The sequence below is a fragment of the Anarhichas minor genome, unplaced genomic scaffold, assembly GCF_050575085.1.
Source record: "Anarhichas minor isolate MPS153535 unplaced genomic scaffold, ASM5057508v1 ptg000007l, whole genome shotgun sequence".
Lineage (NCBI taxonomy): Eukaryota > Metazoa > Chordata > Actinopteri > Perciformes > Anarhichadidae > Anarhichas > Anarhichas minor.
In genome coordinates, this window is record NW_027466453.1 from 18,302,551 (window position 1) to 18,374,639 (window position 72,089).

The 72,089-nt window shown below is 39.6% G+C and overlaps 4 protein-coding genes across 6 annotated transcripts in view; 3 read left to right on the forward strand and 1 right to left on the reverse strand.

The window, feature by feature from the left end:
• Nucleotides 1-15,534: 15,534 nt before the first annotated feature.
• On the forward strand, nucleotides 15,535-30,048 carry shisa9b (shisa family member 9b). Its single transcript, XM_076081338.1, has 4 exons — nucleotides 15,535-16,043; nucleotides 19,510-19,616; nucleotides 26,471-26,611; nucleotides 29,666-30,048. Exons 1-4 carry the CDS (start codon nucleotides 15,535-15,537, stop codon nucleotides 30,046-30,048), a joined length of 1,140 nt encoding a protein of 379 aa, XP_075937453.1.
• An 18,381-nt stretch (nucleotides 30,049-48,429) lies between these two features.
• On the forward strand, nucleotides 48,430-50,326 carry igfals (insulin-like growth factor binding protein, acid labile subunit). Its single transcript, XM_076081349.1, has one exon. The coding sequence runs from the start codon at nucleotides 48,524-48,526 to the stop codon at nucleotides 50,324-50,326; it is 1,803 nt and encodes a 600-aa protein (XP_075937464.1). The 5' UTR covers nucleotides 48,430-48,523.
• Nucleotides 50,327-53,104: 2,778 nt separating this feature from the next.
• LOC142945306 (dynein axonemal assembly factor 8) lies at nucleotides 53,105-60,814 on the forward strand. Its single transcript, XM_076086722.1, has 21 exons — nucleotides 53,105-53,184; nucleotides 53,588-53,746; nucleotides 53,934-54,078; nucleotides 54,160-54,411; nucleotides 54,485-54,580; nucleotides 54,682-54,873; nucleotides 54,969-55,076; nucleotides 55,178-55,322; nucleotides 55,475-55,711; nucleotides 56,053-56,207; nucleotides 56,519-56,645; nucleotides 56,856-56,987; nucleotides 57,075-57,239; nucleotides 57,464-57,748; nucleotides 58,870-59,027; nucleotides 59,124-59,292; nucleotides 59,449-59,543; nucleotides 59,622-59,736; nucleotides 60,097-60,305; nucleotides 60,406-60,491; nucleotides 60,802-60,814. The coding sequence occupies exons 1-21, from the start codon at nucleotides 53,105-53,107 to the stop codon at nucleotides 60,812-60,814; spliced, it is 3,123 nt and encodes a 1,040-aa protein (XP_075942837.1).
• Nucleotides 60,815-61,148: 334 nt separating this feature from the next.
• The window catches only part of unkl (unk like zinc finger), a 13,301-nt gene continuing 2,360 nt past the window's right edge, over nucleotides 61,149-72,089 (reverse strand). The window contains exons 3-15 of one of the 3 annotated variants that reach the window (XM_076086392.1): nucleotides 71,930-72,089; nucleotides 71,459-71,592; nucleotides 71,216-71,351; nucleotides 71,008-71,125; nucleotides 70,623-70,707; nucleotides 69,975-70,123; nucleotides 68,615-68,665; nucleotides 68,326-68,503; nucleotides 68,149-68,238; nucleotides 67,814-68,050; nucleotides 67,182-67,369; nucleotides 66,806-67,063; nucleotides 61,149-66,646 (exon numbers count right to left, since the gene is read on the reverse strand). The exon at nucleotides 71,930-72,089 is cut by the window's right edge and continues 17 nt beyond it. In XM_076086392.1, the coding sequence (XP_075942507.1) occupies nucleotides 66,491-66,646; nucleotides 66,806-67,063; nucleotides 67,182-67,369; nucleotides 67,814-68,050; nucleotides 68,149-68,238; nucleotides 68,326-68,503; nucleotides 68,615-68,665; nucleotides 69,975-70,123; nucleotides 70,623-70,707; nucleotides 71,008-71,125; nucleotides 71,216-71,351; nucleotides 71,459-71,592; nucleotides 71,930-72,089 (1,940 nt within the window). In that variant the 3' untranslated portion in view covers nucleotides 61,149-66,490. Of the gene's footprint in view, nucleotides 67,064-67,181; nucleotides 67,370-67,813; nucleotides 68,051-68,148; nucleotides 68,239-68,325; nucleotides 68,504-68,614; nucleotides 68,666-69,965; nucleotides 70,124-70,622; nucleotides 70,708-71,007; nucleotides 71,126-71,215; nucleotides 71,352-71,458; nucleotides 71,593-71,929 lie in introns of all 3 variants that reach the window. The other 2 variants (XM_076086390.1, XM_076086393.1) reach the window with 2 other exon arrangements.

Consider the following 72,089-nt stretch of genomic DNA (forward strand, 5'->3'; position numbering starts at 1 on the left):
CCAGAGGAGGGCACTATGAGCACAGCTTTGTTATGTGTAATGCAATCTTACACGATTAAGTTTATATCCATATCCATCCTCTGTTGTACCCTACATTGTGGAAACAAAAGCATGTTGTAAAATGTGACACTCAGCAGCTCAAAATGGTTGATATATATTTTTGGAATCGTAGATATAGATTTTAATATTATAGATTTATTTACAGCCTCGCAAATAAAGTTAAAGCTATCCCATAAATCTTATTATATTGAATTTAAGTGAAGTGAACAAAAACTCTATGATGCCACAATATCGCTCTCTAGAGATCGAGGCAGGTTTCAATATTGGGCCAGTTGGGAACTCTACACATAACCATTGTATGTGGGTTTTCCTCAGAAGCTCTGAAATAGGTGAGCTTAACTGGCAACTCTAAATTACCCATAGGTGTTTATGCGAGCGTGAATGGTTGTCTGTCACCATAAATACTGAAACCTAAAAGTTGCAGCTGCATGAGTGAATGTAACAGTCTGAACATGGCTGGACTTGAACTCAGGACAGGTTAAAGATGTCAGCAGGAAGAGAGCCTTGAAGCTATCATCTTTCCAGTCCTCTCACCAAATGTCAAATCGGATTGGCTTCAGTCTCCAAGCTAATGGATGGGTGGATTACACTGCCATCTAGTGTGTTTTAACTCAAGATACAATTTTCCTCCTCAGAGAAACACATAAGACAGAATCTACAGCAAACGGTGACATTGTTTATTGAGGATTTGGTGAGGACTAAAACCAAAAACAGCTGCAGCCTATTAGCTCTTCTATCAGAATGACAAGCAATAATGCATTATCACCTGCTGTGTGGAGGAAAATATCAGATCATTTCGGGACAGCTGTCTAGCCATGATAGGCAGCTAGACAGTCTGCACACCAAATTAAGTACAGGCAATAGATTAGGGGTCCAAATAACTCAGAATACTCATACTTTTCTTTAAGAGTGTCAATTTAAACCAACAGCTAATTCAGGGAGGATTTCTCAGAAGAGTAGTCAGTTGAAATCAGTAGACTGGAAGGTTGAGTATCTAGAGGATCGATAGTGGGACAATGAAACTGTGGAGGAGTTATCTATTAATAGTCAAGTTTGGCTTTTAAGAAGGATCCTCAAGTAAACCTCATGTAATTATTCCCAAAAACAAACCCTATACCTCAGCTGCTTTGGATAAACGAGCATTGAAAGAATAAATGAGTGATCTGACTGAACCTTAATATCTCCTCGTCCTTTTAAAATAGGGACAATATAGTAGCCTGGATTTAATCACAGACACATGGGGGCAGTGAAGTCTTTATGAGACACAGTTGGCTCCTTGGAATCTGGTAGGTTAAAATTATAAGTGTTGCTTCAGTATCACATAGTGATAATTGTAAAATCTTTTCAGTCCATATGCCCTCCATCAGCTCTGTCCAAATATAGAGCTAAGTACGAAGCTAGAACAGTGTGATATTAGTCAGTGATTCTCCCCTTGCAGGCATTTTGTTGGGAGTGAATCCATTATGATTCTGCAGGATCTGTTATCTCAAATGTCCAACTACATTCAAAAAACGGAATGCTGAGGTTCTAATGATCAGAATGACTATTTAAATTCACATTCACATTTATTTCACTCATTTCAATATAGCATATTCATGAAGTGTGAAGAGGAAGGATAGAAAGTTTCACTGAAGTACTTACTGTATCTAAATTGGTGTAAGTACCATTTTTTAGAAAGCCAAAGCTCATGAATCTGTTCTACACAAAGCTGTTGTTTTTGCGTACAAGTGTCTTGATTAATCTGCAACCTGCAGGGAAAATGCTATAAAACTTGCAATAATGCTTGGAGTTCATATGTCTGTGTTTCATTACAATTATGTTGCCCAAGAGTCGGAAAACAAGAGCTGAAAACAAAGTTCTGAGGAGAAACACATGCTCATTTGAAATCAACTCGCAGCAAACATCAGGCGACAACAAACCTTATCATCAAACAGTATAACTGGTTTCTCTTTTAACTTATTCTGCAATCATTAATCCTGTTGCTTTATCCACAGTTATGCAAATGTTCTATTAACAGCCCAACTATCTCATAAGCCCAAGTGCTCAATTTCCTTCGTCTGATTTTACTAAGATATATTAATACAGAAAAACATAAGAGCGAAAGAATGCTGTAATCTACAGAAAATAAAAATGTAATTTTATGACAAAAATGGCACCAACCAATCGGCAGCCATTGGTGCTGAACTCTTAATTAAATGCATAACTTGATTACTCATGAGTCATTACATTTCCAAACAGTATGCTTCTCTCTCAGTGTGGCTGCAGCTAAGTCCTCAAGAGTCTGCAGCAGTGATTAAGGCCTATACAAATAAACCAGCTTCAACTCGACTCTCTCTGAATGTAAATGTCAGAACAATTTGAGAGGTGGGACACTGTCATTTGGCAAGAACTTCACTGTAGCCACTGAGGTTTCTGAGCGCTATCATCTGGAGAAGCATGACATTTGTTTTAAATAGATAAGAGTTGAAGGGTCGATATGACATCCCCTTGGGTACAGTAGCTGAAAAGCTCATTAGCATTTTCCTTTTTCCCCATTTATAGCATTTGGTTTATAGTTGTTCATTAGCGCTTCCACAATAAGCCAACTTTGACACAAAAGAACACTCACACATTGTAATCACACAGCTTTGTTAAAGGGATATTTGGCAGACTGCAAGAGTGTTTTCTGTTATTTTATTTTGCTCACTGGCAGCTTATGCTTAATTTAAATCAATTGCCAATTTATAGACAGATGTGTTACAGACGTGTATTAGAATGAACATAAACGACCTTCAATAAAAGGTAGGCATGAAACTTACACTATTAATATAAATCTATTTACCAATTAGATTCTTGATGAAACATTTTGTGTATGACATCATTTTCCCAAAGATATTTCACCTCACATTGAAGAAACTAGAAGTTGAGACATTGGTGCTTAAAAAAATACTTTGATGATGAAACAATAATCAAAACAGCTGGTGGTTATTTTCTGTCTATTAAATAACGCATTCATTGATTAAATGTTTAAGATGTAATTACAAACATCACTTGTCAGTGTGCTGCACAGTTTTGTCCAGTAAAGTGGACTGGTGCCCAGCACACGAGTTTGCCTTTGAAAGTGTGAAAATTACAAAGCAAATTCTGAAACTAGGTTTTAGTTTGTTCCCTTTTAGACTCGTCTCGCTGCTTCCAAATAGTCTCATCTAAATCTTAAGTCGCCCTTGAAAGCAGATAATTGGTATTTTTTAAGAAGTGGCACTATCAATACAGTTAGGTTTAGTTTTCCCACAATGCTGTAAAGTTTATCAGTCTTTATTCTGTATGATTAAAAAAATATATAGAATCTTTAGTACGTCATTACCTATGTGCTGTAACATATATATTGGACTAAAAATGTATTGCTATATTAAATGACAAATTCACAATCATAGATATGCTCTGGATTTCAAACTTACCACCTTTATGTGTTCATATTTCAGTGACTGAGAAGCCAGTGGAATCTGTGGGTAAAATACCAATAATACAACACGCAGAGACTCGCAATTGATCACTATGTTTTTAAATCTGCAGGTGTTGCTGGAGTGCAACAGCAAATAAATATGTGAGGCTGTCAGAAAACACGTTCCATAAAAAACTAAATTTATAGCTGTGATGCATGTTGTCAGTTTCAATTCAACTCCACCAAACGACTTCAGCAATAAAGCTGAGAAAATAATGGGCAGACGGAACAGCGTGGAGAGATTTCCGACTTGGAGAAAATAAATTTGCAGAGAGAAAGTGAACGGCAGCAATAAACGTCCATCCTAGCAGCGGTGACAAACAGCTCTGACAGAAGCTCAGTAGAATAAAAGCAGTTTGTTGTAAATGGAAAAGTCTTCTGGCCCTCAAACAAATTCAGCAGCTTGATCACGTTGTCAAAACAGTCACAAACCGTGCTTTGAAATGCAGCAGCGACATCAGCAGCTCATTAAAACAAGCTAACGTACTGTAACTCAATATAACAAAGTACATACTTGATATACAAGAGACAAATCTGAACAATTAGTGACAATTTTTATGTGGTGATTGTCCTCAAACTATTACTTCCACTGAATATGCAAACCGGACAGAGACAAACACAGATTAGACTGAATGTTTTCACATACTCATTGCAGATGAGGAGGATGGACAGACCTGAGACTTTGCCTCAAAGGTCAAAATTAGCCCCAATTGGATTTGAGTAACCCAGCCAAGTGTCTTTTCTATGTATGCGTGTGTGTGTGTCACTCCTGCCAATCCTCCAAGAGTGCATGTCAGGGAGATCAGCTTTGCTCCAGCAAAATGTGTTGGCTGAAAATAGGCCTGATCGAAGACTAGCGTTTCATATTACATTGCACAGGAGACCCATGCAGCTGAAGCTCTTACTGATGTCCTCTTCACTTTTCTAGACTGAGGTCTCCTCTGAACAGCACACAGTAGATTCTTACAGGACACCAGTCAAGGTCACATTATCAACACAGTGAAGTAGCAGAAGCCAAGTACTGCAAACTATTATTTTCATTGTCGATTAATTTGTCAATTATTTTCTCGATTAATTGAATAATTGTTTTGTCAATAATGTCAGAAAATTGTGAAAAAGGTATCAGTCTTTCCCAAAGCCGAAGATGACGTCCTCAAATGTTATTTTTATTTTGCTACAATGTTATTTTGTCCACAAGTCAAAGATAATCAGTTTACTAAGGAGTAAAGAAACCAGAAAATAATATAGTATTTTTTTCCTGGACCTCAGTGAATTATTTGTATTATTTATTATAGAATAACATATTTCTATTTTCTTTTGCTGATGATATTTAGTTCTTAAATCATTTAACCCAGTGTTTTTCAATGTTTTCTGATCCGCGGTACATTTTTTTCTTTATAAAGAACACCAACAACCAAAAAAAGTTAGAGAATGACACATTGTAGCATAATACAGCATATGTTCCTGTTTTGAAGCTTGCTTGGGACCATGGCACTGTTGAATAGCTGTTCCCCACAAACCAAGCATAACGGAGTCGGTGCAGAATGTTGTCCAGGGCCCAGTTCAGAGTCTGCATTTTTCCTTTTCAAATATTTCTCCATCGCTGTTCATCTTGTCACCGCAACCTCTCCCTCGCATCATTTAATTCTACCATCTTAAATTATCAAGGTCATTATTGCGCTACCTACTGCCACCCACTGGCATGGAAGAGTATTCATTACTTAGCCAGCCGCCAAATTGCAGGCTCAGACGCTCAACAATGGCAAATTATTTGCAGCAACTAAATATTTTTTTGGACCGATTAAGTGAAATTGAACATTTTCCCACGACACACCTGATGATCTCTCAGGGCAGCACAGTGGTTGAAAATCTCTGATTTAACCGTTATTTTTTGTGCTATAATTGTTGATATGAAAGTTTGATATGAATTTTTTTTAATCACTCAGCTCGAAATTGTGGGTCGTAAACGTTGCGGTCCCTTGAGCAACACAGTGCCTGTTTTTTGTGGCAACATTGTTTTCTAGTCGTATCAAAATGTTTTTTACGCTTGTGCTTTGAATGTCGCTAAAAATAATCAAAGAAACTACAAGCTCAGTAAACGTAATGGTGTTTTCTGGATCACCTCACCTGGGAGTGGACTGGACGGACATTCAAACATTATTGCCACAGTTGAGTCACAATTTTCTGGGGTACGTGCCAAGACTGGCATTCCAATTCTGGATATCTCTGCTGTGGCAGGTCCACAGTTTTTTTTCCCCTCCGAGCAGCTAATGTTCCCAGCACCAAAAGCATTACGCCCCCCCCCCCCCCCACAGACCCACATATCTGGGTCTCTCACACATAATGCATTGCCTGCAGCAAGAGTGTTTTTGAAAGGCAAGGTGAATACTCAATGACATCTGAAAATAACCACCAACAGCAGTGATTCTTGAAATGGAAGTCAGTCATTCTCATCATCCGTGACCCAGTAATGTACGGTCTAATAAAATTACAAAATATTAAAAACAAAGTCTTTACAAAAAGTAGCAGTGCAATACTGACATTAAATTAAAAGACTTTGAAAATAGAATAGATGTAGAATAGAGTTTCCTTTCTTGGCGTTTAGTTTGTGATTTTCGGGAAACACTCATTCACTATCTGGCAGAGTTTGATGAGAAGATTATTACCACTCTCACATCTGTCCATTAAATATGACAAACTAGGATGTAATTGAATAACATGCAATCAAGATATGATATAATTAACCATGTCACATACAACACATAACACATATTTGAAGATCATAAAACTTGCAAGTGTGATGTGCAGGTCGATTTGCATCACTCAGTATAATGATGGAATTCAGAAGAAAAACAGCAAGAAGTGAATCTCCCCTGCTAGACGTAGACAGACTGAAGAAGCCAGACAAGCATTTACTCCAAGTGGTCAGGAGGCTCATTATCCCCTGTGAAGCTCGCATAGTTAGAGGAGAAATGAACTCTCATCCCGCTATAATGAGCATGGTATTCCACTAGACTTTGGCACAAAGGTGGCCAACTTGGGAGTGAGGCAGCCACCCCCCTGTTGCTCCGCAGCTGACTGAGGGAAATGAAAGGAGCCTCTGATGGGGTCCTGAATGGGCTGTTAGGCATCTACTGCCAGGCATCACTGCCTCCACTGCTCTCTGTGGAGCAGGAGGACCTGACTTCCAACAGACAAATGCTGGGTAGCTGTTGAATCTCGTTTGCGAGAAGAGGAGGACTAATAGAATTATGTAGTTACATGCCACCATGTTGTTGTTCTTTTTGTCTATAATCCATCTTGCTCCCCAGGTATTTGTAATTCGTCAGCTACCCTGTTTGAACAGTAGCCCTTTAAAGGAATTTTTAGATCAGAACAGGTTAGATTTCCCACAACAATCGAATAAGTCTTGTATAAATTTGCATGTATTATACTATTATTTTCATTTCTATTGTCTTTGACAAATGGAAGCATCCTCATTATTTATGTTTCATTGTTTTTGTTACAGTATGTCCAGTATTTTCCATTTGGACTCTTTCTTCACACATTTGGGTCCACCACTTTATGCTTGATCCTGGTGCTTCATACATCATATATATATTGCATGTATTGTTTTTTTGTAAGTTAATTTATTTTTTGCACTGAAATATAATTCAAGTATTTCTAACCTTAGAGGTTAGAGTTGTGCTTCTAGCTAGATTTGAATTATGCACAATTATTTGGTTTATTTATGCATCAATAAGACATTCACAATTAGCAAGCTGCATATTAAAAAAAAATTATATTCAAATGTTGTTATAGTATTCTTTGTTAAAGGTTTAAAAGAAAACAGACATGATCTGAAAAGCTCTGTTATTTTTAGTATGAATCAGTCTTTTCTAAGGCCCTGTCCACACTACTCCGTTTCTCCTTGGATGCAGATTTGTCAAATAGAAACGATCTCCGTCCACACGGGAGTTTCAGCATCATTCTCGAGTTGATCTGCGTCCACACGGCAGCCGTCGAAGGCGGACAGCACGTGACCATTAACGTACACTGGGCATGCGCGTGACGGTGTAAACAGGAAGTGAATTGCTTGCTTTGTTAAAAAAAAAAAAAAATACGACAGAGTAATAAAGTAGTCTTTAATAATGAAAGGTTGTATTTGATACTTAAGATCTTCCTCTAAAATCTCCTTCTATAAACTCAAACAGACACAGTTCGTGGAAAGTTTTAGAAGTTTTATTTTTCAGACGTAGTTACAGCGTTGCGGGTCTTTCTCTCTCTCTCTCTCCAAATTTACTTTAACATCAACACTTACACATAAATGTTTACTAGATTATGGGTCCATCAATGTGGTCTCTCACTCGTTTCCTCCGTGTTGTTGATGTCTGTTCTCACTAGTAGCTCTGAACGTCATGTCCGCCTAGCTAGCTTCTAAGCTAATTTTAACATTACCGCCAATGGAGAAATGCTAACCGCGATTAGCATTTAATACAACACAAATGTTATACTAAACACGCGAATAGAATATATCTACGTACATCTTTTCATGCTCCATAAATATATACTTACAGACTAAGGTCTCTCAGGGCTACCAAACGGAAGAAGTAAAACGTTAGTGCAGCGTGTCTTCTCATTAGAATCTAAAAACAACGAGCTGCTCCATAGGGCTGATGCCGGTCACGCCGCTCGCACAACAGCTGCTTCCTCCACAGAAATGCCGACTTTTACTGCATAGCTGCTGCTAGCTGTTGTGCTAGCAGCAACATCATGTAGCTGTTGTGCTAGCAGCAACATCATGTAGCTGTTGTGCTAGCAGCAACATCATGTAGCTGTTGTGCTAGCAGCAACATCATGTAGCTGTTGTGCTAGCAGCAACATCATGTAGCTGTTGTGCTAGCAGCAACGCTTGCAATTAGTTATCCATGTTGAAATGAATCGCTGGTAGCCCAGTTTGTTTTCTTCCGGGTACGGGTCACGTGATAGTGAGTGTGAAGAATCAGGGACGGAGACGTCATGGTTGCCAAGAACCAATCCAGTAGCGGACACGGGTGTGGGCGTAATTTTTTCTAAGCACATCCGTATCCGACCGTCCACACGCAAACGCAACCCCAGAGTTCTCAAATACCTCCAACCTCGGCGGAGTTTTCAGATTCCTCCGTTTAGGGTGCTCCAAAACTCCGGCGTAGTGTGGCCGCTCAGTGTAAACGTAGCAAATACGGAGTAAAAACGGAGTAATGTGGACAGGGCCTAAGAGAGACTTGACCACAACAGCAGAAATACACTGACTACAGACAAAACAGTAAGTAAATGAAGAGAAGAGACATGTTTCTAAAATAGCCATTTTTACAAAAACAACAAGTTTCTCCTCTCATTCTTTTTAAACTCAGAAAGAGTTTGAAGTCTTTCCGGTGGCTATTTCCAGCTATAGAGGAATCAGATATTATGAAGTCTTACTCGTTGAATAATAAGCAGACATACCGGCAGGCAGGACTGGACTGGAAAAAAAATAAATCTGTCGAGGCTGAAAAGCTTTGGGAACCACTGCATTAAGCTCACAAACGGCTGTGTGGCATATATGGAAACCACAGCGCTTTCAGTGGACTTTTTAATGCTTACTGAGCAAGCGTCAAGCTGCTGCCACCAGTGTTTTCCCCGAAGTAGCCCGTCTAATGAGGAAGTCCCCTGTCTGTGCAATCAATGCAATTCCTGATGTGTTTTGTCATCAATTATTTTGCTAATATTTGTCAAACACTAAAGAGGACTTTCCACTCTCTACTAGGCAGGTTACAACTGCTCAGACAAACATCCAAAGATCAAGTGAGGGCATGTCAGAGTTCTCAGTCATGATCAGCCCAGTCTTACTTTAAGAAGAAAGCAACAACAGTGGGCCAATCTACCCGTTTTATGGGCCAGTCAGACAAGTCCCTAGGGGACTGAGAGTGACCAAAATGTTAGTGTTTGTGTGACAGTGAAATGCAGCTGCAGAGAAAAATATACCAATTACAGCATCTGAAACATTATGAAAGCTTGAATACTAATCCGTTTATGACAACGTAATACATACTTCAAAACTAAGTTCTGTGCTCCTCATGCAATACGAGTAAGGTTTTCAAAAGTTGCTCTCATGAAGAATGTGTATCATCTAAACACAAAAGTTCACTTCATCTTAAACGAATCAGATTTCATTCAGCTTCTTTCTGCTTTGAGAAGACCTAATTTTACACGCTCAATTTCAAAGGTTTTTCTCGACCACAGAAAGCTATCAGTGCTAAATCTAAAAAATGCTTTGGACCTTTGTGAGCCAGTCCATCCAGTGATTGGTTTAGACTACACAATAAAATAAAAGATGCATTTTTCTCAGCCAGTTTAAACTCATTCAGGAGACAAAAATAAATAAGTGATTTTGGGAAATAGGCCACTTAGACAGCAGTGACCAAATGATGGTGCTTTGCCAAATGCATATTTAACAGCCGTAGCAAAATGTATTAACACTACAAAGCCAGTTTACAACAGAGAAGTGATCTTGAAGCTCATTCTACCATTTCACTTCAGCAACTCATTCATCTGTAGGAAATCTCAAAGTAATATCCTGCAGCTGTAGCATCGGGTCATGAAATACTTTGCACAGTACAGTGTGCTATCAGCTCTCAGGAACTGATGGTCATCCGAGCTATTTTTTCTGTAACCATGACAACATTTCTCTGCACTCCTCAGCCTCTCAATTGTGTGGAAAATGAATAAGTAGACAAAGGGAAGCAGCGATTGAACACGGACGAACAGTTACCACGACTGGCCTACTTGGACTACAAATTTGTTGAAGGCTCAGCTTGATGTGTTTGAGATGTTGCATATCTCACCAACTTTAGTCCCAGAGTTGTCAGCTATCTATAGTCGTGGAAAAGTACGTCACTCTATCGTACAAGCCAACCCTTTACTGTCATCCAACATTTATGTAATCGGTCAAATGGTGACCGATGGTCTGGTTTTAAAGGTTTGGAGGTATAACAAACCCCTTATAGCTCATACAGTGGTTTGGCGTTCTGTCCAACTTGTTCTCACTTCCAATGTATCAAATACCGCAGCTTGGTCAGTGCTCCTCGATGTGTGACACCATGATGGAGGCACCCTTTAGTGTGTATGCGACGCATTGGGCTTTTAACTAACTCCAACGTAAACACACCCACGTCGTTATTACATGCTCAGCGCAACTGACGTAGTATAAAGTGCAACATAGACGGATGCAGGGTTGGCAGGAAGGTAGGAAGGTGGATGGGTCAAACAAACAAGACTTTAGACCGCTGTTCATGTCCCGTGCCAAACTAAAAGTAAACGGTGACATTTTGTCGACTCGAGTCGTTAGTCACTTGAGTCGTTAGTCACTTGAGTCGTTAGTGTTATTAGTCACGTGACCCACGTGAGTCGCTAGCAACGAGACTTATTTGTCACTTGCTAGTCACGTGAGTCGTTAGGCAAGTTCACTTTCTTGCCAAGAGTTGCGTAAGAAGATTGATAAGCCAGCAGTCGGTTAACTCAGCTTAGCATAAAGAGTGGAAACGGGAGGAAACGGCTAGCCTGGCTCTGCCCGAAAGTAACAACATTCTCCATCAAGCACTTCTACAGCTAACTAATTAACATATTATATCTTGTTTGTTTAATCCGTACAACACAGTGTAGTTTTACAGATGATCTTGGCTGGGCAGAGTCTGGAGTCTCTGCTGGTTGCAGACTTCAGTAATGTGATCAAGTTGATAGAATCAACCCTACTGGTTTCAATCAGTCCTGTGCAAGAGGATACCTTTTGTCTGGCTTGACAACAAAGTATTCTGCATCTTTATTCATAATAGCATCTATCTCCCGCTATGCCCCCCCCCCCCTCATGTCTCATATTAGAACAATAAGCAGTTCATACAGTATCAAGAGAATATGGAAAAGAAAAGAAACTACAGTTGAGAAAGTCAAATTAGGTTAGTCTGTTTGTGTGTCTCACTTTGAAGCAGAAAGCTTCCAAGCCACGCTGGCATGAATAACTCCGTAACACTGGGGTCACATGAATAAAGACTGAATGACACTTATGCTTTATACTGATTTCACATCCTTTTTCATAAAAAAATGTATTTATCTGCAAACAATTATCTTGCAAAACATCAAATATGGGTCGTTTTCACCGGAAAATGACTGAAATATCAAATTCGTCACAGATTTAGGAAACAGCAATACTTCATCTGATGAAGAAAATGATGACAAATGAAGGCAAAGTAGCTTATATAACTCAACAGCACTTGACATGAAGTGTCCTCCTAAAAACCTGGGATAAAACAGCATGATTCAGCAATGACCGTTGATGTTTCAGAATGGGAAAGGTCAGTCGGCCAACACAAAGACTTCCCAGGAGAAATATTCGCAGATTAAAGGATTAATGTGGGTGGTTATCTAAAAATTGGATGGAAGAGGTTTTACTTATTTTATTATTACTTCGATTTTTCTTTAAAAACCTCACAATGCTGTACAGAGAAACGTAATAACTGTATTTCTTGAATAGCAGGACTGTGTATTGAAGGAAGCAAATGTGGATTTTTACTCTGCACACTTTTGAAATACGATTCCCTTCAACCTGTTCAAAACATGAAGAAGCAGTTGCTTAAAAAGAACGGATAAATATAGAGCTCAAATGAGTATTTGACTAGACTGGACTTATAAAAAGAACACAAGGAGACACAGAACAGATCTATCAGGAGATATTCAAGAGTGGAACAAAACCTGTCACAGAAAAGTTTAAGTTAAGTATGAATATGCAGCTATTTCCATTTTTAAGAGGCAGCATCAAAACCACTTTAGTATATTGTGACATTGATGTTGACACTGGGTGTAAACGTTGATTTGATTCACCGTGCATTTCTTTTACAGTTTTCACTGTACCATAATCTAATTGACCAGATATTTGACTCCATATATAACTGAAAGTATAATCAAGGAGCTTCACCACCACCTGCTTTAAGAATACAACACAAGAGAATATGCTTAATCTTTAGCGATCTTAAACAAATGTATATACTGTATCTATGTACTTAAATGTGGCCCTGTGGCTGGGGAGGTAGAGCGCCATCCACTAATCAGAAGGTTGGTGGTTTCCCCCTGCAGTCTACATGTCAAAGAGTCCTTGGGCAAGATACTGAACCCCAAATTACAAAATCATTTATATAATATTTAATGTTAAAGTGCTTTGCGTCGTCGGATAACTAGAAAAGCGCTATACAAGTACAGGTCATTTACATTGCTCAAGTTTTAACAGAGGGGGATTACATTCAAAATCCACACAGTGCGGATTCACTTGTGCCACTCAATTTTCAGTGAGAGTTATGCAGTAGCCCAGAAGCACAAACTGTTGAAATTCATGCTTGCACATGCGATTACTGTAGTCTCAGAGTTGTCCTGTGGATATACGTCACCTGTTCCGCTTTCAAAAACAAGACTCCAACACACAACTTACTGCTGTAAGTTGAACTGTGCATCATCTCATTTTTGTATTTTTTTCATTACTTAGATATATTGTGAAATCTGAAATCTTGGTGGCTCATGCACAAAAACAACAGTAATAACGAAAGAGACCTTTTCAGGACAAAAATATAACCAATTAAGGCTCTGCATAAGCATGCTCGCATTAGATTTTATTCATATAGTAGGCCTAAATCTTGGATTATATTCAAGGCGGAGTTGAAAATAAGATAAAACATATTTGGGACAACTTTTCAAGTGTTCTTTTGCCGTTTTTGTGTAAGGTGTGAAAACACTATCTACATGATAAAGCTGTAAAGAATAAAGGTTTTGTTAACTTCACTGTATGATTCATGAACACAGTGACTCATCAACAATGTTTCAGAGGGTGTCAATGACACTGAGCAACACCACAGCTAGAATACCAACTGGTGGAGGACATAAACAGCAACCAAACTATAATGTGTTTGTTGCATTTGGCAGCTATTGACTATTTTTTTTACAATTGAACATTGAAATGAAATGTCATCACCTGGATTTGATCTGGTCCTAAGCTGTATTGTTTTGACTTTAACAGGAACTCTGAAGTTTCTTCTTTGAAAGTTTTGCAAATTATTTATAGTGAACTTTAAAGAAGCACAAAGAAAAGACAAGCAAAACCTCCCCTGACGATTGTAAATAACAGTAGCCTCCCATGGCCAAGACGATTCAACATCAAACAAAAAAAAAAAAAAAAAAAAAAAAAAAAGAGCAAGATTTCTCAAGTGGCAGATGGTGAGCCTCCTTCCACTAATCCTAATTTTAGATAAAAAGGTTTCTCTAAAAATAAATAGCTAGATCCGTGCTTGTCAAGGCCCCTTCATCATCTGTTACTGTTTGTAAACGGTCAGTAATTAATAGCTGAAGGTGCATGGTTGAAACATGCACGGTCTGATGAAATGAACATTGGAATAAAGTGCTCTGCATATGATTAGTCAATTTGACAAGACAACTGTAAGGTTAATCAAACTGATCCAGAGCATAATGATTACATCAATAATTCTTACTCGCTGTAATAATATTCAGGGCTTATTTTTATTTCTAAAACAACAAGATTCAAGGCCTGTGAGTAGTGCACCGGTTGGTGTATGAGTCATGTATAAACCAGGTTGAGAGTTCATTTAAATTAAGCTCGACTAACACAGGTTTTTGAACGCCATGCAGTGGCTATAATGAATTGTCATACCTTGTGTGCACATAGTATCATTATTTTATCCTTTTGTGCTTATGTTCTGTTCTATGTATTTGATTAGATCCTTCTATTGCAAAGATGAATCCTCTACAGAACTGTATCCTTGATGGGAGTTTGCTTAGATATCACTTGTCATATTGTACATCATATTGTGTGGGAGAGGTGATAATAACAGAGGCTAGAAGGGCTAACGCTTCAATTAATACTGTTATACTTCAGCATATTCTCATTATATTGACTTCTAGAACATGTAAGTGATATCTGTTCCTCGTTTTGTTAGAAACAGATAAGATATGATGCCATTGCAATAAATGTAAAATCCCTATCCTTCCTAATTTCTTACTCATTGATCAAGAACCAAAGTGTTGCTGCAAGATGAAAGAGCAGGGGGAAAGAAACGTCATCAGAAAGGATGGTCATCTTAAAACCAAGAATTATAATGTGGCAAAGAGCTGTTGTGATCCTTTATTTCTATGAACCAAAGATGGACGTTCAGATATCATCATCACTTTTCTCAAACCAAACAGGTGTCCAAACACACAGAATATTCTGAAAGATGTAGGAGAGCAGATCAATGCCTTGTTACCCATGTGTGCCATTCTGCAATTAATGAATCTACAGACAAAACTCAGTCAGTAACTCTTAAGCACATTAATTACAGACCTATTCAAACAGATGGGCAAAGTCACTTTTGTGTTTTGTATATTTCTCTACTCATGTAAATGCTGTGTTTTGAATTTTGTTATTGGGGTGTTTTGGATCAATGATGATTAAATTGTAAGACACAATAAAAGCGGTCTTGTAATAGATCCATTGCCCAAAGCTACCTCTCAAGTCTCTCTCCCCCTGATTCACTCACTCATTGGGGTCTCTTCTGCTTTGCATCGTCTTTCTCTAATAGTCTCTCTCTCTTTCTATCTCTCTCTGTGTGCGTGTGTATCTGTGACCGACTCTGTAGAGAGAAGCAGCCTCAGAGGTGTCTGATACCCTCCAGTACAGACAGGTGCACGCACCTCTTCAGTGATGCTACCCCTCTCCAATTATTTACTACAGTAGACGGTCCTTTAGAAAAAGCCCAACCTACACATTTGCACAATAACCGTTCCCCCCCCCCCCCCCCCCCCCAAGGAGATCAGAGAACAGGAGCGCACTGTGCTTTTACGCATGGAAGTTGGAATCAGCCTAAATACATTTACGCATGGCAGTGTCTCGTCTCTTCGGAAGATGCGTCCGAGCTTGTGAGGGCTTCTCAGGGCGTCAAGAGCGGGGTACAAAGTGAGCAGCGATGCGGGGCACTGAGCTGTTGCTCGGGTACTTTCTAGTGAAAATGATGGTGTGCAACGCGGAGGGCGAGCCGGGTCAAACCGTCGACGACTTCATGCTGGTGACAGAGTTTAACGACTCAAAGGAAGGGGAGAGCGGGGTCACGGAGAGCCCGCATGTGGAGGACAAGTGCCGCGGCTACTACGACGTGATGGGCCAGTGGGATCCGCCGTTCGTGTGTAGGACGGGCAGCTACCTGTACTGCTGCGGCACCTGTGGCTTCAGGTTCTGCTGCGAGTTTAAAAGCTCCCGACTGGACCAGACCAACTGTAAGAACTACGACACCCCGCCGTGGATGATGACAGGAAGACCCCCGCCGAAAGTGGACGTGTCGCTGGACGCCACGAAGGATAAAACTAACCTCATTGTGTACGTGATATGCGGGGTCGTGGCCATAATGGCACTGATAGGAATTTTCACCAAGCTAGGTTTGGAAAAGACGCACCGTCCGCACCGAGAAAATATGTCAAGGTAGGTCATCCACAATGTTCGTTATTTGTCCCGTCATTGCGCTGATTTGATCTGTGAAAACATCTTAGACCTGATCTGTTATGCGTTACTGGGCCCTACCATGTATTAACTCGCTTATGCGTGCAACAAGTAGTTTTGTAAATAAAACCGTGTAACCCACTAAAAGTCATATCCACCTGGGATTTTAGAAAAATGGATTCAGCTGTTGCAGCCTTCTGCAGTTCAGCTCAACATCAATTTAAATCAGTTTTATGTCTCTCAGCCAGTAAGTCATAAGCACAATGTTGACAGCGTTACTGACAAAAGCGTGTTTTTGATATGTATTACATTGTCCTTGGCCTCTAATTTATAATGGTACAGTTGTGCCTGCTCTAGTTAAAGCAGTTTTTTTTGTCCAACTATAACTCAGAAAGTAAAGGATGGTTAACACTAAAATAAATACTAAATCTAGTTTGGGTTTGTCAATAAATATGTTTATTATTTTTTTGTACGTTTCAATTGACACCCAGCACAAGGGCAGCTGTAATGTTGTACAGTTTTGGTAAAAACATATTTTTTTGCAAATCCAATTATGTAATGTATTGTTGATTATTTGCAAAACGTGCAGCTACAGTTTGTTATAAAGGCATGTGTGCTGACTTTTGTGTTTTTATTACGTGTAAAAATGTTGATTGGCTGTGAGCATCAAACACTTGCAGATAGTTTGTACAAATATACACACACTCAATCTTTCTCTTGCAGTCTACTCAAGAGACTGCTAGAAAATGTCTGCACTGAGGAAACACTGTTCATTGTTGTCCTGTTAAAGAGTAGTCTGTAGCAGTCCAGGCTATAGTTTCCATCTTTTGCATGCAACAAATGCATGTTTAAGACACTGCGCCATAACCAGTTGACTTGTGCACTGTCATTTAGATGAGGTGGAATTCGAAGGAGTGTAGAGTTTTTTTAGATGATGTTACTTGAAAAAGTTTATTACCTGGACGGGACTGATCTTATAAGCTACAAATGCTTTTGAAGTGAACAGGAACTGAACATAGTGAGCTCCTAAAGAGTTTTTGATATATTTTACAAAATTGCAATCCAGGTGACATACGATAATAAAAACATGACTTGCCCCAGCGGTTTCTCTGTGACTTGAAAGAAAAGCTTAAAAGTGCAAGGTGAGATTGGAAGCATTTTGATTGTCTCATAACGGCTCTCAACATGACGATATCTTAGCCGGCGACTAGAAGCGGATGCTGCTGACAGTACAAACTACGGCAAACATGCCGACAGAGCTAACGGTGTTTACCTGAGGGGGAACTGGAGGGTGGGTGCTACCTTCCACTACGACGCGGTCGGTTGGAATGTCGTTATCAACTGTAACCGCTGCATGAGCGCAGTGCAGAGCAGCGGCTGTGAGCTAACCAGCATGGGGCACAATCACGTGCATGAACATGAACTAAAAGCATGCGCAGGCGGCCCGGCTATGTCAACATAGTAAGGAGAAGCTAGAATTACAACACACAGAGGGAGAGTGACTTCTTACTCTGCTCAGGTAGACATTACTCCACTATATCTCTACATAGCGAATACTTGTTTGCTGCTCCATCAATGCTCTGAATGTCGTATATTGCTCCTTTAAGACCAGTTGAAAGCATTGTTTTGGCTGACTCCCAGTGGTTAAAGTTCTCACCTTTCTGCAGTCCACTATAGAAGTGTACCCTGGGTTAGCTTCGGTATACTCTGACATCACCAATTACTTTTGCATATATACAATATTCCGTGTTTTGCCCTTATTCCGAAAAAGACAATATTCCTACTAAGCTGTTTACATAGCTAATGAAAATGAATATTCCACTAATATTCCTGTTTACATGCATGTTTGACAATGGGAATACAGCCCTTTCTCTTTCACTCCTTCACCCACCTTCTTGAAAAGGTCGGCGTTACAGTATCCAAAAACCTGTTGAAAACCAAGTCTTTCATCATGCTTAAAAGTAGGTGTGTTTTTCTTTCTGACAACGCACAGAGCTGACTGTAAACAGGTAAGATGCCATGCGTCACAAACTGAAGTAAAAACCCCAATTGAGAGGCACATTCCGAATGCGCTGTATACATGTCAGAGGATCGGTGGTTCGATCCCTGGTTCCGGCTCCGCTAATCGCATGTCGATGTGTCCTTGAGCAAGACACTTAACCCCAAGAATTTCTCCCGTAGATGTTCTACGGTATAGAAATGTGATAGAATCTGAATTGTAAGTCGCTTTGGATAAAAGCGTCTGCTAAATGACTAATGTAATGTCCAAAGAATGCTCCTAAAATGCTAATATCGGCATATCACACATCTTAATCGGAAAGTGCAACATGCGGAATATCCAAACAGAATATACCCGTATCAAATTTGGAATACTGCTATATTCGGAACAATGGTGGATTATTAGTGTATAATTGAGACTGTTGGGGGAGTGTAACTAAAGATGCGACCGAGCACACTTTTACTCACCCCCAACCACACCCAACACTAAATGTAAAATGTGCCAAATGTTGGGTGAGCGTTCCTATGGAAGCCCAGTATTCATGTTTAATGATGCTTTGACCTATCATTGGGCCCTGCAGTGGGAATCAGGCTGTGCCGTCTTAAATCTACTGAACCTTCTGACTGGCGACACCCTAACCCAACTAAGCTGCCTTTAGATCCTACAAGCTCCCAAACAAAGAGCAGATACTCGGCGGCATGACCCAGCCTTATCTACATTGCATCTGCTCAGGTTAAACTACATTGGATGGCTCAGCTGACTTGATGGCAAACCTCATCTGAATACCATCGCTTGTTCAGTTGTCCAACTGCCATCGCTGTCACATTCTTACCAATAGCCACTAGCAACCCCTCTGGTATCAGAAACTCTTCATTAATTATGCCCAGACTTTTTTAAACAGAAAACCAGCGTTAAGAAGTTGAGATGTGAAGCATGAAGTCGGCAGAGAGGGTCTTAAGAAAGACGCTATTGAGTTGCATGATGGGAAATGTAGGATCCATTGGATACCAGCCCCATTGGTGGGTAAACAAAGGTGGCATTTAACAAACGATTAATTGTTGCAGTTGCGAAACGTAAAATTAGGCTACGTCTCTACTCAAAAAGAAAAATCTAATTTCCAACACTGCAAAGGACTAAAGGTCAGAATATCTCAGCCTCTGCTGCTTAAATTTTAACCCCTTCTGGTGACTTTCTGAGCCAGCAGTTTGTGTTCCTGCCTCCTGTTTACCATAACCGTTCCTCAACCTGAACAAAGTATATAACCTCTGTAAACTTATATGGCTAAAAAAATGTTTTTGGATATGGCTTATTTCGGAGAACTCAGACAATCATTTTACTTTGTGATTTAGGAGAACTGTGAAAGCCGGGGTGCACTGCTGGCCTGCAAAGAATCTGCACTTGTTATTTACTGAAAAATGTGTTGTCTGAGATTGTTCTTTATCTTTCCAGAGCTCTTGCACATGTTATCCGCCATCCTGCCTCGGAACATATGGACGACATTGGATTTGGCCAGCACTATGAGAACATACAGACCAGAGTCACAGTTAACAGTCTCCGTAAGTACTGTGACATCAGTAGCACACATCCTCGAGCTATACACCTACATACGGTATATGTTCACATGACGGAGCAGTTTGTTTAAACACTGGGTTGCATATATTTACTAATGCTGCTGCCGCCATCTGCTTTTGCTGACCGAAGTTACACCACCACAACCATTGTCAATAGATACTCATAAACTAAGCGAAGCGATTATATTTTAAACAAATATAAAACTGAAATTGTGATCACTGTTTATTTGCATGCCCGTCCTGAAATAGATGAAGTGGTGGAAGGAAAAAAAGGTCCCTCAACAATCCTGCGGGCTGGTGAAGCAATTAGTCATGCCATCAGCAATCATTTAACAAATACAATAATTACCACCGACAACCTAGAGCTCTGCTTCTTAGCCAATACTTATAGTATGCAACCGCCTCACACATTAAATCACACTCTTGTTCTCTAGTTCATCAACACATATAGAAATGTGCCCTGCTTAATGGCCAGCCAGCCCCCCCCCCCCCCCCCCCGCGAGTAATTATGGCAAATGGCATCTCACATAAAAAAGGTTTTAAAGACAGTCAAGCAGCATTTTTACAGTTGTATTCTTCATTTATAAACACTTGCTCTAGCTAAGTAATTGGCTTTAAAAAAAGGAAATGCTAAATTCTTTGGCTCAACTGAGTACAAACTCTCCTGATACTGATTTTCCAATGAAGTGTATAGTAAAAGAAATACACCTCACATCCTTAACACTAGAAGTTAGAAGCCAATGAATCAATACAATAATGAATCAAGCCAGGTTATGACTTAATGCTTCAGTGACAGTATAACAATACAAAATTAATCAAGTGATGTACCGATTTTGCTTAGATGCTTCTCAAGACGTTTTACTTGAGGCAGATGCAAATCAATATCAGTGATTATTCTTGTGCTATGGAAGGCCAGAAGTGAGCGTGTTCTCATTACAGCAGAAGAGTACAGTGGGTGATTTCACCGATTAGTTTGGAAGGTTTGCCAATTAGGCAAAACACCTGGTGTAATTTGCGGTTGTAATGAAAACCTTCCCGTTCTTGGCAGACATGGAAGATGACCGCGGGCAATTACCTCTGTCACACCTCACGAAATTACAATTAAATTCAATTATCTAAAACACTGAATTGCCCTCAAACTATTTATATTCTTGATGAGTGACTGCCAAAATAGTAGCAATCCAGGGAATGTATATTATTTGGTTACTAAAAGGTTATGTAGTCAAACACAGACAGCTTTCTGCATGTGCTGTTTAACTTAAACCTAAAGGAGATCTTTTAACATGGCTGCTACAAGGCCGCTGTGCTTTATGTCAACTTTGAAATCCCATTTTACTATCCCATCTCATTTACTATAAATATCACTGAAGTGACAAATGCAATTCAACATCAAACATAAATAACCTCAGATATTTAAGAGGTATTCTATTTCACGAGATGTCTAGATTTTTGTTTTTAACTGAGCTTAATTCTTTTTTTTACTCCGTAAAAACAGCTGAGGTGAGTTGTCAGCAGTGACATGATAATAATTAATCATTCTAAAATCAGAGCGCTTTCTGTCTTACCTTGCCTTCTCACAGAATAATTATCGGTTTATTACAAACCAGCCAACACGTTAGGAGTGAGAGATATGCTTTCCTTAGTATACTATACAGTGTTATAGTAGGTTATTCTGCCTGTATAGTCTGAACCCCAACAAAGGGGTAGGAGTTTGTATCTACCTATCTAACATTACACAAACTGTTGGTGAAAACACTGAGGAACTTGTGTCCTGATTTAAAAAAAAAACATTTTTCCTGCTGGTCCCTGGAGTACAGTAAATTAAAAGAAAATGATCAATGATGTCAGCCACTGTGAAACAAGTGCAGTGACTACACCTATTTAAAGGTTATGCCACTTCTATAAAAAAGAAAGAAAAAAGAATTGCTTTGGAAAATGTGCAGTTGTCTCACCCCAGCTGCTACTTTCTTTGAGTCAGGAACTATAGGTGTGCCTGACGATCATTATACATATATTTTTACTCAAGTCTGTCATCTCATCTGAAGTATTTTTTCAAGATTATTATTATTATCTTTATCAGTAATGAGATCGGTCGTGTGTGTGCATGAGTGAGTGTGCGCATGCGTGTGTGAATCTCTGTGCTGCATAATATTTTAGGTGTTGCTTTATGGCTGCACACTCAAAAACCCTTTCTTATTAAATCACCTTTTATTGCCTGTCTGACACACACCCATTGCAGCAGCTCAGTCACTGCTCTGTGGTCAGAATTAGTTATTTTGTGGCTTTTTACTGGGCATCAACCTCACATTTACTATTGTATTGTTGACGCCTAAATAAACGCTGAAGCCAAGACGTGCGCCTCAGACAAGCCCTTTTGGAGTATAAATGTTAAAACGTATGTTTCATTCAAGTTGAATATTAACTATCTAATTCATTGAAGAAAATAATGTAGCTCTACGTTAGTTTGGTGACGTTGGACAGTGAGAGCAATTGCACAGTGACTATCTTACAGGGATATAAGGGAGAGATTCTGTGTAATAGTGCTGGCAGCCACACAGGGATGACTGTTGTTTTCTTGACAGCTATTCTTACAAGGTTACAAGAGGTGAGGTGATATATTTTGCCACATGGATCAGTGTACTTGCCCTCTCCAGCTGTGCTTTCTAGAGGCAGGTATGAGAATGTCCCAGCTATAATAGTCAGTTTATTACGGATAGCGCTGCAAATCAGTGATTGAATTGCTCCAAAGGGTGCCCCTGTTCCTCATATTGCCTGTCAGAGATAACAAAAACCTGTTAGAATGGGCTATGACCTGTCATTCTCCTCAAGACACCAGTAATGCAGACTTTGCGAGCTGGGCTTCTTTGGCTACCAGTACTATCATGTTCATGTCCTGCTGGCCATGTGCGCACATGGGGCAATTGTGAAGTGTGGCCTCTTTTTACTCCAGGCAGTCAGCCAGAGAGAACAAAGTCTCCGCTCACTGCCAGCACTCCACTGGTGCATGACAGTCCATTTCCCCACTGCCAGATAGAAATGTATCTCAGCAGCATTACCTCTGACAGCAGCTGAGAAATTGATACCAAATGTAGGTTTGATTTTCTACCTGCCATATACTAAATATTTACGGAGATAATTAGAAAATGACAATGGAGAGAGCTTACAAAAAGTGGATGGATATATAAATTGTTTCACTCTGTTAGTTTGTGAAATGAGAAAAGTGAGTGGCTTGTTAGCTTCAACTTTCACCATATTGACCACTTATTTAATGTATATTTAATAGTTTTTAAATAGTTCTGAATTTTATGGGTGCAACTGTTATTTGTACCCTAATTTAATGTTGGACATGAGTAAAGAAATATGTGTATAAGTCTTTACTACTCCATAATAGACTAATATGGGTACATTTAGAAAATCACCACCAATTTGAAAGAATTAGAAGATCAAAGATATGGACTCAGAGATAACATTTATAATGATAATATTTTCCTCGCCAACTTGAAAGTAGGCTGCCTGTAAATAAGAGCGCCCTTCTCCTTGCACCATTTATTTCAGGGCATACAGCTCCCAAAATACTCTCTTAAATCTTTTATGAGTTCCAGGGTGGCGTCTGTCTAGAGTGTTAACGCGCTTATTTCCCGCAACAACCATGGAGTCTTTAACCTTACAAGTCTCCAGAAGTGGCCTACTTCTTTCCAGCAGCTGACATTAAAGCTGTGACTTTGACAACAGCACTCAAACAGAAGCTCAAATGACACTCAGTCAGCAGCACAAAGTCAAAGAAACATTAAAGAGGGAGAAAAACAAGTATACATACACCAGCACCTCAGTTTAAACCACGTTTGGTATCCTGAAAATAACAAAGTTGCACCAAATATTCACAAAAAGCACTCTCCCTATTTATAAACAATGAAATCTACATATAGAGGAAGTCTGAGCTACCAGAGACATTCAGAGACCCTCAAAACGTAATTGGATGACAATAAAATAGATATATAATAAATTGGCCAAATGATTCAGTGTACATCGAAACCTATTGAAATTATTTACCTTCGGTGGGCTTCTACCTTTAAGGGGAAACCCTGACCGTGACTATCAGATCAGCACAATGGTCATTGTTGAGCTCATCTGTAAGAAAACTAAATTGATCTTTATGTTTTATTGTTTCCTAAAAACAGTATTAATCATGTATTATAGATTACAAGTGAAGTACATTCACTGTATTCTATGGACGCAGATAATCTAATTTAACTTTTAGCTTAAACAAGATCACATTGAATGAGAGCATGAGTGCATGGCCCAATTACCAGGAACTATATGAAACTGAAACAGGTCAACAAGCCCTGAAAGGAACCCGACAAGGCAACAGATTTGATGCAGAGACAGCCGGCTACACTTTGAGAATTTGGTTACTTTTGTTGGTAAAGCATTTGTCAAAGATTTAATGAGGGTGCTGTGTTGTCTTTCTCAACGACTAGATTTAATAAGGCTTTCAATAAAACAGGATAATACAGGAGCTTGTAATGAGACAGCCTCATCACAAGGAGAACACAGTGGTACCTCCAATAACCTCAAAATCTGAGGACACCACCCCGTTGTTGAGGTGTGGTGGAAGGAAAGAATAGTCAAAGCTGTCCTCTGCATCATTTCAGTAGACAGCATTCACAGTTTGAGACTTTCCAAAATTAATTAGCACAGTGATAAAGTTTCTTGCTGACCAGCGGGGAATAAGAGCCTAATTAACCTATTTTCGTTATTAATGATCTGTTTTTATCAGACACATTCTAGCCCAAGGACTAGTGGACACCCCACAATTTAAAGTTTATAAACATTAACCATTAACAACAGCAGTGATGAGTTGATGGACATATTTTTATGTTCATATTCAAGTTATTGGTGCCAGACTCAGTGAATAAATACTGGAAACTCCTCTGAGCTAGGTTACCTTTAGAATAAACCAATTGCATCATAACAAATAACACAAACATCATTTGCAACTGCTATCTGCCCCGTCTCAAGGTCCCATTCAGCAGAGATATTGCCCTAATGATATTACAGCGTAAACACACCCATAAAGTTTGGCAGCTAAGGACAATTTGGAAGTGGCAAAGTATAAATGCGCTTGAGGCCATTGCATTGAGCCAGAAGCCTGTCGATTCGGGCCATATGGACCGGACTCCGACTCCTTTCTATGTGCGCATATTGACGGGTGAATAAATACATAATTAATGAGGAAAATATTTATTACATTCTCTAATTTTAAGAGTTTGTTGTGGCGTTTCAGACATTTTTTAAGCTATTGAATACTTACAGTAGCATTACTTCTTTAAATTTAGTTTTTCTCTTATGCATGTGCCAAAATGACATGTTGGGGAGCTTTATTTATTTATTTTTCATGTCACAACTGTCACTGCATCCTGTCACTGCATCCCACAATAAATGAGTTTGAGCGGACAGCCCTTATAAATAAGCTTTAGTTACTACCAACTCTCTGAAGTCGTCAATAACTTCACTCTAACTGCATGTGGCTATTAGCGCTGATCTTTCTGAATTGGACTCTTTTGGCAATGAGGCTAATTTGCATAGAAAGGGGACGATTTTGCGCCAAATGTGAGCATATTATCTGATGTAAATACATGCAAATAGCACAGGTGCAGCACAGTGAGGGTTGCATTTCACCCTTTGCGGGTGCTTTGAGAATTACATGGTTTCTGTTTGTCTTATCTGCACAGGTTTAGCGGTCGCAAAAGCAGCGCAATTCTTTTGTGAATTTGACCAAGTGTTCAGTCACGACCTCATTTAAACATAACTGTAATTGTGACTTTGTATGAGGTCAAGCTGAAAAGCAGCAAGTAAATAATGAATAAGCAAAACTATATGCATCAAGTAGTGGCTCCTAAACATGTTGATATCTCTAATCTGATATATAGAACACACAGCAGTGTCTTCAAACTCCCGCCTGTGAATTAGTACGTTCAACTAACCAGAGAAAAGACACTCTGAACATCTGTTTGCTCTGCCTTGCCAGGAGGCAGGGGGCCAGTCTCTTTGCTGTGCACCCCTTAATTTACCAGATGTCTACTGTAGGATTAGTGCAGCTCCACAAAGAGCAGTCATGACTCTTTCCAGCTGGGCACCCAGAAAAGCATACTTAAGGGAAAGTGACACTACCAAGTTACAGCAACAATTATTCTATATTCACATTTCACATCCATCCATCAAGATGATTTACATCTGGGGATCATGGAAGCACCACTTAGAGAAAACCAAGCCACTTTAAATGAATAATTGTATTTTTATTATCACCTCTTGTATAAGCTAATGCAGATGGTATACACATTTGAACATACTGCTTGAGCAATAAAGGGAATCAAGGCTGAGACATTTGGCCAATATCTTTTCTATCCATCCCCTTATCAGTAATTCATATCTTGATGATTATATATATATATATATATATATATATATATATATATATATATATATATATATATATATATATATATATATATCACGACGTAGCATGTTTTGTGATTAATAAATAAATAAATAAATAGTCTATATGAAATAACCACATGGTAAAGCCTAATTTTGTATACTCCTGTGTGAATTAAGTACTTGAAAATCATTTTAGTAGGAACATTAGTTCAAAATGATCAGATTTTTGAGAAATATGTTCTCGTTATTATTATTGTGTATCACGAAATATCTCATTATATGATTTCATCACAATAAGATTCCATTGAAAGATGATAAATAATCATATTGAATTATCGCCCAGTCCTAAAGGGAAATCAAGGGATTTCTTGCATTAATAATTTGTGTTTTCCCTCCTTTAGATAGCAGCCAGATGAACAACATGGCTCAGGCATCGACTTTTATAACACAGCTTTACCCGGCTGTGGGACAGATTCCCAGCCCCTATGAACAACAGAAGCCCGTCAAGGATCTCAACAAGTACGCCACGCTGAAGGCTGTGGGTAAGGTTTTTATCTAATTAAGTAACATCTCACGCACACACACACACACACACACACGCACACGCACACACGCACACACGTAAAATTAAAAGTGGTTAATTTTGAGTCAAACATTGCTCGTCTCAACAGTCCAAAAAACCATTGCTAAAATGTTCTGCTACAGCTGCAGTTATTTGTGCACTTCACTGTGATGTAAGACAATGCGGCTTTGACCGTTCTTTAGCCTTTTATTTAATATCTACTTCTTGAATCCTGTTTACACAACATGTGTTGTTAGACATGTACTTCAAAATGATATTTTTCTTTAAATATGAGCCTCTTTGTCAGATAATCCATAGTCCATCAATGCCAACAGAGAGGGGAACTGTAAGTGTATTTAAAGAAGCAAGTTTGTTTTTCTTCTCATGTGCTAATTTTAGACAGTCTGTAGCCAGTGTCTGGACAAACAGCATTTGAATCAAGAAATAACTTCAAATACCAAAATAGTATCACACAGCAAGATGATGCAACATGATTTTTCAAAAGCCTGTTTGTAGTGTCTACGGATGTAAATAAAAATACAACCCTGCAAATCATAAAATGAAAAAAAGTGTATGTGAGCTCACATTAAAATACTGATGACAGCCAACAGGTGATGCTGACCGTCTATATGTTACAGTGGAGTGGAGCACATACAGTAAGGCAAGATTTAGAGTTCTTTGTAATATTAAATCCCAAAGAATTTATTCAGTGGTTACAATTTGACTTATCTAATAAAATGAAAAACAAAAATTTTGCCGTATTTAAAGTAATTGACCGCTTTTCATATTTCTGTTGCAAAAATAATCAGTGGCATTTCAAAGAACAAATAGTTTTACATTTCCTGACATTTCCTGACCTCTATTTTGGCAAACACTCATCTTTGCCTGGGTGCTTAAGTTTTAAAATTTAGCAGAGAAAAAAAAAAAAAAAATATGCAGAATCAAAGTGTGAAATAAAAGGTATTTGTGGATCTGTATTTGATGATATTTAGCACAGTGAAACGGGAGTCTATTTATAGATTAATCAATTGGCTGTGATGGATGGAAAGACAGCTCAGTGTGTGCGTGTAGTAGGTCCAATCACATGAAACAGCTCACTCTTTGTGATTCACACGAGCAGCCGAAGCTTCTCGCTGATAATCCGCTGAAGTGCCGTCAAACAAATTGATCATTAGGGAAAATAAAAATAGAGCAAATCTTAGCTAATGAGACTGGGGACAGGAGACAATCAGGAGCAATCAAAACACAAACGAGTTGGGGAGTGGTGATGAGATGCAGCTATACAGTACTGTATATGGTGATCAGGTGTGTTCATCTACCAGCACTGATGTGGGTTTTACTGAAGTAGCTGCTCATCAATGCATCTCTTTCCTGGTCCATGAAGAAAGACCTAGAGATCAGCCACCGCTTGCTGCTGATGAAGAGACCTCATTAAAGGTTACCTGAGGGATATTTCAATTTTAAAAGAAGTCTGAAATGTTAGAAAAGGCTAATGCTGGAGCTTGTGTGCTCAGGTTCAATTAGTGCTCAAGTAAACAGTTTTCATAGATTGTCTGAACCTGATCGGAGGTATAAAGTCACACTGCAGTGGTTTTATAACAAATTGCAGCAGCTGATTATGGCAAGACCAATGCTAGAAGACATGATGTAGTGTACAGTGATCTGCTGGAAAACCACCTCAGCCGGACTGAGTTCTGCTGCTGCAGTTTAGTAGTCATCAACTACTAAGTAGTCGACTAAGTAGTCAGGAATTATATCAGATGTTGTTTTCACCCAATAGCAATGACCTATTCTCGTCAAAAAGGTCTCAAATACAACCAGGACTCTGAGAGGCTGTTTACAAATGAGCTGCGATATGATTGGACAAAACCCAGCAAGCTTGAGCTGGAGATACTGTTTGACTGCAGTAACAACACAACAGCTTACTTGCAGGGATAGTGGGAGGCATTGCCACTGCTTTAATAACACCAGTGTCGGCGCTAGAACAAATATCCAATGGGGGCATGAGGCGTATAGCATGTCATACATGTCAGCACACGTATGTAATCCGCTCAGCCCTGACGGTCCAAGACCCCCATGGGTTGCACCGTAAAGCAATACAATTGTTTATCAATTATCACATTGAAAGTTTATGACAATAATAATTGGCACAAATGTAATTTTATGTTATGGCTGACAGGAAGGCATAATGTTAAAATATATATTTAAGCATGATCAGACTTCCTGTAATAGGTTGTTAAGCTTCCACAATGTAGTAAACACTATTAGCATTCTAAACTGCATTACTGTGCACCAAGGGTGTAATTCCCACTGGGGATAGGGGAAACATGTCAGCTCATTACATCGTGACATGCTAATGAGCGGTGCGGCCACTGCTTAGCAGACTTTCTATGCCCTGGGTTTTGCCTCTTAGACTGCCCTAACTTGTTGGTGGAGGACGTAATTCATATTTTTATTTACTGTTAATATTCTCCCAAAATAAGCTTGCATAAAACATCAAAGACAAGACATCAAGGGCAGATCCTTGTTGTAAAGATGCAAATACCGTTATCTATTATTACTATAAAGGAAACTAAACATGATTTTAATGAGGGTTACTGCATTAACAATATAGCAGGTTAGAATTCTATTTTTGTTTTACTTTTATAGTATAACTACTACTACATTGATATGGAAAACAACTATTGTTATTTCTTCAGTGCTCAAATGATTTAAGTGAAACCAACTAAAAAAACAGCTTTATACATACAGCTTAATACATACAGCTTTAAAATAAAAAATTAAATTAAATTTATACATATACAGTATGTATGTAAATATAAATAAGAGTGTGTTTTGCATACAGTAAAACCCTATTTTAACAAGTTATTGTGATGCGTGTTGATGTGAGGTTGGACTACTCTGTTTTTCTAGCAACAAAATTTAACTTCAGGTCTATTTTCATCTGCCTGTCTAGCGCTACGATAAGGACACAATGCAATGGCTAATGAAGGTAAGATGGCAAAGAAATATCATGTTTCATTTTATTTGGCAGCAGAGAAAGCTAATGACAGCTTCTACAGCAACCGGCAGCAAGTGATCGAGATGACAACCAAGGGAAGCCTTCCCATGGAAGCTGTTGATATGGAGCCAGAGCCGAGTAATCCTTACAGCCCACCCAGACAGGTGTCTGCAAAGCAGAATGGTCACAAGTATAAAAGCCCCAAAAGCCACAGCTCCCAGTCGCTGTCCTACAGCTCCAACACTGCTGCCAGCCTGGGTGTGCTAAGATCCTGGGAGAGCAGGGACATGCTGGGACTCCGACAGAGCTATGGCCCAAAGAAACTCTGCATCATAGAGAAGGAGCTGCACACCACTCGCTACATGCCTCCACAACCATACTTTGTAACCAACAGCAAGACAGAAGTGACAGTATGAGGGACTTTCGAAGCATCCGGCTGAAACAGTAGCTGCTGAGTGTTGAATTAATCAGCATGGACTATAGTATGTGCAGTTGTGCATGTGATGGGCAGCATTAAAGATGCCACGTAAAAAGTGAAGTGTACTGTAACAGGACTCGGTATCAATCACTGCTCCTCAGGAGGGCACAGTGATGAATATGTTGTCATCAATATTCATATAATCCAACTGCTAAAACAAAACACAAAAGTTACATAACTCACTTATAACAGACACGTGACACATACAGTGCTATTGTCAGTAGTTACTGAGATATTAATGGACCTTAACATTTAAGTATATTATGTCATTTCAAATAAATCAACATTGTGTAAATGTAACTCAGTCTCCTACCAAATTGCGTACCCATACATCTAAACTGCTTTCTCTTCTAAGGAAACAGATTTACTCCTGGACAATGTTACAGCTTTAAACACATGGTTAACTTTGTAAATTAAAACAAAACACAAAAAAACAAAACTACTTGATTATGTTTACTAAAACATCTTTGTTTGGCTTAAAATGACTACATTTGTCACATTATTTAAGTTACGGACATAAATTAAAACAAGTCAACGTTCACTTTTGGTTTAACACGGGACACGAACAGTGGTTTCCTGGGTGAAAGTCCTCCCTACACAGACTTCAGCCGACAAGGATTAGAAACGCATTTGTTTAACATCAAAAACAAACAGACTACAGGAGAAAATACGTTTTTCTCATAACATAATTGCCAATCCTGTGTCGTTGTTTTGGAATATACAGGATTGATTAATGAGACAACTTTCCTCATTTGTCAAATCATGGTTGAGTGGCCTGTGGTTAACTGGGTATTAATGAAATTCTTTACTGGACAATTTATAGATGCTGTTAATACTCAAAATGTCTGGCACTGCTCTACTGCTAGGTGTTGGATTAAGTGCAGTGTCCATGGATGATATGGTTAAAAAAAAATACCTAAATAGTAGTAACAAGCCCAAATTCTTAATATTTAGTTAAATAGTTTACTTATTTAAAAAGGAAGATCAAATAGTTCTCAGTAGATCAAACAGGTTGATCAGGAAGAACACTAACAGTTATATGAGGATTACTGATGTTTTGAGAGCTCACAGCACTAGACTTTGTCAGACTTGATTTTCAGCAAAGAATGATTGAGACCTAAAGCTCTCAATAATCATTTAACCTCAAAACATTTCCTACATGTGTATCGTCATTAAAAATGTTTAAAGTCCAACTTAAAAACATCAGCAATATCAGTTGGTCACATACATTTTGGATGGCCATGACTATCGCTGACTAAAGTAAGAATTGTGTTTGTTTAAGAAAAAGACAGACGAAAATGAAGTTATTAAAGTTTGATTTCAAAATGCTGTACATCCAGAGATTCATAAACTAAGTTTATCATCCAGTATTTCTAAAAAATAAAATGGAGGAATCCTGTGAAAATGTTGACCTAAATGACTAAAAATCATTCAAAAGTTAATTTAGATTTTGTTAATGTAATGTCACTTTTTGAACTCATTTTCAAGGAAACCTTCCAAATGCATTCAAACAAGTCACTGCCAACAGACATCCTACTGATGCATATATTTATGGGAGAAGTAGCAGCAGAGTGTTGAACCAGTGTCGTATTGGTGTAATAGTGCCTCTCATCAGTACCAGCATGGTTATCCTAGAACATACTGTAGATGAAGCCCCAGTATTAGAGCGGTGATTGGTCTTAGTGATCCATTAAGACCAACAACAAAAGTCATTTTCAGTGTGAAGATGGAGGCTCAGAGTTTACAGCATAGTTAAAACTCAGCATTTATAAAAGAATGTATGTGGACTGGACAGTCTGAAACCAGTGGTACAGTAGCAGTAGACGTCTCCAGTGTTGGAAGTTAACAGTTAATGAACTTCTGTCAGGATGAATGTAAAAATGTTGTGAAGCAAAGTAAAGGTTTTTTTGTCTGTTACTACTCAAATAAATGGATCAACTAAAGACATAAACAGCTTTTTGTCTGATTGACAAACAACTTACTACATGGCCATATTTACCTGCTGCTGTTAAACAGATCCGTTTCCACTTCTTATCTCAGAGCACCATATAAAGAACTCATTGAATAAAGGACATTCATGACGCACTTGGCAAATTGTTTTAATAAATAATGTTAACTGGTAAAATGTTTCATTACTTCCAAGGATTTTCCAGCCAAGCAACACACTGTAAAAAGATGCTCACGCCCGCCTGCAAGTCTTACTCATGCGGTTGACTATTTCGAGCAGCTGATACACAAGTGGGAAGCATATGAACAGTCTGTGGTGGGAAGTGAAAACTGCTAGTACAGTATAAAAAGGTGTCTCTAGGTGTCTTCTCAAGTCCAAATCTCACAGACTTCCAGTCCAACCAAACTGTATGCACTATTTTCCAAAATATATCGATCTAGTGCACGGAACTGTCCTGCCACAAAGTTAATCAACTGTTTGTGTTTCACCGTTGTATGAATTCTGTTGTTCACACTATTCAAACTTGACTATTCACTCAGCTGAGATTTGTATTCATGCAAACAATGCTGTGTAGTGCCATTGAATGCTTTTCTTTTGTGAATGCAAATTTTTATATTTGACTTCTTTCCTCAAAGATACTGAAATCACTGTTATTAAGCTACAGAACAACATATTTACACACCAAGTTCCTCTGTAATACTAACTGCCAGTTAAAGACATAATATGTACAACATCTGTTTGCTTTGCAACATCCAGAAGTGAGAACACAGCAGCATTGTTATATTTTGTAAATGTTTAAAATGAAAGCGCCTATGACCACAGGTCTAATACAGTTTACTATCAATTATTTGTATCACTGTTAGCTCATTATCAGAATATGCATCTGATTAACTAATTGTTCTAATGAATTTTGTTATGCGTCTTCATGTACAGTACAAAGTTACTTTGGTTTGAGATGCCCTGTTAAATATATTCACAACCTCTGTATTTGACAGTTCACCTCCTCCATAAAGTTACTGGAAATGTACTAAGCATTGACATGTTTTCCAGTCATTGTTTGTGCAGTAAAGTTTAACCCCCATGTTGCCAGAGTCACTAAAATGAGATTTTTGTTGTATTGGATTGTATGAAATTATAGTTCAACCAGTGATTCAGTTTCATTGTGGTGTTTTTTTTAATAGTTTCAGTGCAGTCTGGAACAGCCCAAAGTTCATGAAACATTTTCTAAATGTGGAAAACCTCTATGACTGCCTTTTATGATGATACAAGGTTTCTACAAGACTTCTTAATTCCATGTATTAGATATACCATCCAAGTGTAGAAAATAGTTATTGGCAATGAGCTACTGTAGCACAACGTTTGTAGTTTTACTGTCCAGCTGACAGTAAAACTTCTATAGCTTTTAGGGTTTTGTAATTGGTTTGTTCAACCGACTTACCTCTTCCTTATTCACTACAAAGGAAACAAACATTTGGCTGGTGGTAGAGTCTAGTGTGCCAATATTAAATGAAAAAAGATAAATGCAATCCCAAAAACAGATATACAGACTATTTACTACAGAGGTATGTTGTCTTTAGCATTTTTAGTACTTGATTAAACTAATACTAGCTGGCTCTATTGGCTGCCCCCTCAACACCACATCAATGGTGTCATTACAACATGGACCACAAGGACCTCTTTTGTATAATATACTAGTTTATGGGACTTTCTGTTTTAGTGTGCTACAACTGTAATAAAGTGAGGTGTCATTATACCGTCTACATTAAAACCATCTTTAATAACTGTCTTTATTTGACCTTGATAGTTACGATTATATAACCTGACCTGATTCATTTGCTTTTGGTTTTAAACTCAGCAAAATCATCTTCCTGTAATCATTTATTAACATGAAGCTTCAGGCTGACAATGTAGCTGTTCTTCTTAGCAGCAACACGAGTAAAGAGGAAAAAACAACAACTATTCATATAACAGCTCATGTTGTACAGGTTGTTCAAGCGCATTAACACAACAACAATAGCAGGCTACAACTTCACATCCACACGCATTCTGTCCCACGCACATTGACTCCATTATTGCAGCTTTATACTGATGTTACCTTGCATGGCAGCTGAATCTCTAGATGCAAGAATCGTAGGATCACAAATCATACAAAAACACTTCTTTTCAGGCTTCAGGTAATGCGTTTGCACCCGGTAAGTTAGTGCACAGACCAATCAGCGTCCTGTGAGGAGCTACTGGCAGCTACTACAGCCTTGTGGAGTTAGTCAAACTCTGTGGAGAGTCTGAGGTTTGTCTCTCGTGGATAAGTACACTACCACAATAGCAGTAAACTAGCACAATAACCAAAGACAACAACGCAGAACATGTCTTTGATTTGTTTATGCGTTCAGTAGTACAGCCTTGCATTGGAATTCATTCGAATACACTTGAATGTGAACATTCCTGAAATACTTCAACCAGAAGAATTGATGTTTTAAGTTTAAAAACAACAACTCTCTTGCATTTCAACACTCGTATATGCAAACACAATTTTATGACAAATTAGCTATTTTGTAGTTACAGCCAATAGCCAGGATTGTATCACCTGAGAATCTAAAGCACCAGAACCGTGGAGGGCAGGCGGCAGTGTTTGAAACAGAACAGCTATTGACTGAGAGCATACTTGGATCACTTTGCTTTTCTCTCTACTTTTGCACTTGTTGGACAATTCAATCCATGTCGGACTTGTTAAAAGCAGGCTACTACTGTTTACAGCAACGCTTTCTATCAGAACTTAACTTTGAACAAGCCTCTGGGAGCACTATCATTTTCTTGAAAACGCCAGGAGACATTCTTGTTAATTAGCAAATGATGTTTCTTACCACCCGGGTGGTTCCCTCTGGAAATTAAATCGGCACAATAACCTAATTCAGTCAGACAGAGGGGCACAGCCATAGTCTTGGTGTGTGAAGAATCGGGATCTTACAGCAATTACATAAAACATCTGCATTATATTTCAAACATTGAAATATAATGCAGGGCTGTACTTTTCACAGGAACAAACAGCCAATCCATGAGGGGGAAAAGTGTGCCACACTGGTTATAATTCAGTGGGTCTTCTGGAAGATGCATGGCAGCTCATGTTGATTGCCACTACATGCAGTTATTGTTTTCCTTACATAACAGTTTCTAAAACGTGTTGGGACAGATTTCTGCTTTTCATAAAGGACAAGTGTAACTTAACATTAGGAATTTGTTCTTATCACAAGGATCCTTAGAAAAGGTCTTTTGGACAAACAAAATCCTACACACTGCTCCTTCAAGAGAAGCTGTTCAGCCTTTTGTGCAAACCTTGTGAAGGTAGTAGCAGACTGGTCTGTGACTAACAGCTTGCAATGATTCATATGTTCCAACCAGGTTTTCTGACTGTGGCTGGTCAGTTTTCTTCAAATGCAACGTATTTAGGTATGGAACTTCTGCTCACTGATAACACGCCAGGGAGGATGGGAGACATGCTATTAATTTCAGTTTGCCATTAATCAGAGACTTTATTTGGGTTTGAGAGGCTAGAGGAATGTGCTAAATTACAGTAGATTAAAATATGTCATTAGTGGGAGACTTAGTGTAATTATACAATACTTTGATACTCTAATAGTTATTGAAAAATAGGTTAGAGTTATTATTGCATGCCTAATACTGTTTGCAAAATATTCCTGTTACCTTCAGTAACATTAGTCTGTATCCATTTTAGGGACAAAATAGTTATTTACTTTAAAGGAACGTTTTCATTGCGTTTCTTTTCATATCTAATAGAAATAGACTGTTTCAAGTTATCATATACCAAACAACTAATCAATGCTGGTTAGTTGTATGCTCGTCAATAAAGGAGCGATTGTATAGTACATGCTCCGATTTCCTTAGAAATAGCTTTGCCAAGTTCTACAATACGCAGACCAGAATTACTTTTACATATTAACACAAATACCTTTTTGATGTGTATTAGCCATGTGACAATAAGTAAATTCATGTAAGAGTTGAGTTATCAGCTCCTGAGTGCTATGAAGGCCCATTAAGCAGGGAATTCTGGCATCCTAGAACCATTCACCTCTCTCAGCAATGATCCCACCAGTGTTCATCAACACCACACAATATCTAGACTGAGACTGCAACATCATATCAAGTCATTTCCAACTTTACCATCAATCTCACCAACAACAAGCTACTAGAACTGCCGACGGTGCTGGTTTGAAACAGACCCACTTAGAGGCTCAGGGTGGATGTATCAGCAAACAAAAGACTTAATTGTAAGCAATTACACCATGAAATATGAATTGTGTATGACAAGTTATCTTTGCTACCACAGCGACTAACAAGACTGAGATTTAAGAGGTGTTACAAATGTGTAATATATGCAATTAAATTACTTTGGCTGATTTGAATCCTGGATCCATAATTCACAAGCAGTTACACCTTTCTTTCATGCATACATAAAACAAAGAATGTCAAGTTTTTCCCATGACTGCAACAAAATAGGAGACCAGTGAGGAGCCTCTAGTTTCTTAGTCCCCGACATGAAAAACTGGACTGTGACAGGCTGCAGCTCCGGCTACAGAGGCATTCATCATAAACTGCTGCTTATAAATAACAAAAGTAATAACTTTGCGATTGTCAGCCGAGATAACGAGGGACATTTCTATCTTACTGGAAGTCGTGTCGATACAAGATACAGGGTGTCCTGGAAGCAACAGCTGTGAGTGCAGTAATGATGGTCTTAAGTTAGATGTACCTTGTGCGCCTATAAATGATAAGATACATTTCATTTTAATTTAGTATTAATCTGGGAACTAAGTTTCACTTTCCACAGATTTGTTATTGAGTTATTTGGCATTGGATATAATCCCTTTTCTTTCTCTGTTGCTGTTTGAGAGTCAGCGAGAGATTTAGCCAAAGAAAGAAGAGTCTGTCTAATGTCTGTGTTTGACAGATTGTTGCTTTTCATACACTCATTTGTGCACTTTTAACCAACAATATAATAGAAAATGTTCTTGCATAAAAACAGTGTTATGCATGTGTATCCTTTTTAATGAAAAACAAAAAAAATTGTAAATAATAAAAAAAACTTAAATCTACAGGGAACTATGTTCATTTTGAAAGGAGAGAAGACATCAATGGTCATAATTTCAAATGTACTGCAGTCAAGCGAGACTGTTAATAAGGGAGCACTTCACATCAATAGACACCAGCAGGGCCAGAATAGGCTGTCAATGCTCCAAATTAATCCAAGCCAGTGCACAGTAACACAGCCCAGATAACAGCACTGCTACAAAAGCAAGCGAAGCAGCTTGGAGCAAAATCTGAGAGTTTCTGAAAGGAGGCACACAGAGATTAGGAATGTGCAGCTCCACAGAGAGATGCCTCCACAGCAGACAAAGACACAAGGAAGTCGTTCCTCCTTGCTTGAGGCAGGAAGAAAGGTCATGTTATTTTAGGATAAGGGCTGTTTTCCCAGGTTAAAAGTCTGCGATACTCCGATTACCTTCACAGTATCATTGCTGCAAAAACTCACTTTATAAAGTTTGTCACAACTTGGGCTGAAATGTTTTCACAATTGTAATTCAACTTGCGTTATTCAAGCCAAATTGAAGTTTTGGTATAACATACACTTCTAGCTCCATCTGTGAGAAGATCACACTGATGCCTCTCTACGACAGAGATCACAACAGAAAGTAATATTAGGGTCCCACAGGGAATTCTCTGCTCCAACTTCAAGGATGTTTTGTAAAAAACTATGCTCCCTAGGAGGGAGGATTCCATAAAAAACAGTGCATCTGTTTAATTGTATGTGTGCATGGTTGTTACAGAAAGAGACTTGCTTCAGTGTCAAGTTGCAAATATCATTTTTAAGTCTAAACAAATGATGTATCACATCAAAGCACATTTTGCACCCATCTCCTGCCCCTCCCATATCAGCAGTACTTCTCTTTTCTTAACCTCCCGTGGGACGCTGGCGTCCTCAGCCAACATTACTGTCTTTAAGAGGCTGAACCTCTGGGTCTGAAAAGTAAAGCCAATACAGATCACAAAAAACACCTTTCAACTTAAAAAACATCGCCTGTCTATGCCCCTCCCTCTTTCTCAGCCACTGAAACACTCATCCACACCTTCATCACCTCCCGACTGGACTACAGCAACAGCATTCTGTATACGGCACATCCACCAAAATCATCAACAAACTACAATACATCCAGAACTCAGCTGCCCGTCTGCTCTCCCCATCCCACAGCAGAGATCACATCACCCCAGTCCTTCAAAACCTCCACTTGACATCACTGCATAAAATGTCCTGTTGTGACCTCGAGGATAATCACAACCTCATGAACAAGCACAAACTAGAGACCCGGGGCATTCAGGGGATGTATAGCTTTCCTATGTATAATGCAATGCATGTTCCCAGCTTTCAGATGATGTACACCACTTCTATGTGGCATATACTGTTGAAATGCTATTGCCACCAACATATTCCATGATAACCCCCCTAAAAAAAAGACAAAATGGGGCTATGGTATAAAAAAGTACTCCTGTGTTACACAATGTAAAATACAGAGTAGAAGGGTCAACAGAGGCCACAAAAATGTAGGTGATAAAGTTAATTTTGTTGAACGGATCTTACTGTAGCAATACAAGCTGAAGTATATGCAAAACGAACAGTTTTCACAACCGTGGGATATTCTTTTTGAGTGACTTTTAATCCAAACTTTCGGAGAGACTCGTAAATTTGTATGATGCTTGACTAAATTCCCTGTTGTCAGAAAACAACGTTATACGAGTAGAGTTTTAAAAGATGTCCTGCAAGTTTGTGCAAATCAGAAAAATGTAAGTCAGTCCTAAATCGAAGTTGGTAAGGCCACCGTCTTACTTAGAAGTGACATTGAGTTTGTGTTTCAAATCCTTATTAAACACATCAGTGAGGCAGCGATTTTGCCAGGTGGGTAATGAGTCTACAGTGACCATTTTATTTCCCACATCTTCAATGTGGCTTTGGGTTCAGCACACAGGACTACGATTTCAATTAAGTTGTCAGGACATCATAACACTGTAATACAAGTCTTCCTCAGTAAGCTCCTCAGAGGCTAACTGCTGCAACACACAGCAACTAGATATCTTATCAAATAAAGAAGATGAGTAAATGTAAAATGAAATGTTTCTAGAACATGCTCTCGTTCTACAACGAGAGCATCACTAAGGGATACTCAAAAGCTGGAGCTTGAAACTGAAAACTCCCAGATGAGTTATATACTGGTGATAGAAACTGAAGAGCAGGGCTCTTTGTTCGACCACAGTTATTAAAGAAATGTCATGAAAAGGTGATCCCAAATTATTCTGACAATCTCACTGGCCTTTTTCTTAATTGTATGTTTTATTTTTTTACTACTACTTTCCGTCTTTGTCCTTTCCGACCGGCTGCACATCCTTATCTCATTTCTTTAATTTACTCCCATTCCATAAGTGGCTTCTCACCACTCTCCAAAGCCCTCTGGAGACCAGGTTTAGTCACAAAGTCTCACCAGACACTGACCATTACACAGACTAAGGCCTTTTGAAGAAGAAGACATTCATGAAAGACGCCTTATTGCACAATTTAAATCAATTAATCAATCTAGCCTGATATTGAATTACACGAGAGACGTCAAAACTAAAGCTGGATAGACCGGATCAAGCGCAAGGTAAAAGAAAGACGTTTTACCTCACTGTTGGGTTCTTTCCAAAATGTTGTCAGACACTTATAACAATCTGAGCCCGTCGGTGGCAAAAGCAAGAACTTTAAGTGGACAGACATCGACAGTGAGGAGTTGCCCCGAGCGAATACTGTAACACGAGAAGACATTTTGAAACAAAATACTAGTCCTCAAGTCCTACAAGGGGAAAGAAAGCCAATTTCTTTGATCACCCACACTCAGTAAAATGCAACAAGGGCTAGCTACGAGATGGCTCAACTTATAGCCCAGTATGGAAAAAGATTTGCAGAGGAAAACTTTAAGAGGACCGTCTCACTAGTCACTTTAATCTGCCCAGAAAAGCAGCAGGAATTTAACAATGTCAGTCTTAGTTGCACGACAAATCACAGATCTGAAGGATAAAGATTTCAGGCAAAGCATGCGCATTTGACTGTGTGTGCTGAAAGCACGGACACTGGTGAGTGAAGTTTAGTTGTGATAAAGGCATCTAATACCTACAGCAGATTCCCTTTTCATCACAAAGTGCTTCAAACTGACACATTGAGATGACTATCATGAGCCTTTTAATTTAACAAGTCTCCTAAATTAGGCTCATAATAGGGAATGTCACACTCTTGCTGCTCCAAGAATGATTGGTTTGGACACCCCTGATTTACAAATTTAGGGACACCCATGACACTCCGAGGGTACATGTATTTTAAAACACACTTCAATCATTGCTGGTAAGAGTGCTCAGTAAATGCATACAGAAAAAGCAGCATCATTAGGTTAATACAGTGTAATATATTCTAGTTGAAAGAAGATCAATTCATTGTTTTACTGTTATAACATTTCTGGCCCCCACCATCATCAAACATGTTAAGTCACTTTCTACCTATGTGTTAAAACATTCAACTGAAATATGTACAAGAGATAACAATATCCCTACATTCACACAGAGAGAAGCCGGTTGCAGTAAAACATTCTCAGTCCGGAGGGCAACATAACTGTGAAGATTGCAGCCCAAATACAATTAGATGGGATGAAGCTGCCTTCTATCTCTCCAGAGGAATACCATCACAGTTGGCAGTATTCAAACGGCAAAAATAGGACCCAAGTTGTCAGCCAAAATGAGCTCTGCAGTGAAACTACTGTTGGACTAGTTCATAATTCATTCATCAATCGTCTGTGGCAAATTCTGATTGGGAAGTGACCTGATCTGACGAAAAGTAAATCTGACACTAAAGAAGAGTGTGTTGCTAAGGACCTTCTGACAATGGGAACATCCGCTTTCAGCTTTCAGAAGCTTTTAGAGCTTTTGCTCACTCACTAGGAATCCTAAAATGGTCTTGGATTGGGGAGCTGTAGTGGAAATCTGTGGCTTTGTTCAGCCGCTAAGGCTCAGTTATGAAAGATTTAAATTATTCTGAAGGGAGGGCAATTATACTGAATACAACGGCTTGTGTTGTGGTTTGTAAAGTCTCTTTAAGAGTTATGAGGAAAGTTAATTACCAAACAAGGAATTTACGATTTAAGAATAAAACCTTGTCAAAAGGAATCTGTGGGTTACAATTCCTGTCTAAGAAAGGGACAACTTTACTTCTATTATTGACCTACAGTTCTAACCACATGCATTCACTCCACTGCCCTACATGTGGAGCAGGAGCCCTGGGCTACAGGTTGATAACACATTACCACTTTCATCACCTTGCAATGACACACATTTTTACCTGCTTATCTAAGATGAACTTGAAACAAATGGGTCATTTTAGAATTTAAGCCTTTTGAGGAATTTGGTTTTAATTCCTCTTGGACTAAATCATTTGCATGACATTGACCTGCAGACTTGCTGTGCTTTAACCGATTCCTCTTACGACATAGAAGGGGAGCAATCACTTTCATTGAGCTGAAACACAGAGAAAAACAAGAGTTTCCCAAAAACAGTGCTCAAACGTCTGAAAACTTGATTGAAAGGTGCTTTGTGCTGGCTGTTGCTCTCAGTCAGTTTTTTTCTCGATCACAAAAACAGCTCACTGTTCAGTGTGGATGAAATGGACAGCGAGCAGAACTGACCTGGATAAAGTGAGGCAGGAAACTGACAGAGTGGGAATGTGTAATGTGTGATGAATGCACTCATTCTTCACTAAAGAAATGTGGTATTGACAACATATTACTTAAGACTCAATGCACAAAATTAACAGCCATTTTACTATTTGCATATTGCGATCACAACTTTTGCAAGTCAAAGCCAGAGGCTGTCACCAGAACGACATGACAAGTGAATATTGCAAGGAGAACCGTTGGCTAACATGCCTCGTTAAACATTTGCTGCTTGTTTTGTGGATTATAAAACAACTAAACAAAAGGAATACCCACAAGAAATAGGAAAATACTTTTTCTTTGTCATATCAATGTCTTTGCGGCAGCTAGTATCGCCAACGAAAGGGACCTTGACACATCTTTTCAAAACCATGCTTAAGCCCAACGAGAGGGATTTCCCAGACTGAACTACAAAAACCTCAGCTAGTTGCAGAACAGTTCATTTTTGGAGCAGACGAGTAAAGACTTTTAAGACATTTTTTTGTAAATGCTGCCCGCTCACTGTTTGAGGATTGCAAGAAACAGACAGATTGTTGCTACTGTAAACGACACTCAGTTATCCAGAAAACATGTGATACAGAAATGCAAAGTAATGTCTGAGGATCAACTGAAGGTTATTGCCAGGTTTGGTTCTTACTCTAGTTTGAAAAGTCCACTGATATGGTAGATGTGGCTTGTTTTTCAGACTGACACCTCACATTAGACATTGTAAATTCCTAAAATGTCATCAGACACTGACAGGAGCTTTGCTGAGCCTGTTACTATGTATACGTGTTTCCTGTTTGGCCCAAATATATAAAGATGCAGATGACACTTCCTCCAAAATGCAATCACTCTTTCACCTGGACACAGCTGCACAGGAAAATTAAATATCCACCTTTCAAAATGACATTCAGATGAAGAGCGAGGTATCTGAAAGGAACGGCGAGTTCTATACATTAGAAAGAAATCTACCCAACAAAAGAATGTAGCCTTATACTTGTCAGCCCTTTTTTGGGCCAATGTACATATGCGAGTCTGCATCTTCACAACCGAAAAGTATTCATCAAGAGCAGAATAAATAAACCACAAAATGTGTCTTTCAATTGAAATGGTTGCTTGTCATGCTGAGGCCTACATGTTACATATATACATGAATGACAGACCTAAAAGAGGCTATGGATTATCTGAGTTTCTCAGAGGATTCACCAGCTGCTTTTCTTTCTTCCTCTAAATGGAATACAGGTCTCCTCCTTGATTCAAAGCCTGGCAGCTAATTCAGACAGACTTTGTTGTTTGTTTGAGTGCATGATATGGCTCTCACCTGTCCTCTCCCAGGCCTTAGAAGCTGATATTGTCCGAGCGTGCTCAAGGGTCTTCAGCAAAGTCAAAACTTTTATCCATGCGAGTGAATCCGCTGGGCTCACCTTCACAGGACGGGAGGACAGAGAGAAAGAGTGAAAGTGACTCCATGGATATTGACGTTAAGTAAGGAAAAATAATTATCCAACGAGAGCTAAGCACATAAACTGTCAGCCTCTAAAGGATGCGACGTTGCAAACATTTCTGAATGTACATGTCCCTCTAGGATGCAAACTCCTGAGATTATAAATCCAAAAAGCCTCTCTCTTTTTGTAATGTCAGGAAACAGACAGTCAATTTTCAAATTCTGTATTTGTAAGTATCTTTTCATTTTTACAGACATAATAAGTAGTGTAAATGTAAACAAATGTCAATTCACAGCATCAGCACCACATACACTAAACATTTTGAACATTATGATGTTTAGCATCATGTTTAAACACAATGAAGTATATTTCAGAAGTGTTTTTAAAATTGTTAACCATAGATTTTCATGCTTTAGTGTAAAGTACCAACCAGGATTTGGCATCATGTGGCTCACACATGTCATTGACATTCAAAAGGCCTAGTTGGGTCATCAGCTGCAATGATTTGCTCTAGTCAAAATGATCCCAATCAATTAAGAACCAGTGGCTCAGTTCCGGCTCTTTCCAGTTGACGAGAGCGGATTCTCTCTCCTGCTAGAAAGCAGCTAGTTGACTGTGAGCTCCGAGTGTTATTAATAGCCACTGCAGCAGTGTCAAGGGTCTTTGGCTGTCAAAGGGCTGAGGTAGCAGCCGGGTTCAGAGCAGCGCCGAACCGCCTTCACCTCGATGGGTCATTGAAAAACCCTGTTTTAAAGTCGTCTTTCTCAACCAAGACATGTTTTTCTTTGTTCATTTTCAAACCAGTGAAAGAGTCCAACAACCTGCCAGTGGATGGCAGTGTTGACTGAGTCTGCTCTTATTCAATACAAATTAAAGATGGTGTATGTCTCACAATAAAATATCCAAATTTAGCCGGTGCAACTCACCTTGCTTCACGTGGTCGGGGAAGCTGAATTGTTCTCAGTTTGAGCCTGTGAAGGGACAAAGAAAACAAATGAGTTCAATTAAGCCCCTCTACTTGGTTAATAGCAGAGAATAATGGCTCCATCCTTTAATTGGGCCCACACATTAGCATCATTAAGAAAGGGTTATGCTTAAAGCAACAGAGCAGGGAAAAGAAAGTAATTCCTTTGGCTGTCCCTCGTGGCTGTGTGCCCCACGATGCACCATGTTCTGTGCAACAGATAAGACCCAACAGGAAGGTCCAACATTATGCATATCCAGAGGCCCACTGCAGCAGCCCAGAAGGACTAATCTGTTGCTTTGTGGTTTTGCCGATTATAGACCTAGTTCATCCGCATTCAGCTGCTGGCTTTTATTTTCTTATCCGACGTTCACTTGGGAATGTACTGCGATGTCTGGCTGTCTTTGCTTTACAAAAATACAGTAGATAATACCCCAATAGATCTTTTTATTACTGGTTTATCTCACAGTGTTTTACTTTCTGACAAGGCTAACTGGGAAGGTCGTATGGTTTCAGAATCAGCTCTGAAAAAATAAAGTAAAGTAAGCTGTGTACAAATACTTGGATAGCAGCTTAGAAGAAAGGTCAAAACAAACAAAAACAAAAAAGGTGAGGTCAACTGACACATTTTAACTTCCACCTGTCTGTTTGTTAGTGTGATATCTCTAGAGCTGTTCTCGACCAAAATAATTCTTAGTCCACTAACACGCGTACGATTTTGTCGACTAATGGTTAAGTTGATTTAATCGACAGACCTGTAAAACTGAGTTTCTCCACAAAGAATCAAATAAAAGCACCACTTTAACTCTTGTGTTTACCAGAGATGTGCACATACGTTGGAAATAAGTCATTGAGCATGAAATAGAATTTAAAAAATGACTAATCAACAAAATAAATAAGATAAGACTAAGATCGAAACGGCCGATTTGTTGATTAATCGACTAAGAGGGAGCAGCCCAGGATATCTCTATATATTGGTAGTAGTAGTATGTTTTGTGTATTTGTCATGTTTTATGTTCAAGTCTGTGTTCTGCGTTTTGATTGGCTGTTAGACAAATGCCTCCTTGGGGACAATAAAGTTGAGGTCAAAGCTAAAGATGGGATAGATAACTGACAAGACTGACTATGTTATACTGTATATTCATTAACAACGCAAAAATCAAGTACACTTAAAACCAAAGAATACAGACAATTATCAAACATGTCTTTCAATACAAAAGAAATGCACTTAGTGACTTAAACAGACCGAACAGCAGCAGCTGAACTAGTCTGGAGACCCAGTTTATGTTTTAACGGATCCTAGAAGTTTGTACTGGGCTTCCTTTGCATTTCATGTCAAGAGTACTCTGACATTTGCAGAGCAGTAGACCGAAGTAGACATCATGATGGGTTTCTAAACTGATCAGCATGCATCCGTCAAATTTAGATTGACATCATGCCTTTCAGGCCTGTTCTCCACTGCTGAGGGAGCATCACATTTATCAAGAATCATCATTTAAGGAAATGATCCTTCCAGAAGCAAGGCACAGCCGAGTCAAACATTTCCAGGCACAGTGGAAGGCTCTGCTGCTCACTATTAAGACACTTGTCCTCCACTCAGGAAGCCCACAGTAACTGACAAAACCGGCAACCTCCGTGTCTGATTGAGTGCCGGAGAATGAGCCAATTAGAGGAGTTTGTCAGGAGAGAAACAATCATTAACAACTCACCATGGCAGCCATTCAGTATGGCAATTGTTTCACTGAAGCAGCAGTAAAAACTGCAGTGTTTTATTTGTTTGTAAAAATGACTATTCATTCTATGAAGCCCAAACAGCAAAGTCCCTTTCAATGTTAGATATATTGTGTTTTGTTTAAAGACATCAAGAAATATGAGGGAAACAGCTCACCAATATATAATATTGAACTAAAATCATCCTCTTATCACGTCTGGTCACACTCTATTGAGCATTAAACTGCCTGATCAGTTTAGAAGGCTAAGAGAGCCCTTTACGTAAAGCCTTCCAAGCTGTTGGGCCTGGATGTGACAACAGACCAGCAGTGCTCTCTACTGGCTATAATACAAACTGGAATTCATTAGTTAACTCCATTTCCTCAGAATACATCACAACTTTCTTCAGGACAAGTGAAATGGAGATTGATTGGTTTGTAGGACATACGCATATTAAATATAGGCTTCAGTGATGATATATTGGTCTTCTCACAAAACACATTCCACGTGCCATTAAAAATAAATATGACATGTATTTATTTTTGGTATGCGACATAGCCAAATGTATTTCAATAACAAAAAATAGTCAAATACATGCCACTGGAATACAGAAGATACTTACGAATTATTATCACCAAATGTGTGCCAGATTTACTATTGAACTAAACATGATCTTTACATTCAAAAATATAGATTTTAGATTGAAACATTGATACACCTCAATTATTCTGTGTGGATTATGTCATTAAAAATACCTATAACAACATCCTAAATAAAATCAGAATATGTATAACAATAATGTGCCCGTAAATCGAATGAGTGTTAGTAAGGTTGCATCACGTACCCTGCCTACCTGATATAATGTCGCCGACTTATTCACTGCTGAGGAGGACCAGATTTGAGTGACATACATTACAAACTTAGAGGATATATTTAAGATGATACATTTTCTTTATACCGTTATGAATCCAGTGTTGGCAAATCAATCAATGAAATTCATGTGTAAGCACACAGTGTTATCTGGATTTGGTTGTCCTTTAGAGCATGACCAGTTCATGGTTGTCTAAAAGAACTCAGATACGAAGAAAAAGAATAAACAGAAAGTTAGTCATTGCAATCATAGATGTGATTAGGAAATGGACTTCTGGAACTGACCTCATCCTGCATTGTCAAATAAGTGAATGAAACAGACAGGTGCATACAGCTGATTTTATATAAATAAAACAGAGGTAGAGAAAGTGGGATGGTAACCAAGCATTCATTTTATTGATTTAAATATGTTTTCTACTTTTTAAACCGTCTTCAGCAAGTCTCCAATCTAGAAAATAATGTTTCATGTTTCGGAGGATTTTGAGAAAACAACAGTGGGTCTTTGCGCTTACAGATATCACCTCTTATTAGGTGATTAAATGATATGCATCTTAAAAATGAATTGTATCGACATGAAACTGTTTGATATAGAACAATACAAATGACATTAATATAACTGGTAAAATCCCAGTAGATCAGCAGTTTCTAAAGTACTCAAACCAGCACTTCTGATCCTTGGTTTGAACAGCAGATCGCTTTGACAATGTCGACATGCCTAAACCGAGTCGCTGCAATGCGATTGGCTGATTAGTTATTTGCTTTGACCAGCAGTTTAGGGGTGAACCTAGAGTTTAGAGTAGTATGTCTTACAGTATTACTATTTTTGGACCAAAAATGTTGCTGTGATTAGTTTAGAGTCTGCGGTATTGGGATATACAGTGTTTGTTCATTCAGTCAGGAAAAGGTGCCACTAGTCAGTTTCAAAAAGATGTTACAATTTCACAACTGTGGTCCTCAGAGAATACTTAATATGAGAAATACACTTCCAAGTTTGAGGTAACAAGTGAAATACAATTTTGCCTCATATTACCCCGTGTTAAATGTGCCCGTTATCAGGTTCAATATAAGAAAAAAGAAAATCATGAATTCAGTCAAAGGTCTGGTGCACTGGGTCCGTCGTATCTCTTCACCATATCTGTGCATCAGTTCAAATCTACAGCAAATGCACTCCGTGACAGGACCCTGGCTTTAATAAACACCAAAGGCCTTATTAGTTTGTTTGACAATAAAATAAATGTGACATTTATTAAGAATAATGGACATACAGGAACTGCAAATACTTTTTAGAATCTTAATTAAGTATGGCCAACACCTTTACTGAGGCAGTTCTCATTTTACAGACTTAACAGTACAATCATTAAGGACATTAGATTATTGTATCAAAATTATCAAAGTTGATATGATAAATATGAACCTCTGTGAAAAAAGGTCTGTACATGAAAAAAGATTTCAAAACAGGTCTAGTGGACATGCATGGGTTAAATATACATATTCAGTGCAACCTACTTTTAAAAAAAAAAAAAAAAAAAAAAAAAAAAAAAAAAAGGCTTTGGGGGCTTGGCAAACTTTCCATTCAGCATACAAACAATTGCACAAGGTTCAGTCATTCAGTGCTTCACAGCCTGTCCGCCTTGAATCAAGACCTCTCATACTCAAGGTAAGCAATATAATGTAGACCATACAGCATTAAAACAATCTAAATGTCTGAATTCTGGAGTGAACTTAGTGAGTATTTATATTTTCATTTTGATATTCCATCCACAGCCAGTATGCAAACCATTGTGCTGTTGGTGTTGTGGGTACTGGGAACATCACTGGTGTTGCCAGACCCCGACACAGCTGGAGAGAAAGTGGCCGAAGATCCCATTCCATGTTCTAAAGGATGCACCTGTCTGCATGATGACTACAGCTTGGAGCTCAACATGTACTGTAGCGCTCGTAACCTCACACAAGTCCCATTGGACATGCCCGTCTCTACTCATTCCCTCTGGCTGGATGGCAACCTGTTCACCTCCCTCCCAGCGTCGTCTTTTAAGGATCTGTCTAACCTGGACTTTTTGAATCTGCAGAGTGGCGAGCTGGTGACACTTGACCCTCAGGCTTTTAAAGGACTTCCGTCACTTGCACACATTCACCTTGAGCGAAATCGCCTCCGGGTGTTACCAGGTACGATCTTCCAGAATACACCTAACATAGCCGCAATTAGTCTGCATAACAACCAACTCACTCGTCTTGAAGAAAGACTGTTTGCAGGACTCTCACACATGTGGCTTCTAAACCTAGGGTGGAACTCATTAGCAGTTTTACCTGAGACAGCTTTCCACGACCTGCAAGGTCTGCGGGAGCTTGTTCTCGCAGGGAATAGACTCGCTTACCTGCAGCCACAGCTTCTCCAAAATCTTGCTGAGCTTAAAGAGTTGGATCTGACTGGAAATCACCTCAAGGTCATCAAAGCTAATGTGTTTGTTAAACTAACTAAACTGCAAAAGCTCTACCTGGCCCAGAATCAGATTGTGACAGTGGCACCCAGAGCCTTTGTAGGCATGAAGTCACTACGATGGATGGATCTCACAAACAACAGACTGACTTCTCTCCATGACGACACTTTCTTGGGCCTGCATAGTCTTCACGTGCTGCGTCTTTCCAACAACTCAATCACTGGAATCAGGCCCAGGACTTTCCGTGACCTGCAGTATTTAGAAGAGCTGCGACTCAGCCACAACAGGATCCGAGCCCTGGGGGAAAGGATCTTCGAGGGGCTTGGTCATCTGGAGGTTCTAGAGCTAGAGCACAACCAAGTGCAGGAGGCACAAGTGGGTAGTTTCACTGGGCTCTCTCATGTTGCTGTCATCAACTTGTCTGGAAGTTGCTTCCACATTCTGCCCGACCAAATGTTCAAAGGTCTGTCAAAGCTTCACAGCCTTCATCTGGACAGAGGTTGCCTAGCAAGAGTCACAACTCAAGCTTTCACTGGACTCTCTGGTTTACGGAGGCTTTTCTTGCAGCACAACAACATCTCTGAGGTAGAACACCAGAGTTTTGCCAACCTGGTGGGCCTATCGGGACTGGACTTGAGTTTCAACAAGTTGGAGGTTCTAACAACCCATACATTCTCTGGCCTTAAGAATTTGGAGTACTTGCTGTTGTCCAACAACGAATGTCGACAATTTTTGCAGAATGGCACAACGCAGCTACTCCCAAGACTGCGCTATCTGGACCTGAGAGATAATACCTTGACAAGCATGGTCCCTGATTTTCCAGAGAGTATGGAAAAACTTTTGCTATCTTGGAACCGGTGGAAATGCGATTGCAGTGCCCTCCCACTCAGAAACTACAGCTTGAGGAATCCGTCGGTGATTCCTCGGCAGGTGGAGACTCACGCAGAGGGTGAAGAGCCCGACACAACCATCACCATATTCAACAACATTACATGCACCAGCCCACCGCATCTAGTTGGTCAGGACCTGCGAGATATAGACAGCGAACTCTTCCAAAGCTGCTAAACAAACACGCACAGATGTGTTAAGGGATCTGGTTGGTGTAATCTGTAATAGTTTCAACAATGTACAGTATATGCTTCCAGTTTCTCATTTCAAGATTTTAAATTGTAATACGAATGCATGATTCAGGTTCCACATCTAATGTTGTCATCTGTAGCCTTTAGATAAAATGGATCCAAAATATTTTAAAGATGCTATGAATTCCTTTCAATGAAAAGACAAACAGACATATTTTGCTTCAACTAAATGCAACTGCAGCAGGCACATTGTTGACTCTCTGCAGAGAAGGGATAAATTAAAAGGAGTTTGTCTCAATCCACCTCAAATGCTTTAAGATGATTTAGTTTATATTTAGGAGTATGATCGACGGCACAAACCTCTACCAATCAGATTACCCGGAGGGGTTGTTTGACATGGAAACATGTTGAGGTATATAACAAAATGGATAGCTTTAATGCATTTTTTAAATCTTTTGATATTTTCTAAAATATATTTTAGATATCCCTTCATGTCATTGAACATGCCTTTTTCATGAGCATTTTGGGACAATTTAAATAGGGAGCAGGTAAAACCATGGCATATAGGCCTACAATTTGAAATGAAAAACTGAAATGCCATTTTCCAAAATTTTAAGTTAAGCCCATTAAGCTACAGTATGAATCCCAATTTAGTCGATAATTCACGTGATTGGGCAAACATTACCGGCAGGAAGACATATCTGTACAGCTCAGAAACTAAAATGTCTTCAAGATGTGTGTATTACTTGGTGTAGTAATGATCCATGTTTGTCACTTAAATACACTGTTGGGAAATCGTCTTCAACGCGCAATAAATGTTTTAAAACATGTATGCCTTCACTTTCTTTTCAAAATGTTCAATGCAACTTACCCACAGGGAATTCATTTATTTAACACATCATGGGACGGATGATCTTAACCACAGTATACGCACACGCACGCACACGCACACACACACACAACACACACGCCACTGATTTATACAGCAATGTCTCTTATTAATTAGTCAAATGAAAAACGTTCACAGAACAAAACTGATATAGCAAAAAAAAAAAAAGAAAGTACTTGAATAGGAACAGAGTATATGTAATATTACCTCTCAACAGTTGCCTCGGCTCACGGCTGATGCAGCACCTGCAAACGATAGCTTGCTGATTGCACTATATTCCTTTTAGCGCGAGAGAATTCAAGTTGCATTTCAACAAGCCACAATGCCCTCATGTGCACATACTTGACCTTACTAATGTTTATACACTATATTTGTGCAGTCTACTGAGCATAACCTACCTCCAACAACACGTCTCTCTCTCTCTCTCTATCTATCTCACCTGTGGGCTAATCACCTGTTCAGGTGTAAAACACGTTCCTCTCAAATGGGTTAGTTGCAATATTTCCTAAAGCACCTGAAGGCAACACTGTTGACGACACTCGAAGCGCCACGCGAAGCACACGTGCACTCCGAAGCTTTCCGTTGCCAGGGTAACTAATGAGCCTCAAGTGAGGTGGCAGATAAACGGTAACGTTACCGGACAAAATCCTTTGTTTTACCGGTAGTAATGGACATTCTGGAGAAAGTGAAACAACATCTACCGACCATCGACTTTGATTCTTCATCAGTATGTCTTTTTTCTTACTACAAATGTTATATAACTTTACTTACAACTACAAACGACACCAAAAATAATGGCTTTACGTTAATGGCTTTACGTTACAGTCCGAGAATGAAGAGATTGCCACTATATACCAAAGACCAGCTGGTCTGTCCCTGACGGTCCCGGAAGACTTTGAGCTTTTATCAACGGATGATGATGATCTAGAGGTTAGTAAGTTATACATTAGTTTCATGAGTGTTAATCGCAGAAAGGTCAGGACTCACCAAAAACGTAATCATTGATATTTGTGTGTGTCTTCTGTGTGTGTGTGTGTGTGTGTGTGTGTGTGTGTGTGTGTGTGTGTGTGTGTGTGTGTGTGTGTGTTTTCTCTCTCTCTCTCTCTCTCTGTGTGCATGTGTGTGTGTGTGTGTGTGTGTGTGTGTGTGTGTGTGTGTGTGTGTTTTCTCAATCAGGAGCTGTTGAAACCTGTAGCTCAGACCTGCTGGTCAGAAGAGAGTGGGCAGTTGGATGATGATGAACATGTGGAAGGCACTACTGTAACTGATACACAGCACTCTGATGCTGATGTTGAGGTAGGGTGTATTGATCTGCAGCCACTGTGTTCACACCAGTGTATCATGGCATTCACTAAAGACGCATCCTTTCCTTTCCTGTTCCACCATTAAAGGCAGATGCTTGTGAGAGAGGTATTGTGCAGTTGAACAGAGCCAAGCCAGATGCCTCTGTAACACCAAATGTCGACAACACAACAGTTGATGGGGGTTTTCCCGTTCTCTCATTTGCAGTGAGTTTGGCAAAGTACAAAGGTTTAAGGATAATCTCATGATTGTGGTTAATGCAGGTCAATAATCTCTCGGTGTTAAAGCTTCCTAAATACTGGTTTTGTTACACATTAACATTCAGAGGCTTGACCAGTGGGATTTGGATGATGTTCTCAAAAATCTGGACGGGCTACCTCTGCAACAATATGCGTCAGTTGAACCTTTGAAAACAAAAGCAGGTAAGTCATTATTTCACACACACCTGTTGCTATAGCAAATAATGAAGGGTTTATGGAGGATTATGGGGGGTTATGTATTTAATTTACATGATCAATTAACCTTAATGATTTAATCATAGAAGGTGCGAAGGACAGATCCCAGGGAAATATAATGGAGAGACTAGTTGCTTTCTGTAACAGCCAGTCAACCAAGTCTGTGTCCGAGCCTGTGAAAAGTCCAAACCACATCAGGTAAGTCTCATCACTGCTCATGTTCTGTGACCAGACTTGTAAGATAATGATAATAATCACCTGTTTCACGCAGACATAACAATGTGTGGAAAAAATCATCGGGGAGGTCGGAAGACGAGCTGCAGCTGAGCCAGCAGGAATGTCCCACTGTCTACATTGACCTGCGTTGCCCTGATTCTTCAATACAACCACCAAGAACATCCCTAAATCTTTCATCAGAGTCCAAATCAGCAGCCAAACGCAACAATCACCAGGAAACACCACCTGCAAAGAAACTCAATCTTAAAGTGCATGCTGGATCACGGAACGGGGACAAGTAAATATATCCTGCATTAGAAACATTTGTCACGCTTCAGTCCAGCACATTTTGTTTCAAATCATATTGTCATGTCTCTGCTTCCAGGGAAGTGACTGGAAAGAGTATGCTGCTTCAGAAAATCAGGGAGATGAACAGAAATGGAAATGGATATCCGAATGAATACGCAGACCCTACATATTCAGTGCCAGAGAATGTTCCAGAGAAACTGAACGAGAAGCTACCCCAGGCTGAGTCACACAATCTGTGGGGAGGCAGACAATCTTCTCATGTACAGGTTGAGTACAGAAACCCGAAAATGAAAAGCCCACCAACAACTCAGCGAAGAACAACCAAACAACCAAAGCAGCGGAGGTATGCCTTGGTCTTCATTCATTCAGCACATCATCGAGGATAAACAGATATATTTTAACCGTGACAATGTTTTTGATAGTGACCACCAGAGAGCACGAGTTAAGCAGACATATCAACATGAACAACAACAGCAGATTCTTAAGCAACTGGAAATTCATCGTCCACCCAAATCTGTCAATCAGAAGCAGCCAGCTGCTGAAAGGACTGATGTTCTTTATGATTTTGTAAGTGACACAGAACTCAAAATGTACATTACCAAGAAAAAAGGCCAAAACTTACAGACAGTATTATGACTTGTTTTTCAGGAAGCATCTCATCTACAGTCCATCAGCACACTACCAGCAGATATTGAAAGTAAGAGACGAATGCTACTGACCGTAGACCTCTCCAGTCCTGGCGTAGTTGGATCCAGATCTCACAGGACGAGAAAACATCTGAATTCAGCGGCAACCAAATCAGACATCTACAACACTTTAGTGGCTTGGTTTCTGTCTTTGGTTAGTGAGCAGCAGCTTCTCTCTCCTACTGTTTGTTATTGTAAAGCTGAGTTTCACCATGTAAGGGTTGCTTGCGTACGTGTATTAGGTTGGCCCTGAGCCACGTCATGAGGAAGACGAGGTTGGTGCAAAGGTCCCATTCTGGGTTGCAGGACTCCAGCAGCTGTGGACAGAGGACGGACTGGCTTTGCACGTCTTAGTTGTGGCTCGTCACTCCTATACACCAAGGGTGAACAGCAAAAAAAGCAACAAAACAAAAGAAACACACATACTCTGTAGGCTTTATATTAGCTGTGCTGATGCTGTTCCTCTTTTTTGTTTGTTTTGTAGAAAAGGGACAAAGACATCCACACACCTTTCTACAACCATGTCTGCAGGTTCCTCACTGAGACCTCGCTCACTCTAATCGCCAGCTGGCTGCCTCAGCTCAGAAACTTGCTGGACCAACAAGCCTATGCCTCACCCATCCATCTGCCCTCTTCCTGTTTAGATTGTTTCATCTCCACCACCTCCAACAAAAAGGTGATGTGCTTCAGAGAGTGTGATTCAATATCTTTTTCAAGCACATATCTTGCATTCTGTTGACTGTATTCTGCTCCCTTGGCTTTGTGTTTCAGGTTATAGATAGGACATTTGGTCTCAGTCCAGGCTTTTACTGGCAGACTGTGGAGACTCAGGAGCATGGTTGTAAGGGGAAAGAGACCACACAAGAGCTGCACACAGAAGTGAGCATGTCCCTCAACGGCGTCTGTCTTTTGATCCTAAGAAGCACTGAATCAGGTAGTGAAGGCTAAATAAATATATGTCGCTCTTATTTTTGTTGCAGGTATCGGTCGCTCTGGGGTGCAAAGCTTTCATCCTACATCCTGTCATAACACACTACACCCTCCAACTTGTTCTCGACTCGGGGCTCGATGTGTGTGGTCTGCGGCTCCTTTATCCACCGCAGGGGTTCCTGAGTGACAGTGCTGGTAAGACATGACTAAAGCCGTCTGGTCATAAAATACCCAATAACTCTCCGTCTGGCTCATTGGTCTGGTGTGCATCCTGGTTCCAACTGTGTCCTATAGGTCCTTTGTAAGTGTCTTCATTGAAGTTAAATTGTCTCCCCCCTGACTCATAGGTGCTGTACCAGTTATCCAGAGAACTGATGAGACCTGCCAGCCTGTTCTTGCCCTTGCTGTGCGGGGCCTTCATGCCCACTCAGTGTTGAAAGATCTAACTAGTTCCTTAGATCCTCTGATGCCCAGAGAGACAGATCACACACCTCTCGAGCCTCCTCTCTTCTTCTCCTCTCGACTGGCCAGCCAGGTCCACAGGGAGCTGTGCTTGTGGTTTTCAGGAAGAGTCGGAGGACAAAGTGCACACACTCACAACCGGCTTCTGAATAGGTTTGTTGTCAAAATGTCATTAGATTGTGTGAAAAACTGATTCTAAAACTGTTGTAATCAGTCACCGTCTACTTTTTGTAGAGTTGTTCCTTCGAATGACAGAAGAGGAGTCTTTCTGTGTGCTACAACGAAAGGTACTGTAACTCAACAAGGAGCCACAACTGTCAAAAGGGGGGAAACTGCCATCTGCCCACATTTCATTTTCAACTTTCATCTTTACTATCCTGCAGGAACTTTTGTTTGCAGCAAGGATAATACATTTTTTTTTACATGAGTGGAGCCACTAATCCTTCTTCCCCCCCCCGCATAGCTGACTTACTCCTGGTGGTGTCGCCTGCCGTGCCTCCATGTTGTTACGGCCAAGTGCTGTCTGTTTGTGAACGCAGAGGCTTCAGACTATGGGGGCTGCAGAGGCCACAGCTTCAGAGCAACGCAGCTGCGGTCCTTGGACTCTCCAACCAGCAGGTAGAACTACAAGCTACTCATTCAGACTTCAGACCTTCAGAAGAACAGTGTGTAGAATAGAAGGATACGATTTTACTGAGCCTCATGACTCAGTCAAATGTCAACTATTTGCTTTGTAGGGAATTTCACTATTTACTGGAGACATTGTAGAGGTGAATGGGAAAAGGGATTTTGGTTGTATGGACTTAGAGCAATGACATTTATATCGTAATGGAACATTTAGCTGCAATTGTAATCTTTACACCAAATGCACCAAATGTTACTTCTGTGTTTTTTGTCACAGTGTTGAAGCCTGTGTATATTTCCTCTAGGCTCGTGTGTTCTGCAGCCCACAGACTGTGACCCCAGATCAGGGTCAGCTGGAGCTGCCCTCTCACTGTCTGCTGTTGTTACTGAGGAAAGAAAATGCAGTGCACAACGGTGTTAGTCTGCCAGCAGGTCTGAATTCCATCACATATTATATCTAGAGCATAATTCATCTCAATAAATGACATCAAAAGTAAACACTTTAGATCAGACTTGAAAATGGATAACTAGATGTTTTTCTTCACTTGCCTCTTAGGGCTTCTGTACATTTTAGGTTTAATAATGTGAAAAGTCAGCACATGTTTCCAATAAAATCACCTTGTAGTTACTATGTTGTTTCAGCTCTAATGAGAGAATTTAAGGCACAACAGCTTCTGGGTTGCATCCAGTCCAGAGTTGATGGAGTTCAGACAGTAGAGCCAAGCTTCTGTTTCCACACTGTGCCTTACAGCAGCTACGTGTACCGTGTCTTTGGTAAGCACCGTGTGTTCCGCATCAGTAAAGTAGCAGATGCTCCTCTGCTGTTTCCCTTTACGTTTCTTTTGTATATTTGTCTTTTAGTTCAGTGTATGTGGGCAGTGCCAGATCCCTCCAGTGTGATCCTGTCCCATCAGAAGTGTTCATCCAACTCCGACATGGAGCAGGTGGCGATTTTGACCTTCTGTGGAAAGGACATGAGACAGGGCCTGAGCCTCCTACACAGAGTGCTGACAGAGGAGCCAGAAGGTGGGCGAAGTTCAACTGTAGCACAGCTTGTCCTGCGTTTTGAAACGGAAGTGGGCAGAACAAACAAAATCCACTGTCAAATACACATAGCAGCCCACACAGTTTAATGAACAGAGTAGCGAGTATGTGAGTGAATTATTTATTTAGAATACCCCCCCCCCCCCCCCCCACCTTATTTTTCAATGGTTGTAATGTTGATGATAAAGGTGATTTACAACATACAGGATTCAAGCTGCTTGGCCTGAAGTGGCTGCCTGCGTTGACTCGACTTCAGGCTCAGGAGCTGAATCCATACGAGGTGGGGCAGCAGCTCTGTCAAGACAGCGTGGACAGCCTGATGCCATCTCCTGCCCTAGTGTGTGCTCTTAAACATGTGGATGCTGTGGCTTCACTGAGGAAACTCTTACCGCAAGATGACCCCGGTAACCTCAGTGTCCTGATGTCACCCACACCTGAAGTGGCTTTCAGACAAGCCTCCCTCTTCTTCTTTGAGCATGAGATGATTCCTGGTAGGTTTGTTGAGTGCTGTATACAACATGCAATCAGATACCATGTCTAAAATCGAGTCTTTTGAGTTATATAAGGAAAAATAATAGTCTCTAATACGCCAGGAAAAGTCTCATCCCCCCACTTCTGTCCACTACAGACCACAGCGTTGTGAGGTTTCCTCCGCAAAACTGCAGTACAAAAGGTTTGTGTAAAAAAGGAAAACATCTTGAATAATATTTACAACAACCATTGATATAGTGATGTCTAAAAGTAGATTTCTAACAACAACTCAACTACAGCACAATTACATTTTTTTAGTTGTATAAATCTGTGGAATTAAACTCTCTGACTCTGCGTGCACACAGTTTTCTCTCAAAGGTCGGCCTGCCAGGATAACTACTTTTGTTGGGCAATATATTTTCCCAGAAATAATTGCGATAAACGATGTTGTAATTTTAAGAGCATTTTGTGCCACTGATATAATGATATTATAATATCATAATAATGCAAGTACACCCTTTCAAAGAGCAATGAACTGTTAATTCATAGGAATATTTATTTGACATTAAAATGTGAAATAAATAAAACATTCAAATACAACCAAAAACGACTCTCTGGCTCTGTAATCAAAAATGTGCAATGTCTGCACAATGCTCAATTCTTATAATGGTCAGGAAAAAGTTGCTGTTTACTCTGGCATCACATTGGGTAGGATGTTGGGGACATTCGTGTGCAAACAGACAAGCATGTAACACAATATTGAGGTCAGCAAAAATGATCAAGTTCACCGTACACCGTACCATACACCGTACAATAAGTCAATAACGCGAAATGATCGAGGTCATGTTGATATATGTACATTCAGACATTCAGTAAGATCTGTATGTCTTCAAATCACAAATGGGACATCATACTCAATGTGAATGTGAGGGACTGATATCTTTTGTGCAGGCTGTATAACAGTGGCAAACTATATTATCATATTAATGTCTTACTATCTAAGTTACAGTTTCTGTGAATTCTGTTACACGTTGATGTGATAATCAAGAGATACATCTTTTAGACAGAGTTGTGTTGTATAATGTGTAAGTGCGGGAAGCCATGACAGGACTTTTGAACATTCATCACGGATTCTGTTCAGATCCACAGATCACTGTGTGCCTGTTCAAGCCAACAATCTGGAATCACACGCTGGCTAAAATAGCCTGCGAACTCCAGCTGTGTGGCCTCACAATGGTGGGCCTGCATGTAGTGATCCTGGACAAAAGCACCGCCCACTCACTGCTGCCTGCAGAAAGTGTAACTGACGATGATTATCTCTCTGAAAAACAAGCTTTCCATTCATACAAAAATGTAGGCCTTGATGATTCATAAAGTGTTAACCTCTGTGTGCAGGACCCCTCAGACTTGGAGGCCCATGTGGAGTACTTGTGCTCTGGCTCCTCATTGGCTCTCTGCCTCCAGGGGGGAAATGCTGTAAGTAGGCTGCTGCATGTGCTGGACCAAGACGACTCGTCGCTGTGGACCTATCATGGCATGGCTCATTCATACAATGGCATTTATGGTCAGTGCCCTGTACTGCTAGTGCATACTGGTACACATTTAAGAACTGGATTGCTATGTGTGCAACAGTACCAGTGTATTATGTAAAGCACTTTGAATTGCCTTCAACTTGCCTCGTTTTACTGTATGGCTAAAAGGTCTGTAACCAATTTCATAGCATCAGGATCATATCAGAAAGCGATTCAGGATGTGAGGAGGTTTTTTCCAGAGGGGCTGTGCTGCACCGAGACCAGCACAATGAGACGGGAGCAGGTATGCCTATCACACACATTTCACTTACGACTGATAAAAGACAAACATTCTGCGTTTGTGCTCACTTCCTTCTTTCAGATACTCAGCGTGCGCTCAGACCCTTTAGTCTCTGTGGAGCGTGAACAGAGCTGCACATCGGCCCCTGTGGACCAGGGAAGTGCTTCCCCTTCAGGGGCATCAGGACCAAATAGAGGTTTGGACTGCTTGTCTGGTTTTATTTTGATGAACAGACAATTCTATGTATTGATAACTTGTACTAAGAGAAATGCTCTGTAAAGTCTGCAGAGCTAGGCTATGCCCTATATTCAGGTTGCATTAGTGGTGTACTCAGGTATTCATGTTTTCCTGACTATTGTCGCTCCACTGATCTCACTTTAAAGTCAAAGCATTGAAGATCTCATGGGTCACTTATCTATCAAAGCAAAATGGCTGCTTTTGAATTATTTAATCATTTATTGTGACTTTGGCAGGGACTCCTCTGGAATGATGTTGAAATATGACTCTGTTCCAGATGACCTTTGTAAACAACGTTTTGCTTGTTTATTGGTACCAGGGATACACAGTGCTCTCTGGCAGACAACCTGTCTGCTCTTACCCTTGAATGCTCCACCTCTCAGCCAAGTGCCATCCCAGCTGGCAATGCTTGAGCAGCTGCTGAGGTCAGGCTGCCATCTGGTGGCAGGTAGGATGAGCATACTGGATAATGAGCAGAGGAAACATATCGCCGAGACACTGGAAGTGTCATCAAGAGGGAACGAAAGGGTGAGAAGGTTGGCTTGGTAGTAAGTTGCTTTAGGGCCTACTTTCTTATAAACAGTGCACTCAACGGTTGGTCTTCCCTCGTCTCTCGTTTCATTAAAAGATGGCTCACCTTTACTCGGCTCCCTGTCTCATCATGGCGCTGCAAGGTAAAGCGGTTGTGAGCGGCTTCAACTTGATTCTTAGGAGGTAAGGAAAAAGAAAACTTAAAACTTCTACTTATGCGCATACATGTAGAATATGTATTTATAAATAACTCGTCCCTTTCATTGTCACACTAGTATCTACAAGGAGAGGTCAGAACTAGAAAAAGTGGGGGAAATGATAGTCTACCCAGAGTGCCAGAAAGAGGTAAATTATGAATATATCATTCATTCGTCAGCTGCTCTATGTTAACCAACCAGGTGTAATGCTGCGTTAGGATTTGTTGTATTGTCATGAAATATTGTTTTGTTTCACAAGTCACCTTTGAACTCATTTTTGTTGTTCTCTCCTGCAGGCCCAGCAGCTGATATGCTACCTATTTGAGGCCTCATTGTGCCATAAAGTTCAAATAGGTGCACAAATACAAGCATGCCAAAGGTAATGCTGTGTTAGTTGGCATTTTTATGTCTGTTTTGAAAAATGTATTTTACAATTCAACTGCTCAGGACAGACTTGTTTTAGATAATATAAATATGTTTACAAGCGACTGTAATGTAATAAAGTTAAAAAGCACCTCTTGCCTTCTCTGGTGTCCACTTCCTGTTTAATGCACAAGCAGCATTTCAGATTGTTTAGTTCGATTTTCAGATTCTTTTTTTTTTCTTCTGTAATTTGTGTTTGAGACAAAAAAGTATTCACACATTTCAGATGAAAAATTATTTTAATACTCAAGATGATAAAAATAATTTTGTGAACTCTGTAAACCATTGCATAACTGTAGTGTAACAATTGAACAAGTGTTGACAAACTAGTAATGCATTACAGAAGATATTCTGTACACAATCCTCAATGTAGAAAAGAAAAATCTAGTATTCTAAGACTCGCACCTATTTCTGTGTTTACAACACAAAACATATCGATATACCAACAGAATCATTCTACAGTTATCAGTAGAGAATTCTACACAAAGCTCGTCACAAAGTAAGGGACATATTGTTTAATCTATAAATAATGTCTAAACCCACGGACATTAAGTAAATCAAGCCATGAAATGCAGTTTCCTCAGATTTAACACATCATCTATTAAATCTCTGCATCACACTGAGAAAAATACATTTCTTTACTCAATTTCCTCATTATGCTGACAAATAGATATTTGAAAACTTGCATTTGTTTTAGTACTAATACATTTTATTGAATAGTAATTCGCAACTAGATGCTACATCATAATGAATTAACTGAGCTCCATAATATCCAGTGACCTGTTCATTTAATATCTAATTTAGAACAATACATTCAATATTTCAGGGCTTCGATGTTAGAATAACATTTCTACTGACATTTTCTAAAGAGTATGGAACAACTGCTTCCACATTCAGATCATTTACTTTTGACAACACCTGCTGTGCTCGTATTTTACTTAATTTGAAAAGCTCCATACATCATATACATGTACAAGATTGCATAAATTTTCAGGCTCCATTTTCATAATATTAAAAACAAAAAGACAACACAACAACTAACAATAATGCAAAATAGATGAAACTATTCCAAAGCAGAGCGCAATGACACATCTGGTACAGTTAATTTACAAGAGTCCCTATTTGGTGCTTTTCCTTACAATTGAGTTTTTGGTGCCAAATGACTTATTGAGATCAAAATTGTGTATTCGATGGTTAAGTATTGCTGTTCTTTTTGTTCTTTTGTATAATTGTATGGCAAATACAGACCGAGACAGACGACCAGCAGTCGTTTCTAACCTTTGTGTCCTCTGGAACTGGTGAAGCAAATCTCATTAGATCAGCCTTTTTCCTTTCAGCTCAAGTGGCCTTAATCTAGAGGCTCATTTAGCGATCGCATTGTGGTCCACACAAATATTCTAAGGCACTGGAATTTTAAATTCTAATTAAGCATGTCATATTTTGCCATCTTACTGAGAGCAACCACCGTCTCGGAGACGTATTCTCTTCATACCGATCAAAATGATGTAATCATTAAAGGCACCGATGTACTTGAAAATGTAGCTCAATTCAGCAAATCTCAAGAAATGAAAGCTGTGCTTATCAAGTGACTTTTTTATATATATTTTTTAATTGGGGAAAGTAGACCACTTGAGAGACCAACAACAAATTACGAATAACAACTCAGTTTTAATTACGTCTGTATCTGCCATTATCGTTTCTCACAATCACCACCTCTCCCGTCATTTTACAGAAACAAAAACTAATTTGGACCACTGCTTCAAGAAATAGAAACCAAAGAGTCAGATAGAAAGAAAGCCCCTTACAGTCACCGCAGGCCGATCATAACAGCATATAATGCATAACCATCCAAGTCCAAAGCGATTATGTAGTCAACAAACAAAGGTGTATATTTGACCTTTGACATTCCTTCACTGTAGACGACTTTTATACCGACACTGAATCCTCTCAGCCAGTATCACACAAACCTGCCATAGACGTCAACTTAACACAAAACCTAATTTACAAATACACATTGTGTAAGGATGTGACCCATGGATGCATTGTTAACCATTTCTGTATCAACTCACTATCGCTAACTTAAGATAGAAAAAAGATGCCATTAATTGCTGTTAATGAACATTATCTATTTAAGGTACTAGGTGATTACTGTTTTAAATCAATTTAGGTTTATTACTGAAACAAAACAAATGATGAAATGTAGCAAAAAAGAAAGAACAGTTCAAGTCTTTGGTAAAACTGCAAAACAATGGGCTCAAGTCCATTAATGTAAGCAAAAGCCATTGGCATAGTCCTGTTGTTTACTCAATAGGAGGAGATATGTCTTACTGAATAAAATATTGAAGCAAAAAATCCGTCCAAAAACAGAATTCCTGCCCCTCACTATGCTGTCTCAGTTTCATCCAGATGGCCTTGGTGCTCTGCCATTTAAACTGTGGATCAGACCAGCGCTGTTCACAACTACAGGCTGATCCGTCCGATCATACCGGAGGAAATATTTGAATTCTGTTCACGGGTAAATCTTCTCCTCAGAACACCACTTTGGTTGTTTTTTAGATTCCCTCACTAGACATCATTAGTTACGTTGGCTTCACGTCGACCAGAGGACAGAGTGAAACTAGCTCTAGCGTACACCGGGGGACAGAAACACAACAAATGTACGTTCACCTTCGCTCAATGTTAAAAAGGTCTGTGACATCATCCTCAGCGATATAGAAAAGTACTGAACCTTTGACTCGGATTTACAAATCAATACTTCGATCAAGTACGATTTAGTTAAAGTCGATGCAGAAGAGAGAATATTTCATAGTTTTGGAAATCTGAGCTGTGGATGCACAACATTCAAACATCTAAATGTATAACAAGAAACTACATTAATATCTTTTCCAGCAGCAGCGAAGCTCGCAGAAGTTATTAAGCCTTTACTACACTAATAATTAGTACACAAATATCCTGGCAGTGTGACACAGTGCAAATGTTTTCCTCATTTTTTCTGTTGTTTTTTGAAGCTGGTTAATATATCGCATAACATGCAATACCAGAAGTAGGCTAAGCCTGCCTTTTATGCTGCAATATAATGAAGTCACAAATCATATAAATGCTGAAATACCATAACCGTTCTGGATTCTTGTCCTCTGAGTTGCTTCATTGTCATTTATATGAATGTAAACAATGCATTTTCCCATATTTAGAAGTAGCAAAAAGTGTACCTGGAGATACATGATGTTCTATTGAATTGAAGGAATACAAAGTTCTTTTTAACACAGTAGAAGGTCATTTCAATTAGAGGAAGCCAAGCACAAGTCCTGTCCAATCTACGAGTCAACTCCAGACTTCTTCATTCACTGCAGAATCATTACACAAACAAATGAAAGTGACTAAAACGGTCTAAAAAGCATTTGTATATGTTAATATACAATCTGTCCTGTTTGCATACTCCCAAACATTGAATTGTAAAAACCTAATTTCAAAGACTGAAGCTGCACCGAAAGAGCACCACGACCACGGAGTGAGCGGGCGGGTCGTTGGAGGGGAGGACACGGGCGCTGACGAGCTTTCGTTTTCAGTTATCTTCTGCAGAAAAACTTCATCAGATTGGGCCAAATACTCCGGCATATATTTATACATACACGTATCTAGTCATACACATGTCACCGTTTCTGCAAAGTCAAACCAGACACGCTGTGCACAAGCTTCGACTACTTGTGATTCGCTCTGAAAACTCGACACATGACCTTTTTAACTAAGGCAAGGCACTTTAGAGTTAGAGGCCGATATGTTCTAGACACGGTCAAGAGACTAGATTCCTACAAAAATCACCACCTCAGGCTTTTAGCAAATACAATACATGCTCTTCTAATAGACTAAGCTCTATAGATCTCTACAAAACAACCCAACTGATTGAATTACAGCCTTAACATGTAGCATGTGCCTTACAGCTGCTGGTTATGCCTAAAATACATTTTAAATTTGCACTTATTTGATTGAAGTTTTATAAATCTAGCTATGAAAGTAGAAACCATTACGTACTTTTCTATGAAATCTGAATATCTAGAACCATGCCATGATTTTACAATAGGAAACATGAAATATCCAAATGATGTTTCACAGTACACACAAAAGCTTCAGACATTAGCTTATATAGAAAATATAAATCTACAAAAGAAGCTCAAAAGAATACCTACAAAGCAGCTTAAAGCAAATGTCTATATACCCTTTAATAAAGTCGCAGGTCAACAAAGTGCTTCCATAACAAATCAAACTTAATGATGCTTGACTGGCTGCATTTAAAAAGATGTTTATGAAAACGTGGCTTTATTTAAAGAGGAACACAAAGACGGGTCGTGTGTGTTGTCGTTTCCTTGGTTGGTGTGATGACAGACACCTTATTGGAGGTGAAACATTTTACAAATCTGCATATTCAGTCTCTAGAGTTGGACAATACTTTGCCCAAAGATTTCATTTTTTCATCAATTAGTCCTTATAGTTGTGAATGCAAGTGTGTATTAAGTATTAATTCCTCAGAGCATGGAGCTTCCAAGTGTTCTAGCAGAAAGCGACCCGTTCCACACGCTCTGTAAATGGTATGAGCGCACACATTTCTTTTCTGGAATTTCAGACCGATGAGGTCAGAACTAAAATATGACTTCCTAATTAAGCATCAGTCACATTCAGGTTCTTGGATATCTGGTTTCTGGATTTGCTCCCCAAAGCTCCCGAGTGAATTCTTTGATTTATTGTATTCCTCTTTAAACGAATGAAAAATCTGCTTTGAGTTTTGCCCATTTTATGTTTAACACCAGTGGAGCTGTTGAGTGAGTGAACTCTACATTTCCTGGCAGTATGTTGATTCTTTGCATCTGAAAGTGAAAAATGACCGTAAGACTTACAGTATGAGAAAGACACAGGAGTTGTTTTATACCTCATTTTAAAACTAGAGATAGAATATTAAAGTTACAGTGAGTAAGTTCTCTTTCTTCAAATACAATAATCTGATGTAACAGATCTATTAAAATCTTTTTTTAATACACATTTCCTCAGTCCATTAACACGAGAGAAGAAATACAAACTTACACTCATTAATGTCTCCGAGTATGTTTATCAATCCCGTTTGCAATTTTATTTTTAAACTGTACTTTTCTATTTACTGTAAGAGCAATATATCCGGTTGGCAATGCATATCAGCCAAAACGTACTGCTGACAAATATACAAAATATAGACTTCTGGACACAAGACACACGTCCTCTAGAGAGACTGATGATTGGAGGAAAGGGCACAGCGAGTTCATTTAATATTCTAATTTGAGTGCGTGGCTTTCCATTCAGAAAGCTATCGGGTTGAGCGATGTTAATGTGCACATAAAATGAGCAAAAACTATAATGATTAAACCCCCTGTACACAGTCTGATTCATAATACTACTTGCTTTCTCAGTCAAACACCATCGTGTTCTAAATCAATTCAATCACTGTACGAAACAGACATTGCTATTTAGAAAATGGAATATCTATTAGTAGTTTTTCAAAGGGCTAAATCTTTAAATAGTACCTCGAGTAATTGTACATCACCACTTCATTATCTTTGCTCTGCAATAGGGACACTCGGTTTTACTCGGTGCACAGTTCTCACATAGTACATAATGTTGGCACGGCTGCAGAACAATGCAGCGATCATGCTTTTGGCAAACTATACATTTCTTTGACTGAAGCTGATATATTACCTGTTGGGAAAGAAAAGAATGAATATCAGCTGCAACTAAGGGAAATACAATCCATGCAGACTTTTCAAATGAGCATGCTTGATGACAAAAGAACGTAGATCTGAATGAGAAAACTAGAGGCTACAAACGAAAATCTGTGTGTGATCTAGTCTGTCTTACCCCGTCTATAAGGTCTAGGTCATTACGCAGCTGACTCTGGATGGAGTGAAGCTTTGACAGGGGGAGCTTGTCCAGCTCTCTATAGCTACGAAGAAGGGGTGTTCCAGGGGTGCGACAAAGCACATCAAAGTCCCCTTGGAGCTCTTTCAGCTTGCGCTCCGTTTCCTCCCGTTTCTGTTCTGCCAGCTGCCGCTCGGCCTCGGACGTTTTCGCTTGTTCCTTTGCTTCGCGAGCATCTTTCTGGCAAGCTTCACAGGCCTGGAACAAAGTGGAGTCTTGGGATTAGAAGAAGAAAACTTGCCACCGATGAAAAGGGAAATCATTCTGATACTAAATACGATATGTAATGCAATGGGAGCGCATTTAGAACACTGACTTGTTTGACCTGATGCCAGGCCTCCTCCCATTGTTTGATCTTCCTCTTGGCCTCGTCCAGGTCTCTGAAGAGGCGGGCTAGATCCGCACTGCTGGTTCCGGAGGTTAGGCTGCTGAAAACTGGAGATGGACTCGGTGAAAAGCTGCCACTCACAAAGTCCCAAATGCTGCTCGCCCCTCCATTCAAGCCTAGGGGAGGGATGTGACACAATCACAAGAGCAAGCATCAAATGAATTGTTAGTTGGGGATGAAAAGTTAAAAATAATTCAGAGCTCTCTGATAATTCAAACTATTTCAATTCATCCTGAACTGATGGTTTTTATAGAAGTGATTTAGCTTTGAGAAGTGAATCTTTCTTGTTGCTTCATGGGGTAAAATATTGTTTCAATTAAACTCTCAGTACCTCTCAGTCTATTCTGCACATGGAACTAGATCACACATTTAGGTAAAGTTGATGGAAGTGCTCAATACTTAAGTACGCTAAAACTATATGACTATAACAGAGTAGTGGTGCAGTAAATCTAGAAGAATCTTAAACTACTTTCATTGACATATAAGACGTTGAGACTCAAACCTGAAGTCAAATGCGTTCCAACTCACTTATCACAAACCGCCTGATGCTATCAGCTTACCCAAAGAATTCTGGGAAGAGGAGGTGGGGGTTCCCAGCAGGCCATGCTCTAGCTTGGCTAACATGTTCGAAGGTTGATTCTGCTGCGATAACGTGGCAGACAGCAGGGACTGCGACAGAGACTGGGAGAGGGAGCTCAGCGGGGAGGTGGAGAGCGACGACGAGGAATTAAATGAGGACGATCGAGCCAGGGAGCCAGGAATGTTGACAGGGGCGGAGCCACCGAGCACCCTTTGATCTGTGGGGACAAAGTAATGACAAGCAAACTATGGTGAGACCATTTGGGATCAACTGCTCGAACCACTGAAAGTACGATAACAAACTAGGTGTCCTTACTTGCCAGTCCCACGCTGTTGTCTTGCTCCTCTAACTCCTTATCAAGAGATGCAACATTAATGTCACTGAAGTTGAGGTCCAAAGCGGATCCTGAGGGAGAACAAAATACATCCAGCGGTCATCTTACCACAGAATACACAGTGAGAGCTCGATCCTGTTACAGTCGACTTGACATACCTATGACGGACTCCACTGTGTTGCTCCCCGGATAGAAAGGAGTGGCTTTTGCATTCATGGTTGATAAGGTGGTGGGTGAAGAACTATCTGAGCCAATACTAGAGGCCAAGCTGGATGTTATGCTGGAGGTAAAGCTTGATGCCAAAGGGTTCACCGCAGAGAATACAGTATTTTGTTTCTAAAAGGAGAGCACAAAAGGCATTTGTTTGATTTGCAATTAAATCAATGCATTATATATTATGTAATACCATCAATCTATCGCTACAAAGTAACACATTGAAGCACAAACCTGTTTTTCTTGGTCCATTAACTTGTGATCCATCTGTCCCTTGTTCTTAATCTAAAAGTGTTCAAACACAGAAACAGCACATTTTTAATGACAAAACTACATTTGACATAATATCTAATATCTAAGCTAATGCAGCAGAAAACTAAATGAAGTGGACCTTTGGCCCTTAGCCATGGTTGACTTTACCCAGAGGAGCCAGCTGTGACATCATGACGCGCTCTGGAGCTGCGCTGAATACTTGTAGTTCTTGTTTCTTGTAACTTTCCCCTGAATTACATCCGATCAGAATCAGAGGTGTGTTGACTGAACATGTAACCGGACTCTTTCTGCCACCTGTAGCTCTAGTATTGATTTAAAACCAGTTCAACCACGATGATAGAATCAGACACGTTTACTGTGAGTGGGCTGCAACATCATGTAACTACGCTTCTTAGTGTAAAGGTACAAATACTCCTGGCTGTGTTTGCATCGTGAACTTATATTTTAGGCAGTATGATTGCAAGATAGAGCCTCTCAGAATATTAACAAAATGCAACGTGAATTATGAATATCAACAATGAGCATTTTGCTGGCCAGTCACCCAGGTATAAACTACTGGATACTCTCATCACGTGGTAAGATACGATTGAGTTGTTTGTAAAGAACACCCAACACATGAAATCATCTAAAACAAAGCAATTAATGGAGAAATGTCTCAAATGAAAATGACATGAATGAGAAATAAACAAAAGAGTAATGGAAAATGAATGACAGCAACACATTGACAGTGAAGGCCTACGCTGTGTCTGTGAGTTGTACTCTTCCTAAAGCTGAAGAGAGCAGTCTGTATACCTGATCCTCTCGTTCAAAGCCCGGAGCTCTAGGATAGTTAGACGTCAGAGAGGAGACGCTGGATGTGCTGGACTCTGAACATAAACTAGTATTAGTTAAGGATTTGGGCCTGCTGATGGATCCCACTGGGGATAACAAACTGTCACTTCCTGAGCTTGGAGTTAGTCGAGCTATTAGAACATGAAACCTGAGAAAGAGAAGTGCAAATGATCTTAATAAAAAATGATGATAAAAAATAAAAGCATTATTCTGAACGGACTAGAGAATCTCTCTGAGATTGAGAATGTAATAATGAATGAAATATAGTCTTAAATAGCACTTTCAATGAGAAATCGCCTCCGTTCTTTTAAAACAGCGTAGTCATGAAATGTAAAACAGTAAAGGAAATGGTACCAATGACAAATCAATGTATAAAGAAAATGCCAACAGCGAAATGAGAGCACGGTAAACAAACACCTTGGACGAGTTGATTGGGATACATTCTCTATTGAGCACTGACATAGCAACAGAGGAAACATACACTTCCTACTTGTCCGTTGCTACTGGCTGCGGAGTTGCCTCCACTGTTCCACTCACTGACGGGACACTCTGAATACTGCTGGGAGCTCAGCTGGGACTGGGAACTGGACTGCATCACGGTCAGCAATGAGCTCATGGTCTCTTCTGTAGAGGGAATCCCTGAAAGGATCAAAATACATATTCAATTCATATAGTGTGCAAACAACCAGGTGGCAAAGAGCTGCCATCCAATAAAATATCTTGTGACTAAATCAATCTAAAAAGGTAAATAGTGCGTCTGACTATAATGAAAGAATCTGTGTGTGTGTGTGTGTGTGTGTGTGTGTCCTTTGAAAGAGAAGTGTTCATCTTATCTACGTCACACTTGGTGGGTTTATTGCTGCGGACCCAAGGACATGCAGTGTCGAAGTTGGTGCAATTCATTTTATAAACCTGTAATAAACGAGCGATATCGCTTCAGGGCTCTGAGAACAGTCCAGCATGTTGTGGTCAGCGGGTTTTTGCAAGTCAGCCGGTCTGCAGTTCACTTTTGCTGCTGGATGCACTAACGTTACAACTAAGCTCTTCTCAACAAGGGCATGCGCTTTACTACAAATCTCACGGATTTGTAATTCTCTACTTTCGTACAGAAACAGTATTTAGACGAACTTTCACTTACTTTCTACATGTGCAAATGCACAGAACGGTCCTCTGGGACAGTACCCAGTCTGTCGCATATCATTGCATTTGGTAGATTTGTAGATCTTAAGAGAAACAAACAAAACAAAAGACACGCCAATAAGAGACAAAGTGAAGATGTGTGTTTGTAGAAAAACTAGTCAACCACCAATGACGCTACAATATAATATTAACCGAATAATTAAACATCAATTAATATCTTGAACTTGCAGCAGGATTACAGCCAAAAACTATTACTACACATTATCTGTATTTTGGCTTTTTTGATAAGTAGTCAGTTTTAGGGCTTGGGTATTATATTTACATTTCACTATGGTGAAGAGGAAAGCTCTGACCTTATTTTCTGAAAAACACAACTCACTTACCTCTGGGTGAAACTGCTGTTCAGTGCGAGAATGACAATACTGGCAACTGTCTCCACTGTCACACTTTGAGGGTTCGCCCCATTCATCCCCATGTTTCACATTAGGGCACGGAGTAGACCTGAAGTCATAGAGTTAGAACCCTTAACCCATCACATTTACACAGCTCCATACAATTTGTTATTCTAACTTAAACTGAGTAATATCTTACCGATATTTGAACTTCCTGGGATTTCGTCTTCGGTCTCTACTGTTGTGGTAGTGGGGGCAGGCGTAGCCCTGTCTGCATAGTCTTGGGGGCTTAGTACACTGGTCTGTTTTGTAGTTGGCTAAAACAAAGTTGGAATCTGCAAAAAAAATGGCACAAAGTATGAATGTGCTTTTATTTTGAAGGAAACTAGCAAGTGTGTTGGTATTGCATGAGCCCGTTATCATCAAAGTGAGGCGTACTCACCTTGCCACCGGGGGTCTTCTGTCAGAGTTTTCTCAATCATAGCTTGGCTGGCTAACACGCCCGGCTGCAGATCAGGAATACCTTCCCCAGATCCCAGCTGTCCATTCTGAAGGGCCTCTTGTGCTTGAATCTCTCTGTGCACACACAAACAATGTTATCTCTATTTCCAGTTCCTCAAAAAGTAATATATATATATTATATATATATATGAAAGATCTGGCTGAACACCCGTAAGCTTATTTGTTATCTAAAAGAGTTTAATGTATCATAAAGTTCTCTAACATAACAAATCACCATTAAAGTTCATTGTGACACCGTATACTGGACCATCTGTCATATACCCTCCCTATATATACATTATGTATACGCAGGTGGAACAGCATATGTGAGGGTGATATAATTCATTAATAAAATACATCTTAGAAAGATAAGGTAATAATTCTACATTCAGCCCACTGTTTGCTTTGTCACCTGATATCATAGACCGGAGGTCGGAGATCATGTGGCCCGTGAGCGAAAGCACAGTGGAGTCCATTCTTCACACAATGCCCCCGAGCGTCCGTCTCATGGATACAAGTGCCCGTCTTGTAATAGCGTAGATGGTACTTGCGCTCCGTGTCGCCAGTGGTCC

Excerpts from the sequence above, each read along its gene's own strand:
- LOC142945306 (XM_076086722.1), top strand. The coding sequence starts at position 53,105 with ATGGAGAGACTAGTTGCTTTCTGTAACAGCCAGTCAACCAAGTCTGTG. Across the intron at positions 55,077-55,177 it reads CACAAGAGCTGCACACAGAA|GTATCGGTCGCTCTGGGGTG; the intron begins GTGAGCATGTCC and ends TTTTTGTTGCAG. Across the intron at positions 55,323-55,474 it reads GTTCCTGAGTGACAGTGCTG|GTGCTGTACCAGTTATCCAG; the intron begins GTAAGACATGAC and ends CCTGACTCATAG.
- shisa9b (XM_076081338.1), top strand. The coding sequence starts at position 15,535 with ATGCGGGGCACTGAGCTGTTGCTCGGGTACTTTCTAGTGAAAATGATG. Across the intron at positions 16,044-19,509 it reads CACCGAGAAAATATGTCAAG|AGCTCTTGCACATGTTATCC; the intron begins GTAGGTCATCCA and ends TTATCTTTCCAG. Across the intron at positions 26,612-29,665 it reads CGCCACGCTGAAGGCTGTGG|CAGAGAAAGCTAATGACAGC; the intron begins GTAAGGTTTTTA and ends TTTATTTGGCAG.
- igfals (XM_076081349.1), top strand. The coding sequence starts at position 48,524 with ATGTCTGAATTCTGGAGTGAACTTAGTGAGTATTTATATTTTCATTTT.